The sequence below is a fragment of the Pelodiscus sinensis genome, chromosome 12 (assembly GCF_049634645.1).
Source record: "Pelodiscus sinensis isolate JC-2024 chromosome 12, ASM4963464v1, whole genome shotgun sequence".
Lineage (NCBI taxonomy): Eukaryota > Metazoa > Chordata > Testudines > Trionychidae > Pelodiscus > Pelodiscus sinensis.
The window spans coordinates 16897577-16969665 of NC_134722.1; the positions used below are offsets into that span (position 1 = coordinate 16897577).

Consider the following 72089-nt stretch of genomic DNA (forward strand, 5'->3'; position numbering starts at 1 on the left):
GGCCATGGCATTGCCTACTCCCCATCCTTCACTGCCATCTCAATTTCCTTATGGGAGATGAAGGGTAGCACAATTGATGCTATTGCTGGGGATTGGGATATAGTGATGAGGCAGTCAAGAAGAGGGAGGCACGCTGGACTGTGAACAAAGAGACCTTGTGTTCTGTTCCTTTGGTGGTGGGTGTCAATGCAAAGTTAAGAATCATATAGATTCCAAGGCCAGAAAGGGCTATTGTGATAATCTAGTCTGACATGACAGAGGAAAGGACTTCCCCAAAATACAACACAGCAGATATTTTAGAAAAGCATTCAATCTTGATTTAAAAATGGACATTGATATAGAATCTACCACGAGAGTGGATACATTGTTCCAATTGTTAGTCACACCAACTCTTAATAATGGACATCTTATTTCCATTGTGAATTTTCCTAGCTTCAGCTTCCCTCCGTTGGATCATGTTATCATTTTCTCTGCTAGCCCGAAGAGCCCATTATTAAATACAGTTTGTTTCATGGATAGAGGGATAGAGAGGCAGAGAAATAAGTTGTTTGGGTTAAGTTTGCATAAATGATAGGAAACAACTTTTGAGAATAGCATTGAAAATAAGCATTTTTCATTCTTACACCAAAACAAACAAACAAACAAAGAAACCTTGTGGACATGGGTTGGGGAAGGGAGGAGAGGCAGATAAATTGTTTTAGGTCAAGCAAAATGTTTCATTTCACCCCAATGACATATTTTGTTTCATTTTCTTGAGGCTTTTTAAGTAAAGTACTATCATATATATAGTAGCCCAATGTCTGAGACTCTGTAACGCTGAAATGCTGGCTGTTCACTCTGGGTGGCGCTGTTGCCTGAGTCACGTCCTTCGCCTCCCACCGTGGCACTCGTCTGACTTCTGCGCCACTCAGCTGGGCTGCCACGGGGGAGTAAGTGGTGCAAGCGGCCATTTGGGTGCCATGGTCCCCATGCAGCATGGGGAGCACGGTGCCCAAATGGTTGTTTGGGCTCCGCGCTCCCCCGAGTGAGAGGCAGGAGGGAGAGGAGAAGAGGAAGAGAGAGACAGGGAGAGAGGCAAGTGGTGGAGGAGAGCTGAGAGAGATGGGGGATGCAGGCAGTAAGAGGAGGACAGAGAGAGAGAGAGAGAGAGAGAGACACGGAGCAAGAAACCGGACGCTCAGGAGAGAAGACTGACGTGGTGGAGAGACCTGAAAACCCCATCTTATGACGGGCTAATTGGCTAGTTAGAAATAAAGAGTTACTTGAAATTGAAAAAACAATGAGAAGTCTTGTGGCACCTTATAGTCTAACAGATATATTGGAGCATAAGCTTTCATGGGCAAAAACCCAGTTCTTTCTTAACTTTCTTTCGTGGGTCTTTGCCCATGAAAGCTTATGCTTCAATATACCTGTTAGTCTACAAGGTGCCACAGGACTTCACGTTGTTCTTGCAGATTCAGACTAATATGGCTACTCCTCTGATACTTGAAATTGAAAAAGTGTTTAATTTTAGAAGTGTAAAAAAAACCATTTTTCCTTAATTTTGTTGTCTAAATATTTGATATGAGTCCATGAAATGTTTCCGTCAACTCTTCAGGAAAAAAAAGTTTTAGATAAAAATTTCACCCTGCCCTACTTTTGAGATAAGTAAAATAAACTAGAATGTCATTCTTCAGATGGTCAGCATTATATGAGTCTTTACTCTTTAATGCCTGGCTAGCATAAGACTAAGGGCACATGTAATAGCTAACATTGCCCTTTCCACAGTTCAGCACTGGACATGAACAGACTGACAGAATGAAGCAGAGCCATCATGAATAATAGCCCTAACATATCTGTTAGCAAAGTCTAGACAACATCTTACATAAAACTGTAATGTTCTTCTTTAAGGCCAAGTGGCTACAGCCGTTCCTAAATTAGTCTCTGGAGGCCTGGGAGTCTGTGTGTTCCAAAACTTGGATATTATACGGGATAAAGCCCCGTAGTCAATTTTACAGATGAGAACAGAAATAAAATAGCCTGACAATTCAGAGGACTTTCAACACAGTCATTATTTTTATTAGAAGAATAGTTTGCATATTCAGATCACAAGTGATATTAAAACAAAGTGACAGAAAACAATAAAAGCCAGGACGTTCACACAGAGAAACGAATAGTACCATATGTCCTCAAGTACTGTACCTAGACACAACAGGGTAAAGTCAGAAAGCTATTAAGACTGCACCCTGTTGTGCCTTGTGTTTAGAGGACATCTGGTATATTTCTTCTTTAATTCTGAGTTTCCTTCAATGCATTTTTTGCTTTGTCAAAGTTATTTTAAAACATATTTCATAAGTATTTCTCTATCTCATTCTAAACCATTTCTTTCTCTTTCTTCTCTTTCACACGTATCAATGTGGAAAGGAGATTGACTAATATATAACTGGATTCTATTGAGAGCCTCCGAAAAGCCAGATTCAGCAGAGTCTTTTGTCCTAGATTAGTGAATATGAAACTATAATGCAATATACTTTTTGACAACACTCTGGCGTTTCTTATCAATGTTCAGTATTTAAGTGATAATATATTAGTTGTAATAAAATCACATTTATTATTATTTAAATCCGTCATTCAGATTAAAATCAAAGGGCTCAAGCTAAGGTATTTTCACAGGCAAGGATCCATTTAAATCCAGTTCAGCCAATTCATCCCTAAACAATTTTCAGGCCAATTACCTGTGCAGACACACTTTCTTAGTGCTTACCCAAACGGAACCAACTCAAGTTTATCCAACAGTAATTGAGTATAATCTGGAGAGACAATGGTGAACAAAACCCCTTATAGTTGCCATCTCCAAATCTTTTGGACAACATCTAGAAGAAAACATGCAGATAAATGGCCACTGCTATGACCCTAGTCACATTTTGGTCTAGAAATTGCCTAGGATTTGCCTATCTTTTAACCATGTCAGTGTGAAACACTGATTATCATCTACATTAAGTTTTTAAAGCACTGCTCTTGGAAGAAGGTGGTATCCAAGAATATCAAACTGTAGGGGGAACATCTAGGTCTTGGGATACAATGGGTGCATCTAGATTGGCAAGATTTTGCACAAAAGCGACTACTTTTGCGCAAAAACTTGCCAGCTGTCTACACTGGCCGCTTGAATTTGTGCAAGAGCACTGACTTTGTAATGTACAAATCAGTGCTTCTTGTGCAAATACTTTCATGCTCCTGCTCGGGAAAAAGCTCTCTTGTGCAAGAATACTTGCGCAAGAGGGTCAGTATAAACAGGGAAGTAAATAAGCCCCGATGGCTAATCGGTGCTTTCTTGCACAAAATCGCGTCTAGACTGGCCATGGATGCTTTTGCTCAAAAGCACTTTTTGCACAAAAGCATCCATGCCAATCTAGACGCGCTTTTGCAGAAATACTTTTAATGGAAAAACTTTTCTGTTAAAAATATTTCTGCAAAATCATGCCAATCTAGACGCAGCCAATATGTCTGAGTGCCAACCACACCATTTTAGTGTATGCAGTATATTTTAGTGTATGCAGTGTCATTTTAAGTTTTCATACGTGCGAGCCACCTGTGTTGTTCTGTGATAGAGAGTGGTTGTGTCTGTTCTATTGAGTAGAAGCATCTTTCTGTAGGCACTGGCCTGGAAAAGCCCCCTGGCCTTCTGAGTGAAACTGAGATGTTCACTGAACATGTCTGACCCGTGTAAGGTAAGAGAGACTTTATCACCTGTTCTTGTAAAGTTTTAACACTTCTGATTTCACTCAGCCAAAATTCAAAGATGTGGAGATTTTTGAGAATTAGAAAAAAAAAAGGCAACCTTCTACTAAACTTGGAATTGCTATGCTTATTCCTCCTTTAAAGGAGGTGGGTTTTTTTTTTTTTAGATTCACTTGTTCCCTTCTCCCACTCAATATCTCTTCTATATCTGCATGTTGCAATGTCCCTTGCTTTTTGTACAGTGACAGAAACATGGTCTTATTCTTAAGTCTCTAACAAGACAAATAAGCCTATACCTCAGAAGAGCTTGAAATTCTCTTTAATGGATTCCTTGAAGTTCCAGTTTAATGTTCTAAAAAGGTTTTTGATCAAAGTTTTCAAAGGCGAGTGTGTGAATTACAGAGGGAAGGACACAGGGTGGTTGCTGCTAGGGATTTTTTAGTGCTGATGAGTTTGTCAATATTAGGCGAGTTAGTCCTGATGCTTTATTTTTCCTCGGGAGTTATAAAAAACAGCTGGCTAGAAAGAATAGTGTGCTGTCCATCAAAGTCCAGCAACACAACTGTAGCCCAGAGTGCAAAAGGAATAACTGCAAGAATAATACGTGCCAGGCAATGGCAACAAAATATCACAGTTTAGAAATCCTTAAGAAAAACACACTATATACCAGTTCATTAGGAAAGAAAGAAATAAGTTAATGTCTGGCAAACAGCAAGAGACTCGGTGGTATCCTCTCATCCCCTAGGACTGAGGGTCAGCTGTTATTTTAAGTTAATATAAAAGCAGACATTCAAACATAATAAACAGTCACAAAGAAAAGAAAAAGACAGAGGAATAAATGCTAGTGTCTTCTTTAGGTTGAGAATAGTGAATTTGATTTTGAAAGGAATCTACAACTACAGTAAATAATTGTGTATTATGCAAAAAGCTAGCAGTTTGCCATGAAAGGTATTACCCCATTATAACATATAAAGAAAACATTAAGTCCATAAGCTTCAGAGGGGTAGCCAAGTTAGTCTGTAACTGGAAAAACTTAAAAATCAACTAATAGCACCCTAAAGAGTAACAAAACATGTAGATGGTATTATGAGCTTTCTATAAATCCATAGTAACTGGCTGGGGTTTTCATCATCAAAGATCACAAATCTCTTTTCAAATGACAGGCCCAATGTTTACCCTAAGTTATATAGGTACAAACAGCACAATGGATGGCAGTAGCTTCCTAACCAAATGTTCCTATTCATATGGACCGTTTCAGATGCATCCACCCTCTGGTAAGAGAACAGCATCATACTATGCATGAGAAATACTGACCCAGTGCACCGAGGCAAAATCTTAGTCCTCTGGGGTTTGCAAAGGCTATGCAGAGCAGAGAAGAGATCACTTTTAAGGCTTAGCTGAAAGATGACCAAACCTGGAGCTGAGCAGAACTTAATTTACCTTTCTAAATAGGATGCAAGACAAAATGGAGATTTCCCTGGTATCATCTCGTGGCACCAGCCTCCTCTTCCTCCCCCCGATTCATTTCATGACCATTTATCCAGCCATTCTTTCCAGTTCAGGGAGAAACTTTGGGTATGTTTACACTAGCCTCCTAGTTCAAACTAGGGTGGCTAATGTAGGCATTTGAACTTGCAAATGAAGCCCGGGATTTAAATATCCCAGGCTTCATTTGCATGTTCCCGGGAGGACGCCATTTTTAAATCCCCTTAGTTCGAACTCATTGCAGTAGGAGTAACAGTTAATCCGAACTAAGAACTTAGTTTGGATTAATTTCTGACTGCCGTGTGTAGCCACGGGCAGTCAGTTCGAACTAAGGGGATTTAAAAATGGCGCCCGCCCGGTAACATGCAAATGAAGCCCGGGATATTTAAATCCCGGGCTTCATTTGCAAGTTCGAATGCCTACATTAGCCACCCTAGTTCGAACGAGGGGGCTATTGCAGACATACCCAAAGACACTTATCACCATTGCTATATGAAGGTGTATAGAAGAGCAGACGTTTCATGCTAACAAGTGATCTTGGAATGCCATATTCATACACTACATATAGCACAAGGGCACAAAAGAGTTAGGAATGGATCTCGTTCCCACTGATGCTTACATTTAGATGCTTTGCATTGCTCTAATAGTATTTGTGGCATCCACTCTTTTATTTTCATTATGCCTGTTGAAGTTCATGGGACAATTTCCACATTGACACTAAAATGACACTTTCACTGGTACCTGAACCACTCTGGCACATGCACTGACATTGTAATGACTCCTGTGGGGCCATTACCATGTCGATGGAAGCATGAAAGATGCTTCATTGACATCTTAACAGCTCCAGTGCTTGCATTATCATGGTAATGACTCCTTTGGGACTCATGCCATGTCAGCAGAAGTATATGAGATACTTTCATTGACATTATAATATCACTTACACCAATATTGCAAGTGAAATTGTGCAAAACTTGAACACAAAATTGGCAAGTTGTTAAAAATAAATAAAAGTTGTTCAATGACCAATTGCAATTTTGCAGGGAGTTGTATTTACACTCCCCCTGCTACTGAACAACAACAAACTCTTACCAGAAAATAAATCTTATTTACCAAAATAAACACGCAGCAAGAAAAAATTACTCATTAGAGCAAAAGACAGGCCCTGATGAATAAATGATGGTAACAACTTCCCATCTGTAAAATGAAAATAACAATACTTGTCCGATGCTAATTGTACTTATGATGGGCTTTCAGATCTTTATTAGAAAGGTGCTATTGAGCAGCAATAGTACATTTTACGTGCACATGTGTGTGCACACAGACACATACACATACCACCAAACAAAAAACAAGCTGGGGACAGATTGTCAAGAGAATTCAATTTGTATTAGTCACCTAATTAATACCAGATTTTCAAAAGAGCCAAGCCACTCTCATTATGATCCCTGTGTTGAGTTAGTTTTTGCTAATCTGGCAGTTAGGGTCTGCCCAATGATTTGTGCTTGGCAGTAATGGAGCATAATAATACATTACAACCACATCACATAAATGGTTAAAAAGGTAACAGTCCAAATTAATTTAATGAAATAGCCCAGAATCTGAAAATTAGTTTCTAAGTTGTGTCTAGACCACAGGGTTTGGTCGACAAAACTCTACCTGTGTCTACACTACTGCCGAGTTCTGTCAACATAACTTCAACAGAACTCGGCAGTTTTGTTGACGGCAGTTAACCTTATTCTCATAGACTCATAGGGTATGTCTACACTACCACCCTAGTTCGAACTAGGGTGGTTAATGTAGTCATACGAACTTGCAAATGAAGCCCGGGATTTGAATTTCTCGGGCTTCATTTGCATGTTGCCGGGTGCCGCCATTTTTAAATGTCCACTAGTGCGGACTCCGTGCCCACGGCTACACGCAGCATGAACTAGATAGTTCGGACTAGGCTTCCTATTCCGAACTATCTGTACACCTCGTTCCACATAAATTCGTTGAGTCTCCTTTCATAAGACAGGTTTTCCATTCCTCAAATCATCCTTGTGGCCCTTCTTTGTACCTGTTCCAGTTTGAATTTGTCCTTCTTAAACATGGGAGACCAGAACTGCACACAGTATTCCAAATGAGATCTCACCAATGCCTTGTATAACGGCACTAACACCTCCTTATCCCTACTGGAAATACCTCGCCTAACGCATCCCAAGACTGTATTAGCCTTTTTCACAGCCATATCACAATGGCAGCTCATAGTCATCCTATGATCAATCAGGACTCCGAGGTCCTTCTCCTCTTCAGTTACTTCCAACTGATGTGTCCCCAGCTTATAACTAACATTATTTTTATTAATCCATAAATGCATAATCTTACACTTATCTCTATTACATTTCATCCTATTACTATTACTCCAATTTACAAGATCATCCAGATCTTCCTGTATGATATTCCGATCTTTTTCTGAATTGGCAATACCTCCCAACTTTGTGTCATCTGCCACTTTATTAGCACACTCCCACTTTTAGTGCCGAGATCAGTAATAAAAAGATTAAATAATAATGGTCCCAGAACTGATCCCTTGAGAAACTCTGCTAGTAACCTCCCTCCAACCTGACAGTTCACCTTTCAGTATGACTCACTGTAGTCTCCCCTTTAACCAGTTCCTTATCCACCTCTCAATTTTCATATTAATCCCCATCTTTTCCAATTTAACCAATAATTCCCCATGTAGTACTATATCAAATGCCTTACTGAAATCGAGGTAGATTAGATCCACTGCATTTCCTTTATCTAAAAAATCTGTTACTTTCTTAAAGAAGGAGAGCAGGTTGGTTTGGCACGATCTACCTTTTGTGAAACCATGTTGTAATTTGTACCAATTGCCATTAACCTCAATGTCCCTAACTACTTTCTCCTTCAAAAATTTTTCCAAGACCTTGCATACTACAGATGTCAAACTAACAGGCCTGTAGTTACCCGGGTCACTTTTTTTCCCCTTTCTTAAAAATAGGAACTGTATTAGCAATTCTCCAGTCAAATGTTACAACACCTGAGTTAAGAGATTCATTAAAAAAATTTGCTAATGGACTTGCAATTTCATGTGCCAGTTCCTTTATTATTCTTGGATGAAGATTATCTGGGCCCCCTGATTTACTCCCATTAAGATGTTCGAGTTTGGCTTCTACCTGGAATTTGGTAATATCTACCTCCATATCCTTATTCCCATTTGTTATGTTGCCATTATCCCTAAGCTCTTCATTAGCCTCATTAAATACAGAAGCAAAGTATTTGTTTAGATATTGGGCCATGCCTAGATTATCCTTAACCTCCACTCCATCCTCAGTGATTAGCGGTCCCACTTCCTCTTTTTTTGTTTTCTTCCTATTTATATGTCTATAAAACCTTTTACTATTGGTTTTAATTCCGTTTACAAGGTCCAACTCAACATGACTTTTAGCCTTTCTCACTTTGTCCCTACATGCTCGAACCTCAATAAGGTAGCTTTCTTTGCTGATCCCTCCCATCTTCCACTCCTTATATGCTTTCTGCTTTTTCTTTATCACCTCCCTGAGATTATTGCTCATCCAACTTGGTCTAAAACACCTACCTATACATTTTTTCCTCTTTCTTGGAATACAGGCTACTGATATGTTCTGCAACTTTAACTTAAAATAATCCCAGGCCTCCTTCACTTTTAGATCCATAAATTCTTTAGTCCAATCCACTTCCCTAACTAATTTCCTTAATTTATTAAAATTAGCCCTTTTGAAATCAAAAACCCTAGTCTCAGATTTATTTTTGTTTATCCTTCCATTTAGTTTGAACTGAATTTTCTCATGATCACTAGAGCCAAGGTTGTCCCCTATAACCATTTCTTCTATGAGGTCCTCACTACTCACCAAAACCAAATCTAAAATGGCTTCCCCCCTTGTTGGTTCAACAACTACTTGATGAAGGAATTCATCAGCAATCACATCTAGGAAAAACTGAGCCCTATTATTATTACCAGTATTTGTTCTCCAGTCTATATCTGGAAAGTTGAGGTCTCCCATGATTACACAGTTTCCATTAGTATTTACTTCTTTAAAAACATTAAAGAGGTCTCTATCCTCTATGACTATGAGCCGCCATTGGGACATAGCCATGAAAAAGGCTAATACGATCTTGGGATGTATTAGGCGAGGTATTTCCAGTAGGCATAAGGAGGTGTTAGTGCCATTATACAAGGCACTGGTGAGACCCCATTTGAAATACTTTGTTCAGTTCTGGTCTCCCATGTTTAAGAAGGATGAATTCAAACTGTAACAGGTACAAAGAAGGGCCACTAGGATGATTTGAGGAATGGAAAACTGTCTTATGAAAGGAGACTCAAGGAGCTTGGCTTGTTTACTTTAACCAAAAGAAGGCTGAGGGGGGACATGATTGCACTTTTTAAATATATTAGAGGGATAAATACCAGGGAGGGAGAGGAATTATTTAAGTTTAATACCAATGTGGACACAAGAACAAATGGATATAAGCTGGCTAATAGGAAGTTTAGACTTGAGATTAGACGAAGGTTTCTAATCATTAGAGGCGTGAAGTTCTGGAACGGCCTTCCAAGGGAAGTAGTGGGGGCAAAAGATCTATCTGGCTTCAAGATTAAACTAGATGGGTTTATGAAGGGGATGGTTTGATGAGATAACATGATCTTGGAAACTAATTGACCATTCATTATCAGTGGGAAATAGGTCAATGGAGGGATGATAGGAGTTACTATAGAGAACTTTCTGGGTGTCTGGCTGATGAGTCTTGCCCACATGCTCAGGATTTAGCTGATCGCCATATTTGGGGTCGGGAAGGAATTTTCCTCCAGGGTAGATTGGCAGAGGCTCTGGAGGTTTTTCGCCTTCCTCTGTAGCATGGGGTACAGATCACAGCTAGAGGATTCTCTGCATCTTGGAGTCTTCAAAGTATTTGAAGGCTTCAATATCTGAGATATAGGTGAGAGGATTATTTTAGGAGGGGTGGGTGAGATTTTGTGGCCTGCACTATGCAGGGGGTCAGACTAGATGATCATAATGGTCCCTTCTGATCTTAAAGTCTATGAGTCTATGAGTCTATCCATATCCAAATTAGATCCTGGTGGTCTATAGCACACCCCAAGCACTATCCCAGGGGAGGATCTAATAGTTTTCTTCCCCAATGTGATTTTTGCCCAGACAGACTCTGTCTTCTCCATTCCTTCACTTTTTAATTCTTTTCAATCTACCTCCTCATTGATATACAATGCTACTCCACCACCTTTACCTTTATTTCTGTCTTTCCTAAACAGCACATACCCTTCAATACCTGTACTCCAGTCATGCCTTGTATTCCACCATGTTTCTGTTATTCCTATAATATCTGGTTTTACTTCCTGGACCAGTAGCTCTAGTTCCTCCATTTTGTTACCTAGGCTCCTCGCATTGGTGTACAGACATCTTATTTTTTGCTGTTTCACCTCACTTACATTCTTTACCCCATGGACATTGTACCTCCAATATGACCTATTAGACTAGTATCCACTCTGCCCTTACCTACATTCTCCTACCCCTGGCTATATCCTTTCTTACTTCGTTTTCCTCCCTCTCAATGCTAAAATCCGGCGTAAAGATTACCTGGACATCTATGAGGAATAATGCCTTTTGTCAATAGAGTTCTGTCAACAGAAGGCGTTATTGCAGTCCTTTGCGTCTACACTCTCATGTCGACAAAGCGGCTTGCTTTGTTGACAGCACTGGCTGTAGTCTAGACGCTCTTTGTCGACAGAAGCTTTGTCAACAATATCTGTCATAAGGGAAGTCAGAGGAAGAGTGCTCCCTATTTCGAAATAAGCTATTTCGAAATAAAAAACACAATGGACATAGCTCAATTTGTATAGCTTATTTCATGTTAAGCCCTGCAGTGTAGACACACTCTCAAATGTTTTGGTGAGTACTTCCAAAAAGTGATAGAATCATAGAATCATGGAATACTAGGACTAGAAGGGACCTTGAGAGGTCATTGAGTCCAGTCCCAGACCCTTGCCCTCATGGCAGAACCAAATACTGTCTAGACCATCCCCGATAAACATTTATCTAACCTACCCCGTTAAATATTTCCACAGATGGGGATTCCACAATCTCCCTGGCCAATTTATTTCAGTGTTTGACTAACCTGACAGTTAGGAACTATTTCCTAATGTCCAATCTAAACCTCCCTTGCTGCAGTTTAAACCCATTGCTTCTTGTTCTATCCCCAGAGGCCAAGATGAACAAGTTTTCTCCTTCCTCGTTATGACACCCTTTTAGATATCTGAAAACTGCTATCGTGTCCCCCCTCAATCTTCTCTTTTCTAAACCCCTTCAGCCTTCCCTCATAGGTCATGTTCGCTAGATCTTTAATCATTCTTGTTACTCTTCTCTGGACCCTCGCCAATTTCCCCCACATCTTTCTTGAAATGCGGTGCCCAGAACTGAACACAATACTCCAATTGAGGCCTAACCAGTGCAGTGTAGAGCGGAAGAATGACTTTTCGTGTCTTGCTCACAACACACCTGTTAATGCATCCTAGAATCATGTTTCCTTTCTTTGCAACAGCATCACACTGCTGACTCATATTCAATCTGTGGTCCACTATAACCCCTAGATCCCTTTCTGCTGTACTCCTTCCCAGGCAGTCTCTTCCCATTCTGTATGTATGAAGCTGATTGTTCCTTCCTAAGTGGAGCACTTTGCATTTGTCTTTATTAAACTTCATCCTATTTACCTCAGACCATTTCTTCAATTTGTCCAGGTCATTTTGAATTATGACCCTATCCTCCAGATTAGTCACAACCACTCCCAGCTTGGTATCATCTGCAAACTTAATAATTGTACTTTCTATACTAATATCTAAATCGTTGACGAAGATATTGAACAGAGCCGGTCCCAAAACAGACTCCTGCTGAACCCCATTTGTTATGCCTTTCCAGCAGGATTGTGAACCATTAATAGCTACTCTCTGAGTATGGTTATCCAGCCAGTTATGCACCCACCTTATCTAAGTTGTATTTGCCTAATTTATTGATAAGATTATTATGCGAGACCATATCAAATGCGTTACTAAAGTCTAGGTATACCACATCCACCGCTTTTCCCTTATCCACAAGACTCGTTATCCTATTAAAGAAAGCTATCAGATTCGTTTGACATGATTTGTTCTTTACAAATCCATGCTGGCTGTTCCCTATCACCTTGCCACTTTCCAAGTGTTTACAAATGATTTCCTTAATTACTTGCTCCGTTATCTTCCCTGGCACAGAAGTTAAACTAATTGGTCTGTAGTTTCCTGGGTTGTTTTTATTTCCCTTTTTATAGATGGGCACTATATTTGCCCTTTTCCAGTCCTCTGGAATCTCTCCTGTCTCCCATGATTTTTCAAAGATGATAGCTAAAGGCTCCTCTATCAGCTCCTTGAGTATTCTAGGATGTATTTCATCAGGCCCTGGTGTCTTGCAGGCATCTAACATTTCTAGGTGATTTTTAACTTGTTCATTTTTATTTTACCTTCTAAAACTACCCCCTACCCACTAGCATGCACTATGTTAGGCGTTCCTTCAGATTTCTTGGTGAAGACCAAAATAAAGAAGACATTGAGCATCTCTGCCATTTCCAAGTTTCCTGTTACTGTTTCTCCCTCCCCACTGACCAGTGGGCCTACCCTCTCCTTGGTCTTCCTTTAGACATATTGGCTACGTCTAGACTGGCATGATTTTCCACACATGCTTTTAACGGAAAAGCTTTTCCGTTAAAAGCATGTGTGGAAAAGAGCGTCTAGATTGGCACGGACGCTTTTCCTCAAAAGCACTTTTTGTGGAAAAGCATCCGTGCCAATCTAGAAGTGGTTTTGCGAAAGAAAGCCCCGATAGTCATTTTTGCGATCAGGGCTTTTTTGCACAAAACAATACTGCGTTGTGTACACTGGCCTTCCAGCACAAAAGCATTTGCGCAAGAGGGCTTTTGCCCGAATGGGAGCAGCATAGTATTTCCGCAAGAACACTGACAATCTTACATGAGATAATCAGTGTTCTTTCAGAAATTCAAGCAGCCAGTGTAGACAGCCAGCAAGTTTTTCTGTCTAGACACAGCCCGTCGAGACGCAGCCATTGAGTATTGCTCAATACTCTTGAAATTGCAAACACTTAGGCACATATATAACTTTACCATCCTTTGCTGTCACTACAGGTGGTAATAAAATAAATTAAGGTAGTAAATAAATATTTGGAGAATTGGGGCCATAGATTATGAGATAAGTCCACAAATGAACAATTTGTAACTTAAAGAGGGGGCTAAATTAATACAAACATTTTTGCACTCAGTTACCATCTACAGTTTAGTGATAGAAATGTAGCCGTGTTAGTCTGGTGTAGCTAAAACAAAATACAGGACTATGTAGCACTTTAAAGACTAACAAGATGGTTTATTAGATGATGAGCTTTCGTGGGCCAGACCCACTTCCTCAGATCAAATAGTGGAAGAAAATATTTTCTTCCACTATTTGATCTGAGGAAGTGGGTCTGGCCCACGAAAGCTCATCATCTAATAAACCATCTTGTTAGTCTTTAAAGTGCTACATAGTCCTGTATTTTGTTTCATCTACAGTTTAGATATTACAATCTCTATTTGCAGTTACATCAACTACCATCACAGTAGTTATCTTTAATATATTTTTCAATTTTCCCTTTGTTTCTAAACTATATTTAGAGATTTTCCTTAAGAGAAGCTGGAAAAACTGCCAACTTGGAAGCAACAGTGGAGTGGTTTCAGTGAAGCCAAACATCCAAGGATTGTTAAAAATCCTAGATCCCAGAATGGACAGTCCTCTGGATCCTGGAAGTTTTTAAGAGAACCTTATCTTGTTGTGAATGTGAACAATTTGGCATGATATTTTGTCGCAGGAATTCCAGAGATTTTTTTTCCTTCCCTTTGACTTGCCCTCATTTTCTATATATATTTTCAGGCTTATTGTTTAAAAACAAAATTATCATATTTAGTTCCTTCAAAAATCTCTTTTTAAAGATTCCAATTGATTTAATTATTGTGATTTTAAAATAATATATTTTTCTTCTTGACCCTGACAGTAGAGCCTGCTGCAAACTCTTTGATTCAAGACATGCTTATTCATGCAACTGCAAAATTTAATTTACCACATAGAGTATAATAATCTGCAAGGTAAACAAACAATGCCAATTAGGAATAAACACTATGCACAAACAAAATAACCTTATTAGATGGCTTATAACTATTTTATCACCAAGTAATGAACAATATTTGTCCTTGTATTTATAATTTTCAGAAATGCATTCCTCAAAAATACCCACTTTTGAACTGAGCTATATTTTGCAATCTTATTTCTCCTTGGAATATGTGTCCCATGAGACTTTAAAATAAACTTTTCTTTTCCAGAGCATGAGGGTTTGACCATTTGACTCTCAAGATCTAAACAGAGACAGGGTGGTGAGGTAATATGTCTTATTGGACCAACACCTATTGGGAAAGAAACCTGCTTTTTGCCAGAAAAGAGCTCTTACATAGGTCTGGGAAGGCAGATGCTCCAAGCATCGCAGCTAAATGCAAGGTAGAACCCTAGTTCAGCACAAATAGTTAGCACACAAGCTAAGGGACCATTCAAAGTAGAGTGGCCCATTAACACATCTGCAGTCATAAGACAAAAAGAGGTTAGTGGATTACAGTCTGTTATAATGAGCCATAAATTCAGTGTCTCTGTTCAGTTCATGGTTTTTAATTCCTTGCAGAGCTATATATTTCAGGTTGCAGGTTCCAATTTTGAAAGTGCTGTGTAGGTTTCCTTGTAGGATAAAGACTTAAAGATCATACATGGAATGATTGTTTTGTGTTCATCCACAGGTGGATTTGTGTTGTATAATTTTCCTGTGTGAATTCCACATGTTATGACAGGCATATATAGGATCCATGGATCTTTAAAGGTGTATTATGGGGATGGGGGGGTATATGTATTGCTCTGGCAGGGTTTGAGTCTCTTTTGTGTTGGTCTCTTCTAATCTACAGGGATCCTGCTTCTGATCATGAGCTTGGAGAAGTTGAGGGTTGTTCGAAGCCAGAAGTGGGGGATCCAGGAAAAAAATCAGAATGGGGTTCCCGTAGCAAGTGGGTTGTATTTGTTTGATGATACCCCAAATAATTTCCAATGTGGAGCAGACAGTAACAACTATGGTGTGTGATCTGGAGGAAGGGAAGATTATTTTTTTATTGAAGAAGATTTCCTCAGGGAATTTAGTTGACAAAACCATAAGCCCTCTCTTCCCCCCCCCCCCCAATAAGCCCCAAGCATATCCCCACTTTCTCCCCCGCTTCAGCTGCTGGAGCTGAAAGCTGGCCAAAGACCAGAGCACCTCCACACACCTGCCTGGAAGAGCCTACATCTCCCCATATCCAAGCTGCCCTAGGGAAAAGTATCGGTTTGGAGATGCTTTTGTAATGCCCCATTGTAAGGCAAAATTCTAACAGCCTCCATTTTAGGCACAGTCACCATTTTGGAGTTCTGAAACAACAGCCAGACTCCATCTTGGTCACCCTTCTTCTCCTCCTTTTCCCGCCTTTCCCACGCTGTGGCGAGAAAACCCTGTTGTCACATGGCTATAGTCCGTCCAGAGACAACGTACAGGTAACCATAGTCTGCCTGCCAACAAGTTTACCGTATAAGGGTTGCCTCTAGCTCGGCTCAGGGCTGCCCATCTGAGTAGCAGTGTGTGTAGTTGCTCAGCTGGGTATGTCGGTACCACGCCATAGGATTTCTGGGTTGGGTAGCATACCTTGCAAGCAAGGAATGTGCAGCTATCTTCCATTCCTCTTGTATTCATTCACACTTGCCGCCATGATGATGCAGGGGAGGGAATAATTGGGGAAAGCCTGTCATAGCTGCTATCCAGTTACTGTTCCTGCCACTCCTGAGATGAGACCAGAATTGGGTCGCCAGGGCAAGACAAGCTGCAAGAGATGGTACAGTGCCAGTGATCACTCTCCTGATCACTAGCGTTTTCTACCTTGGCTATCTTGGTCACAGTCTAGCTTTTATTTGTTTTTGTTCTATTCTTGTATAGTGGGGTTCTTTAATCCTGTTAAATAGTTACTTACCTGTTTATCTTTCCTGTTTTACTGGTATAATAAAATCCTGTTAGTTTACCTCACCTGTTTATCTTAATCATTTGAGGAACTGTGACACCCCCCAATGATAGATGTGGGTGTGGAGACAGGCCTGCTAGCTCGTATCCTTCTGACCTGATGCCCAGTCGGAACCAGTTCTGACTGGCCTTAAATGCGATTCAGAGTCCAATTAGTGTGGACACGGTATTTCGAAATAGCAAAAAGCTATTTCAAAATGCATTTTGTGTGTAGACGCATTATTTCTAAATAAGATATTTCGAAATAACTTTTTCAAAATTAGATATTTTGAAATAATGCTGTAGTGTAGACATACCCTTATATTTTTGAAGGGTGACTAAATGTTAACTGGATCTTCTTGGGTAATGTCAACAGATTGCTTTGGGCCCAATCCTAGCTTAAAGTTTAAATTAGATCAGGCCTTTTGTAAGCAGATTGGGAATTGCTCTCATTAGGCAATTATTATTAGGTATTATTTACAAAATATAGACACTGCCATAATGGGACCTGAGACCCATTATTTTTCAGTGTAGATGCAGCTCTGAGGTTGCATCCCTAGCACTGCAGTGTCATGGAACCCTAGGTCTGGGGCTTGGTTAATGCAGTATAGTTGTGGTGTGGGGGGGGGGGGTTGTCTTATGAGGTCCAAATCCATCCCTATTGATAGAGGATGGTGGGGGGAGTTGTTATAGGGGTCACACGACAGCCGTTTACTTCCGGCCATGTGTCCATCTTGACCCTGAAAGTACTACCCCCAGGGCCGGGACTTTCCATGGCATGTGGGTGGAGCCTAATGGGTCAGGAGGCATGGCTAACATGGCTAACATTTTTGGTTCAGAAAATATAGTCACCATACCCATGCAGGCTCCATGGAGCTTGAGGAGGTGGGATTTGCTATGCAGCTTCCAAATTCTTAAGGTGATCTCTCTGGAGTCCAGGGACATTATTGCAGAACTCAGAAAGCCGAATAGCCCATACCACCTCTTCACCCCTCCTGGAACCTTCATGAGGCATAATAAAGGAAAGACTTTGCTCCAAACCTCACAACGTGAGGTTTCCTCGGCCATGGCAGTGCCAGGGGAGGCAGAGCCTCCTCTGGCTTATTATACCCACCACTCATGGTAGCAAGAATGGTGTTCCGAGGGAGCTTATAATGTTGCAGAGTTTGTGGAAGATGTCAGTTGTGCCCGGGAAGAAGCTTATCCTTTTTGTGGTGAGTGTTTGAGGAGATCTCACAGGTAGTTTGTAATAGACCCAACTTCATCTAATTTTTAAAAAGAGCTTTCTCTCCTTATCCAGCAAAGCACATGTTTAATTTTGAGCATGTCCTTAAACTTCCCTGAAGTCCATGGGATTTTAACACCTGCCCAAAGATGAACATATGGTTAATAAGCACTTTGGTAAATAGAAGCAGCTTTCCAAATGGATGCTAGTATGCATTCAGGTCCCAGTGCACAGAAAAGGCCAGATTCAGCCACTTTTATCAATGCTGAGTGATACCATACAGTGAAAGTAGTTCCACTGATTTCAGTGTGACATGGGTGGCTGAATCATGTTCAAAGCATACAGTTAAAATATGGGCCTGTGGAAATATACATGAAACCAAGATCTGGAAATTAGGTCCTTTGGTTTCAGGGTCCTTCAACCATCCTTCTGACTTACAGTAGCAGAGGTGGAAAGTATTTATTTTATCTATTTATTTAAAATATTTGTATCCGTCCTCTTTATTTAACGTATTCAAAGCAGCTTACAATTTTTTTAAAACAGAATACATAAATGTGTATAAAGGAAAATACAAGGCCCCAAAGGGGGGGACATAAAACACCTCAAGAGGGGGACACATGCACACACACTCACACACACACCTAAACACTAATAAAAGCATGGGTAAAAAGGGTGGCCTGGTGCTGAAACAGTGCCAACATTGAAGCCAGGCAAATGGCGCAGGGAAGAGAGTTCCATAGCCATGGGTCAAAGGCTGAGAAGGCCCTGCTCCATGTAGATGTCAATCTTATCTCCACAAGTGAAGTAACATGGAACAGAGCTTCCCCAATCTGAGTACAGCTGAATGGTGCTGGTGGCACTTCTTTACAAGAGTGATCCTGACACCTCTGAACATAATTGCTCAGTATATGCAGTTGCACTAAGGAAAAGAAAAATAAAGCCACTTGTGACTCTGTGCTGATGATGACAGCTTGCATAAGTGATGACTGGGACTCTAGCCCAGTTCCTTATTTTGCAGACCTTTGGGGGGTATTTTATATCTTTGAAGACTTACCCTTCCTTTTCTCTAGTGTTTTATTAAATACTATCTGCTCTTCTATTATGTAGAGTCAAGATGGGAGAGACTTTTCTTTCTCACCAATGAAAATGGGTCCAATAAAAATTATTACCTCACACTCTTTATCTAATATCCTGAGATTGACATGGCTACAAATTAATTACATATTGCTACTATGTAAGGCAAAGATCAGAGGCAAACCCTATTACTCCATTACTATCCTCACTACACACACAATTCCACACAAAAGATTAAAAAAACCCTCAAACCTTTATTTGTTAATTAAGTACCTTGTTGATTTAATTGGTGTATTGGAATAGTATAGGTTTACCTCCCTCATTTGGCACCCTCAAGACCTGACCAGTCTCGAACAAGGGGATTTTCCGGACCAGGGGAGATACGACCTGTACTGAATTTGGCCCTTATAAGGGTACTTATATTCTACTTGAAATACTGGCACTTAAATGGGGATGTACTATATATATGTGGCTAGACTGGAGGTGTGTTTAGTGCCATGCATATGGAACCAGATTATGTTTTTAATAATAATCATTTCAGTAATAAACAAAATCCATCAGCTAGCTACTGAAGTTTCAAAATACACTACCTAATTAAGAGCCAGATTCAATAAAAACTGCATTAAACAAATCCCTGAAAAAAATTAACTAACTAAAAGTAAACCAAAAGGATTTGCTATACTTCAGTTTGTTTTAATATAAATCTTTAAAAAAATCCTCTTAAATCCTCAAATACACACTGAGTTATAATATTGCAGAGATGAACAAGAAACCAATCCACAGGAGATAGGGATTAAATCAAAAGGGTACTGAAGTAACTAATTCTGTTTTTTTTTTTAAATCTCTTGTTTATTCCTTAATTTGAAAATGGCAAAAATATTGCGTATTCTCTCCTATAAAGATGTAAGATGAATAGCCATTTTGGTGATATATTGGGCTAGAGAATAGCATATTTTCAGTCAATTCAGATTTCATTAGTCTGTAGTCTGAAGAGATTTTTCAAGCTTTTTCATAACAAATGCAGCCACAGTTTCTTTTCCACACACCTAAAATGATCATATCATGCAAATTTTAAAGTACTTCATGCCCAGTTTATAGAGTTTCCCTTTTCCCTTCGTCAGTTTCTTGCTGATGCCAGTCCTAGACAGATTGCTCTCAATGAATACCAAGTGAGACGGGTCAATTTCAAAGACTGCATCTAAACACTCACTGGTAAAATGATTGTACTCTTAACTCATATTTTCTTTAGTGCTCTCAGAGTAACACATTAACTATTTCAGTGCAATATAAGATAGTAGTGCTTGTTGGAAACCTTTAAACAGAGAGTTTCTTCATTGAAAACTGCTGTTTTGTCATAGTTTAAATGTGCCGTGAAAATGTATTGATTTTGATTAAACCTTCACTAGGTTGGTTTCTCAGGTCCAGGTGGCTATTCTGGAAAGGCCATTATGGGGCAGAAAGTGGAAGACAGAGACATTGAAACTTTGATTTTTTCAATCCCAAAATGGAGGTTTTGACACAATGTCTTTTTTGCGCAAACATTCTAAAGGTTTTGGTTTTGTTTCAATGGGGAGAAAAATATCAAAACCTGGAGAGTTACCTTGAAACAGAATAGTCTTGCTCTGGACAGCTATCTAAGGAAAAACAAATGTTAACCACTATTACGTGAAATTTCATTGTAAGTTTGGTCACTGTCTTTGTCCATTTATGATGACTGCTTGTAACTTCAAATGTCAGTGATAACTGAGGTTCTTCCTACAGTCGTATTGGTGTAAAAAACCATATAATAATTGAGTCTAGTTACAGCAGAACTTTTGGTTGGACCTCCCTGGTCTGACACCCTCGGGATCTGACCCTCCCCGAATGAAGGAATTTGCCACCACCAAAACATACCCGGACAATAATTCATTATGTAATATTAATAAACTAAAACAATTATGCTTCCCAGGACACTGTCCCTCCCTCTGGCTGGTTCCGCTCCAGCCCTTAGCTATGGCCCGCTCTGCCAGCTGGCTGGGGCTCTCCGGGGATGGTGCTCTCTTGTTGCCATAGCCCCACTTCTGTCCTGCTCAGCTGGAGCTTTCCAGGGATGAGGCTCCACAGCTGCCCTGCTGCTGCTGTGCTGGGTCGGAGCTCCACGGCTGCCCTACTGCTGCTGTGCCCAACTGGGGCTCTCCAGGATGGGGCTCACCCGTCCCAATGGTGGGGCTCCCCACCAGTGGACTCCCAATTGTCTCGCACTCCAGGGTGCTGGGGCTTTCTGGTCCAGCAACTTCCATGATCCTGCTGGACCACAGATGTTTCCAGAACAGAGAGTCCCAGATTTAGGAGATTCAACCTAAGGTCACAAACACCAGAGCTACAAACTAATAGTCAATCACACCCTTCATTTAGAACCAACTGTGTGCAATCAGGCAACATCAGAACCAAACAAATTTTAAAAAGGTTCAATTTCGTGTTAAATGTGAATTACTAAAAATAATGGGAACATTTAAAACACAATTTTACAAGGTATGGAAATAGTTTTCTGTCCTTGTTTCATTTAAATTAAGAGGGTTAAAAGCCGCATTTTTCTCCTGCACAATAAAGTTTCAAAGCTGTATTAAGTCAAGATTCTGGTGCAAATTTTGGAAAGAACAATGATTACGTTTATTCAGAGTTACAAACATTTCACAGTTATGAACTTTCCTCTATTCCCAAGGTGTTTGTATCTCTGAGATTTTACTGTATCATGTGGTGTGTGGCTCCTTTTGCATTTATATAACATATACAAAGTTGGCTGTGGGATCAGAAACAAAGAGGTATTCCTTTCATTTCTCTGTCAAACAGATACATTATCACTAAAAATGTATATAGTAAAGCATAATATTATCTACTTAGCTACCCTTAAAATATGCACACATGACATTTCTAAGTGCCTGCTCAACTAACCAGTATAGGTTACATTATACAGAATGCATAAAAAACTCTCACCCTTTTGATATGAAGCATTTTGAGGCATGAACTTCCTACTATTTTGTGCCTAACTCAACAGGCTGGGCCTTAAGGTTCTGCAGTAGTGCAAATAATAATCACCACCACCAAAACATACTTGATAATAATTCATTATGTAACACTAATCAACTAAAACAATAATGCATTATTATACTATTAGGCTGCATCTAGACTGGTATGATTTTGCAGAAATACTTTTAACGGAAACGTTTTTCCATTAAAAGTATTTCCGCAAAAGAGCATTGTTACGAATTCACCTCGCCCTTCCCCCCCCCGCCCCAAGTCTGTGTGGGATGGGATCCTCGCGTTAACTGCACGGAGGCGCTTATCCCTAGCTTTATTCTGGGCTTGCGCCGTAAAGGGGGCTAGGTATGGTCCACGCCCAGGTAGTGGGGAAAGACCAACCTACCACCCAGCAAGCCCCCCTAGATCCCCGTGGTTGGTGCAGGATCACCTGCTGTCTGGGGTGGGGAGAGCTCGGCACCCGCTGAGGGGTTACTCACGGCCTCCCCAGTCTGTCGGAGTGTTGTCGATGTAGGTGTCCCCGGACGTCACGGCCCCGGGCCTCGTGAGGGCCCCGGGGTCTCCGGTCTTCTGGCGAGCTCCCAGCAGCCCCTGCCGAATCAGCCCCTCAGGCCACCCGGGCGCGGTGCTTCACGCCTGCCCCTGCCAGCTTCGGCGCCTTCCTCCGCTGCCCCGTACCTCCGGCTGTCCCCTCCCCCTCCTCAGGCACCGCCTTCGTCGCCCTGTAGCTCCTGCCGCGCGCCTCCGCCCGGTTGTGGGGACTCTCACGCCGGTCCGCCGCCTCCTGCCGCTTCCTCCCCCTCCCAGCTGGTCTGGCCGCTTTTTAAATGTGGCGCGCAAGCCTGTGCGCATGCGCCGCACCGCCGGGGGAGCGAGTCAGTCTCTCCTCCCTGCCCCTGGATCGCGTGGCTGTCTGCGGGAGTGCACGGGGCCGAGGGTGCCCCGTCACAAGCATCTATATTGGCAAATGCCTTTGCGCAAAAGATTTCCTTTTGCGCAAAAGCATCTGTGCCCAGTATAGACACGGTTTTGCGCAAGAAAGCTCCAGCGGCAATTTTCGCCATTGGGGCTTTCTTACGCAAAAAATTCCTGTCCCTGTCTACACTGGCCCTCTTACACAAGAACACTTGCTCAAGAGGGCTTTTTCTCGAGCAGGAGCATCAGAGTTCTTGGGCAAGAACACTGACAATCTTACATTAGATCATCAGTGTTCTTGCACAAATTCTCGCGGCCAGTTTAGACAGCTGGCAAGATTTTGCGCAAAAGCAGTCGCTTTTGCGCAAAATCTTGCCAGTCTAGACACACCCTTAATGTTTAATGTATCTGGCCATTTGTTTGCTATTTATAAATGTTTTATGTAATTCTATTAGAGCTGGAATTCTTCTCCACTGCTATATTCTTCCACAGACTATGCAATAAACGACATAGTAGAAATTCATTGTCACATTGGAAAAAAATGTCTGTATGAGTACACTTTGGCTGAACTGAAGGCCAGTTTCAAGCAGGAAACAGGGTTGGCCTTACCATGAGGCAAACTGAGGCGGCCACCTCAGGTGCCAGACTGTGGGGGGAGGGTGCCACTAGGACCCAGAGTGTAGAAAATTGTGTCTGCTGCCGGTGTAGAGAGGGGATATAGGGGCATCATTTGAGCTCCCCGCCTCAAGTGCCAAAATGTTGTGGGCCGGCCCTGGCAGGAAACACCAACTTCCAGTTATATTCTTCTCTATGGTGTGATTATATTATTGGTCCCTTTACCAGCTGATGCTACAATAGCAAAACTTAGTTCCAGGACAATGAGTGTGCAACTGATTCAAACTGATCTGATGAAGATGAGATAATTGAAATAAGACATACATTAGTAAATTAAAATGTGAAATTTGTTTACTCCCCCCGCCCCTTAGTATCAGATTTCTCTCTATTATATCCAGGCTTGGGAAATTGTATTTTATATCTCAGAATAGCTTATTTTAGTTTTCAGAACTACAGCACTAGTACTCTGCTAATTCAGCTCACCTCCTTTTCCACTTTTCCTGTAATCCATCCATGACTATATCTATTAATCCTCTTATAAAATTTCAAGCATAAATGAACCTGAGAAATTACAGAAGCAAGCTTGTGCACGTAGTTAATCAGGAAAATGATGCACAGGTATGCACAGTATGTTTATAGCAGGATCCTCTGTTTACCAATGCAGGGATGAAAGCATGTCATCTCTACAGCAGAAAGCTGTATTCTCTGCCAGCTGGCTAGCTGCCCTAATTTGGGGGATAGTAATAAATGAGGCTGAAGCAAATGGCCACCATCTGCGTAAAGCTCAAATGAGCTTGTTTGGACAAGGCACCAGGGTCAAGTAAATGAAATGGACTTCTATGGTAAAATGCAATGAATGCATAACTCCTCTTTATATAAAACCAGACTGCAAGGTGACAATTTTTATGAACTAGAAATAATGTAGTGATATTTAAAGATGCACATCTTGTCTACAAATATCCATGTAAACCTCCATCTTTGAAAGCATAATTGAGAAACTGGAAAGCATCCTTTAAAAAAAAAATTCTGAAGTAAAAGGAAAACAGCATGGGACAGTTATAAAAAAAGATGCCTTTTCACTGGGTTTATTAATACATGCTGATTTCCCCCAGTTCCCTTCTTTTCTTGATACAAAATTAAAATAATGCTTTACTATTGTGCGCTAACTGTAAGTTTATGTTGCTAAGATTTTAAGTTTATTGAAAAAAAGAACAAAAACTTGACAGTTACAAAACAAGTATAAGTACATCACATATCAAGTAACTGACAAGTATCATATTACGATTTCTCAATATATATTAAACATTACTGTTACTTGAAGTTGAATCTCAAGCAACAATAATAACTATCATGAAAATATACTTCCCACTCTTGCAAAACATGATTTCTCCAGAATCTGTGCAGTGACATAAGATGAGAGTTTAATTGTTGTGTTTCTGATGTAAGAAAACACTTGTCATATGATTAGTCCTGAACACATGCCTAAAACAACATGATACATAAGTACTGCCCTGAATGGGAATACTTCCTTGAATCAAGGTCTTTGTTAGCATTTATATTGTCAAGGTTACTGTATTGTTGGTTTCAGTCAGTGATAGATTGCTGAAACCTGCATTTTAATGTACTTCATTGTACATATTAACATCCTTACCCTTCCACAAAGAATCAGTACTGTTTCCGTAGTTCCCAGCTATTGCCTGATAGCAGGTAGACTTTTTCCTGCTTAATTAGTAACACTTTTTTTTCCCCATGAAAGTTTCACAATTGGCTTCAGTATAAATGTCCCTCATTTTCAATTGTCTGAATGTGTAAGTGTGTAATGTAAGAAAATCACCAAAAACCTTTGCCACATAGCATTACTGTTTGTATGTGTATTAACCCACTCACAGTACAGCCTATAAAAACTTAATATTAGACAGCTTTGATGACAGATATTTCCTATTTTTAAAATAGCGGAGATTACCAGAGTTTTCTCCTATCTCTGTTGTAACCTCTGACAATACCTGACATTTTCATGGCAACCACTGTATGTCTTGCATCTGCTAGTTAGCAGGAGCAACTTGTGCTGGTCTCACAACAGCACTGGCATAAATTCAGGATGGATTCCCATTTGCTCTCTGTCCTATACATTACCTTTTACTTTGTGCTCACAACACTTCATACTTGTATTGGAACTAACCTTTCAGGGTATGTCTAGACAGACAAAAAATTGTGTCTGTCAACTAGAGGCCAGACATTATAATCACTCAGTCATGCCCCAGATGGATTTGCCATTTATACGCCCTGCACATTAACAGAACTAAGACATACGCTGGGACTCTTGTGGCTCTGAGGCAGCAACACTTTCAGGTGAGATAAAGGGAGCCTCCTTTTGACTGAGCCAGTGGGAGCTGTGCTTTCTCAGCTGGAAGTCACTCTTTGCATCTTGCAAGAGTGATTTAAAATTATTCCTTTGAGGGTAGCTGGGGTGAAGAATTTGTTTGGGAATCAAGCAGTTGCCCCTTAAAACTGTACACTTCCTTTTAGATTCTAGTTGCCATAACAACTATACAATACTTTTGCTCTCAAACAGCACTTTTATATTATTATTAGCAGGTTTGCACTCCAGGAGGAAAGCTGATTTACTTTCCCTGAGGAAACTCACTGTACGACATTTAAAATGTCAGAGAGAGAAGAATACAAACTGGAACTATAAAACCATATTAGAAATAAAACCTTATGGGAAACTATATGGCAAAATCTGCTGTTGTAACAATGATCACTGTAGTTCACATTGAATTTAAGGGCAGTTTTGTATGTCATGATCACAAGATCAGAACTATTAGCCACTGGCAAAAGATGTTTGGAATAGAATTCTGATTTCAATATTATATTTTGGACTGTCCTGCAGTTTATATCTGCATGTGTATATAAATTATTGTGATCTTAAGAATGCTGCTATAACTTTTTGTCCTTTTATTCCCATATGGACAGCAATATTTTCATAAGTTGCCAGCATAAGTTAATGAAGAATTAAGGCTTCCACTAATAATAATACTATGATGGCTGCTTCTTACTGTGTAATGCAAACTGTCAGTACAGCACAATACTATTGTTGTCACAAATATATTTTAGCAGTCTTTCACATTGTCAAAGTAGCCAAAAGTGTTTGTTTCAAGATCTGAGAAGATTTTATTTTACAGAAGTTCTAGAAAAAGAATCTGTTATTTGGTACTAGGTGAAGGAAAGCTACAGGCAAATGATTTCTTTGTAGTATATTTATCCCCTAACGTGCTCTAGCACAACAAAATTGTGTCCTTGAACTAAGGGTATGAAATGATACTATTAAGGAAGACAAGGCAAATAGACAAAGAAAGTCATTTATTTTCACTGACCCCGCTGGTCAACTGTATTGAAGTTCAGTGCTATAGAATCAAGCATTGCCATCATATCTGTAATTACTGCATCAAGGAGACTCGAGGAATGCTCATAAGAAGAGAAACAGACCTTTACATTATATAAGGAGACTAAAAAGAGTGTTAAAGAGGAAAGTATTGTTTCCACTTTGATACTTGGCAATTGTAGAACTATGGATAGATGCTATTGTTACATAGATTTGGTGCATGCATTGCAGTGTTCACTATTAAAAGGTCAATATTTTACATGTATTAGGTATAGGAGTAAATTGTAGAATCTCAGATAGTACTTTGCAGTAACTACTGGCAACCACTGACTTTTTTATATCAACTCATGTATGGTGCTTTAGTGCCCAACATCTTCATGTTCACCTTCTCTGTGTGAATTGGCTGAAATCTCTGGCATCACTAATCACTTCTGAACAAATGTGTTTACTTTGCAAGAAAGAAAGAGCTATGAGGCATGCTATCTTGGAAATTATTAAATATTGTGTATCTCTTCAGTGACCAAAGTTTGTTCTAGAACTCACTGTTTTTCACTGAAATGAGTGTTTAAATTGACAATGGAGAAACTTTTGCCACAAAACAAATGTAAGCAGTTGAAAAGGAATCAGACAGGTGAGTTACTTGTATGTATTCAAAAACATGGGCAACATGGGAAATCAACACTGCCCCTGATACATGCAGAAGCTAACCATTGTCAGTAAAAATTAATGGCATAACCAATCCAAAAAACCATTAAGTGCATCAATAACAGTGTCACAACATTCTAAAATATGGAGTGAAAGTCACATATATAATATACATATACATAATTTCTCTTTTAAAGGAAAACTTTAACTGAAATGTGCTTATTTTAAATAGACTCAGTAAGATCGAGGACACAAAATACATATTCTTTAATTGTTAGAGGACACTTAAACAAGACTGAAAGAAATAAACCTAATTACTATGTAATTAACTCCAAACTACATAAACAACAAGAGACATGTATTAGATAATTATCTCTTCAGTAAATCCCATTGCCAGTAATAGAATCCAGAATGAACAAAAACAATGAGAGTTAAAAAGGAGACATCCCATTTGGGAAATTTGTGTGGGCTTATATTTGACAATTAAAAATGTACAGAGTGCTAATGGACATGATGCCTTCATAGCAGGCAAGCCAATGCCTGTCTTTCTCAACAGCAATCTTGTAATATTAGCAATGTTACTATATACTTGCAAAGGTCTTTTCTCATGCTATGCAGCACTTTACTAGGAGTCCTGTTAAAATTAAATAAGACTTCTCATTGCTGTGGAGTGAGACGATCCTCAAACATAAAGTTTCATGGAATGATTCCCTCCCTTACTCTCCCACCCAGATCCACACACATTGTTTTCAGGTTCTGAGAACTTGGTTTTTAATGGAAAGACTGACATTACTTTGTAAATTTCAGCGTCTGCTACCTGCATATTTTTTTAGTTGTTGCTTATAGTTTATCAAAATTAATTTATCCATTTATCAATATATAGTTTGCTGTAATATGTGTAATACACACCTCTTTTGAAATGAAAATTAAAGGTGTATGCACACCCCATATGGCCTGGGGTGGAAAAGTGGTATCCTGTCTCAGTTTCTCCTTCTGCTCAGATTTCCTTAGGAAGTCCATAGCACAGTCCTGTAGTAATTATAACCGTCTTCTTCTGGAGTCTATTTATTTAGCCCTTACACTCATAGGGCCTCCAGGCCACAACTTCATTTCTGTGTCCCTCTCTGTGAGGCATGAGTTCCCCAAGCTGGATCCAGTCTTGTTCCTTCATCTCTTCCTGAATCAAGAGCACTCTTCCCCAGATTCTGTTTTTCCCAGAGCTGCAGTCAGTTCAAACTGTCCCATTATTGCCTACAGTACTCACCTACAGCTGCTTCTGTATGAGCTCCTTTGAAGTTCCACATCCGGCACAGATATATATAAGGGCAGGGCTAACTGGACAGATCTGCTTGTTCCAAGGCGTCCTGAAACTTAAAGAGAGGGATGTCCTGTTACTACATAATGCCATTACTACATAAAGACATTTTACAAAAAACTTTCAATTCAGAGATTCTAGCTCATATAAAGAACGTTTTATATAACTTATGCTAATATTATAATGCATTTTATTGCTTTTTGCAGTTAAGTATATATTATAATCAGCCCAGGGAATTCACACAGCCCTACTTTTCAGAATTGCTGTTCACTCACAACTCCCATTCAACGGAGTTAAAGGTTCTCCACACCTCAGAAAATTAGGACTTTGATATAATCAGTGAAAGCATGATTCTAACTGAGAAGAGTGACTCTGTAAGAGTGGCATTGTGAAATTCCAGGATCATGTGTTCCACTGATTTGAATATCAATTTTTTCTCAGTGAAGGAAAACTATTCCCTCCCCTGCCCTGCCCTCCACCTGCAAGAGCTCAACTTGTCTGTCAGAGACCAAGCAAAACTGTGGAGTTTTCTATCATGGGCACGATCTTCAGATATTAGGAAGCCACAATAAAAATTATTCTTCAACTACATCTATGCAAACCCAGAGCTTTCAGATAATGAAACCTTGCCAAATCCACTTAAACCTGATGTCACTGCTAATCTAAGCATTATACAATTTACTTCTGAACTATATTCAGCCTGCAAAACTTTGTTCATTGGTGTTGATATGCAAGCAGAGGCTACCCGTGCTCGTGGTGGAGAGAGGCATGAAAGGAGGTGAGCAGAGTGAGAGCTCTTGCTTGATAATTAAAATTCAGGGGGGCATTTGACTCATCTAAGGAAAAATGTGACCCCCCCATATGCCCTCCCCCATGTGTCACCTCTGTATGCAAGATGGAAGGAACTCATTTGTTAATGTTTAACCATTACAAACCTTTCCTCTTTGAATATTACAGCCCAGAATGAGTTTGAGTTTGAAAAAAACCCACCAAAACATATTTTTAAGAGCAAACTGAACAAATCTGATATGTAAAACAAAACCAGACTTCCCCTCCTCCCAAATCAATAGAGCTCCCACATTGTCATGTTATACACAGTCACTTTTCAGGGATGAAGTTACTTGAAACTTAGCAGTGTCGGTACTGTGAAACCAGAGACATTTACAACAGTTTGCCTAATGCAAGACTAAGATAGAATGCTTGAAAGATACCCTTTGAACTGGATTTCTCTTTTGAGGATCTCTGTAGTGCTTCAAGAAAAACTGAATGACTGAAGAACTGTTCACTTTGCTTTGTGATATACTGTACTTTATTGCTAAGCTCATATCAAATAACCAATCTTATTCCACACAGATATGAGTCAGCATTCCAACATTTTCCCTCATTAAGTATCTTAAGAATGATTATCTGTTCGCTGATCAGTACTTCCCACATAATACAGCATAACATAATTTTTAACAGCAACGTTAATGATTGCACCTGGGACTTTGAACTTGTATAGAATTGTTCCATTTTCATTTATTATCAACAGTGCAATGTCAGATCCTCCACCAGTTAGTAAGTTACCCACCATTTACACTAGTCTTGCCTAATGGATAGCAATAATTAATATGCTTCTAATAACTTACTGAACTGTGACCTAAACAAGTTAAATACTACAACTCAGAGAGAAGATGCATGCATATGTCCATGGCTACCAATCTGCTGCATGGAATGTGAATTACAATGCTTAATGAATTATTCATAATGGTAAGAAATTAGCTTGGAATGGCAATCAAGTCATAGGAAGGACACAATTTTTCAAAACTGAGAGAGTAGGTTTTTGTTGTTTGGAGGCAGGAGGGAAGAGGCTTACAAGGGGAGACCACCCATCTGGCTGGCAGGCAAAGCCTGTTTTTTCTAATTTTGAATTCTCTGAAATATTCTAAAAGCACTCATCTGTGCCATTTTCACAAACCCTGGCCATGAACTTCACTGACCTCCTAAGTGTGTGCACAATGGAAATAGCAAACTGAAGACAGTGGGTAATAGTTCCTGACATGCAGCAGAGGACATAAGGACAGAAAGGGGAGCCTTATATATCTCACCTATGGTTGACTCATCTAGGCTGACCCATCTTCAGACTTCAATCTTTCTATGACACATACCTCTCTTCTACACTCAGAAATTACAGTAGGGAGGGACCCGGTATTAAAGCCCCTAGTTCGAACTACCTGTTGAACCTCCTTGCAGGAGGAATAACAGGTAGTTCGAACTAGGGCTTTAATCCCAGGCTTGATTTGCAACTTTGAATGCCTACATTAGCCTCCCTAGTTCAAACTAGGGGGCTAGTGTAGACATACCCTTGCTGATCCTTGGTACAGAAATGGGCACCTTTGCACCAGTCTGGCTAGGCAAAACAGTTGTAATGCCAACCTCTCAAATGCATGGAGGATTTTCCCATTAAAAGGGATCTCCCAGCAAGAGGACTATGATTCTCAGAGGTTGTTCTCAAGAGGAAGAGGATATAATCCTTGCTGTTCACTGCTACTGGAATAGGATGGAAAATGTTTCTCATCCCATGAAACTTAAAACAGCAATATTTCTTCTCTTTCTGAGTTGAAACAGATGTTAACTTTGGGGGATTTTTGCAAAAGATGAACAAACTATCCTGCCAATAGCCCAGCAGTTTGGACACTCATGTGGATTGGGGAAACCAGTCTTGGCAGAGTTCACTTTGTCAGAAAAAAATTCCAATGTCTACTTGGAGAATAGAGATTAGGGCAGACCTCAAGCCTCCATTTCTAATGATCTCTGATTTCAGGTTAATTCAATTAAGCATCTTTGCCCCTCAACTCGTTTGTCATCTTCTTGGTATTTTTGCCAATTCATATATTTCTGGTTTAAATTGTCAGTGTAGTACAAAGGCAATAAGTATCTCACATTACTATATACAGGCAGTCCCCGGGTTACATACAATATAGGGACTATAGGTTTGTTCTTAAGTTGAATTTGTACGTAACTCGGAACTGGCTCCAGATTCAGCCGCTGCTGCTGAAACTGACCAGGGGATGACTACAGGAAGCCTGAGGCAGAGTTGTTCTGCCCCCAGCTTCTTGGAATCAGCCACTGCTCAGTTTCAACAGCAGCTGAATCTGGAGCCTGGGACAGAACAGCTGGGGCGCTGCCGGGTAGGTCCCCCCAGGACCAACCCGGCAGCACCTCAGCTGCTCTACCCCAGGCACTCACAACAAAAGCCTGGTCTGCTGGGGGGGGGGGGCGCACTAGCTGAGCCCCCCCTCCCAGCAGACCAGAGAGACCCGGAGCAAAGCCGCGGAGGCGGCGGGGTCCCGCGCCTCTGCAGCTTTGCTCCGGGTGTCCCTGGTCTGCTGGGGACCCCCCAGTGGACCAGGGACACCCGGAGCAGCTTTTCTCACCCCGGAGGATGCGGTGGTGGGACCACTGCGCGTCTGGGTTGTCCCGCCGCCCGCGAGTTCCGGGGCGAGAAAAGCCCCGTTTATAAGTGCAGATCCGACATAAGTCGGATCCTCGTAACTCGGGGACTGCCTGTACACTATTCAGTCCACCACAGAAAGTGCAAATACCTCTCAGTTCCTCTTATATAATGGTTTATCATTGGTTATGTCTGTTTTTCAGTAAGGCTATCATACTTTTCTCCCCAGACAGACTCACGCTACTAATTGTAACTCATTACGTTCTCATGTTACTTACATTTTAGAGGCCTAACCCTGCTTCTTGAATGAAATCACTAGAAACAGGACAGACCTACTGATGTCAGTGAAGCAGAATTAAGCCTTAAAGAGAGGCATTATCAAAAATGATAACATATGGGACCAGATAAATCACTGTGCCAGTGCAGAATCTGAAAAGAGGCTATTTGCATTTCTGCTTTTAAAGGGCTGCAGGCACAAGTAAGGGCAGCCATTTTACTGCTCTAAGTAGCTCTCTTAGCTGACACAGTCTAGACTACATGGCTCCGTCGACAGAGCCATGTAGATGAGTTCACTAGACATAGGGAAATGAAGAGGCTATTTAAATAATTGCCGCTTCATTTACATCAAAATGGCCACCACGCTGTGCCAATCAGCTGTTTGGTGACACAGTGCTGTAGTCTGGGCATGCCACGGTCGACAAGGGAAGCCTTTGTTGACTGCCCCGGTATGCCTCGTGAAATGAGGTTTACCGGGGTGGTCGAGAAAGGCTTCCCTTGTCGACTATGGTGCATCCAGACTACCATGCTGTGCACCCAAACAGCTGATCAGCACAGCTCAGCGGCCATTTTGATGTAAATGAAGCGGCGATTATTTAAATTGCTGCTTCATTTCCCTATGTCTAGTAAACTCATCTACATGGCTATGTCGATGGAGCCATGTAGTCTAGACATACCCTAAGAAGCTAACAAGGACAGTGAATATACAATCCTGCTTCAGCTGCAATCCTTCCAACTGACAACATACCCTGCTCTCCATCATCTGGTTCACATTCATTCTACCCCTGGCATGTCCTAGAATATTTCCAGTATCAAGCGTTTCTACAGTTCAGGAACAAAGTCCCTGGAGTTGGCTATTTATTGAATAGAGAAGTAATTTTCACCTTGAGAGAAAGGGAGTGAAATGCTATTAGCATAAAGTAATGTACATTACAGCGCAGTGATGCATTTTCCCCATAATTATCAAGTTCTATCCATGTGCTCCATTAAGGTACAGGGCCAAATCTACTGTTGTCATGGACATTGAAGTCCATCAACCTGTAATCACATACAACCACAAATATAGCTTATAGTTTATATTGTGCCATAAGATCCTGGTATGTACCAAGACCAAATCTTGCTTCCATCATCTTAAACTATGGACAAGTTTGGCTTGAGAAAATGTAATATTGGTGTAGTGCTACTGCAGAACAGGAGTACACTGCAAGGGTATGTCTACACTAGCCACCCTAGTTCGAACTAGGGTGGCTAATGTAGTAATTCAAACTTGCAAATGAAGCCCGGGATTAAAATATCCTGGGTTTTATTTGCATGTTCCCGGGTGCCACCATTTTTAAATGCCCAGTAGTTCGAACTCCCTGCCCGCGACTACACGCCGCATGGGCGAGGTAGTTTGAACTAAAGCCTCTAATTTGGACTACCGTTACTCCTCATTGCAGGAGTATCGTCTCTCCTCATGAAGCTATAATTTGTTGGTGATCCTACTATGGAAGCATATTGGTCTTTGAGACAAACAGTGATGTAATGGCATTGCGACCTTTGCAGTGCCTCCTGCTGGTCACACTGGGAATTGCTCAATCCTTAGCAGGCTGGTATCATGTCTCTTATTGTTCTGTCCTTTCTCCATGCTTGGACTCTGGACCCATGTCACTCCCAAGATCATGGTGTCCTCTTCAGGGCACTACCCTCCCACAGTGCCCATCACACTAGTCTCTGACCCCCCTTCAAGTTGTCTAAGCAGTCCTCAGTCTATATACCTGCCACTGTGGCCAACTGCTCCCCAAAGTTTGGTCCCTCATTTCAGGGGCAAGCCACAATCTACACTGACCACTCTATTAGGATATGTCTACACTACAGTGTTATTTCAAAATATCTTATTTCAAAATAATTATTTCAAAATAGCTTATTGCTATTTTGAAATAGCGCGTCCACACTGAGTGGATGCTGAGTTGCATTTAAGGCTGGCCAGAACCAGGTCTGGCAGGGCATCAAGTCAGGAGTTAGTTTGTGTGACTGCTGCCTGAGGCTCTTCCCCCGAACAGCCGGTTCTCAGGTTTCCCTGCTTGCTTGCCTACCTTGATGAGGGACAGCAAAGCATTTTGTCTCTGCGTGCTCTGGTTGCCCTCACTCAGAACACCACAGCACTCTGCAACATGGAGCCAGAGCTGCCCCTGGGCACTCTGGTGCTTCTCATTGACGCATTGCTGTGAGCCTGGCTGCACTTTCTGCAGGCTGCCATCCGGGAGGTCCATTGGGGGCTGTCAGTATCCAGGAGGCCCTGTGGGAGAGCTTCCACCCTGAGGAGCACTAAGAGCCTCCCTAGTGTGCCCCATGGGGGGGCTTTCATTTCTCCCTCATGTCCTTCCACTTACCCCTCCCTAATCCCCCTTCCTGATATCAAATAAAATACATATATTTTCACGAACACAAACTCTCTTTATTTAACAAAACTGGAGGGAGGGAGGGAATGAAACTCTGGTGAGACTGGGGAAAGGAGGTGGGAGAGGAGAAGAGAGAGGGTGGCTTGCTGGCTCATGTTTTGGGGCCACTGGGTCAGAGGCAGTGACTGTTGGCTCTGGGCTGGAAGACTTGGAGCTGGCACAGGCACTGTGGCCAGAGTCAACCCCTTTAAGGGCTCTGGGGAGGGGTGAGGGAGAGGAGTGTTCTTGGTTGAGGTTGGAGTGGCTACCAGGGCACCTTCAGAAGGCTGGAGGCCCTCTATTTCGAAATAAGTGTCTACACGGCACTTATTTTGAAATAGCTATTTTGAATTTGGTGTTATTCCTCATGGAATGAGATTTACCAAATTTGAAATAAGTGCTCCACTATTTTGAATTAATTTTGAAATAGCAGTTTGGCTGTGAAGATGCTAGTAAAGTTATTTCGAAATAACTTTGCTGTATAGACATACCCTTAGGTATCAAAGTATGGTGTAAGGAAAAAGGGGAACCTGTCCTGAGTCCTCCCTGGTCAGGACTTACCTGCTTTCTCTCTCTCTGCTGAGCAGCCCCTTATATACAGGACTGCCCCAGCAAGCTGCCCTCTGATTGGGTTCTTAAAAGTCATTGTCCAGGACTCTGAATAGGATTTCTCTAGCCTGCTTTATCCCCTTCTAACCAGAATAGGGGCAGCCATCCCATGACAAGTGACTATGTGCCTCATGCGGGGGAGGGAGGGGGGTCTGTTAGTCTATCAATCTGCCAGCCAAACGTCTCCCCAGCATCTAAGCTTGGATCACAGCACCTTCTGTCAGAATTTCCCTTGTCTTTCCCTGGCTTGTGAGGATCATACTCTTATTAGCCCTCATGAAAACAAACAAACAAACAAATCTCTTGGCAAAACTAATTAGGCCTTGCAGAAGCAGGAAAAGGTGGAAGAATTTGAAAGAAAAAAAGTTTTCCTCTGTGGCATGTAGAAGCTACATATAACAAATCTAGGAAAAATTATAATCAGAGTAGGCTTCCCAAAGACTTATGGAGGTTTTCAGTGTTTCACAGTGGGTTTTATGAACAGCGAGGGACTTTAATCCTGTGCACTATTTTAATTTGTGAGCAAACATCTGTAAATGAGAACCTGATTTGTCAAAGAGTGTTGAGAAAAGTAAGGTATTTCTAGTGTCTCACAGCTTTTTAAGGAAGGCTACTCAGCAGTGTTTTCATGTGACATGCTGGGATGTTTAAAGGAGTTGAAACTGGTTGCTGTCCTTTTCAGCCTTTACAATGAGGTTCTTTTCCTTAGCTTTATAAATTGGGAACGATCTGACATTTTATATTTACTCACCGACACAAAATCAGCATAGATTCCAAGATAATCACTCTGTAAAGGTCACTATTCTTCCAAAATGGCTAGTTAAAAACATTTTTGGGGGGAAATATTTCTAATCAATATTTGTCATGCTGTTAAAAAGGACTTTGAAAAGTGCAGAATGTTGGTTGATATTTCTTTTTTAACTTGAGAAAATTATTAATAATTAAAGAGTAATTCTAGCTCCTGTATATATGAGTAGCCTGACTCTCAAACAATAAATTAGTGTAACATTACAAAACAGAGATATATTTGTCAGGGATTATTTCACCTTTAGATTTTCTGAAAGGTTTGAGTAAATTATCTGTTAGCATATTGACTGAACAATAGATCCCACTGCATTATTTTATTTATTCCCTGGAGCATAGTTTGTGGCTTGCAAAAGTATCACATTAAGGAGAATGTATGAGAAATAAGTCAAGATAGAGTGATATATCCTTGGAAAACAAGAGAGAAATATGAAGATATTTACTCACTTCAAATAGGCTATTAACTGACTCCCCTATTTCATACTACAGTACATCGAATATACGAAAAACAGTATAAACTACACCTCCTCCTGGTCTCTATAAGCAGATCTTTCCAAAGCATATACTTGTGTTATCCTAGTTCTTCAGATATTGGATTTAGCCCTTTTATGTATTGAGTACCGTGTTGAAACTGGTGATCTCTTTCAAAACACTATGAACTTTTCAAACATGTCCCTGTACATACTTTGGGTTGAAGTTTCCCACATCTGAAATGCTCTCTCTTGAAAGATTGAGGAAGATCCAGGAAGGTGAAAAAATGAATTCTCCCTCCATAGTTTTTCACAAAAAATAACTCAAATATGAAGTTTCAAAGATCAGCTGTTTTTGACAGGAATTTATTCACCAAAAAGAACAGCATATACTGTGCTGTATATAGTATATAGCTTGGTTTTCAGTTGTTTTCAAACTTTTTTTCAAAATTCAGTACTTTCCAAAATGGGATGGACATGTGCAGTAGGAAAAATAGTGCCTCACTGCATACTTATCATGAAGCAACTTCTTGTGTTAGTTGTCAAAAGGTAAGCTACACAAGGAGTTACTTCACTCTGTCCTTGAATGCTTTCCTTTATACATTCCTCTTTAGTATATACCCTATTTTTGTAAGAAATATGTGTTTTCTAACAGAGAAGGATGACCAGCAGACCCCAGGAGGGTGTCTGTTTAGTTTACTTAGTGAAATTGTACAGTTTATATTCCATGAATCTATACATATAGACACACAAACAATACTGTCCTTTCCAGCAGCAGAGCCAAGAGTTTCCTGAATGCTGGTATGCTTTCAGGTTTGTTGTAAGAAAAGAAGATGAGAAGGCAAAAGTTGAACACTGCTCTGGAAGAGGATGAATAGAAGTGAACCTTGTTTTTTTGATGGGTTCCCATCTCTTGTGGGACAGAGAGATGGAGAAATAGAGTGGTCAGGTATACAGAGTTAAGAATAGAAGTGTAATAGTGCAGACTCCCTATTAGCAATGCACCCTCTTGCCTGAAGGCATCTTGTGCCCCCTTTTGACATCACCCTCAGCCCTTTCGTGGCCTCTCTCTCTGTGGGTCTTCTATGACTGGGCTCACTGGATAAGTCATAAAAAAGTTCAAATAACTTCCAGGTTAGCAAATGTCCAACTGAAAAGTGAGAGTACAAAACAAATACCCAAATTAATAATTCTTTTGTCTCTTGGGCTTTTCCATTTCTTAGCTCCACTCCTGTACCCTAAGAGGACTCCCCAATGTATCCCTATCCCCAGGTACTATGGTAGCTTCCCTGAGAGAGTCTCCTGATCCATGTAGACTCTACCTCAGTGCTCCCCCACAGGAGTATAACCTCTTCCCTGCAGGTCCCTTTGCAAACCGTCAAACAGGAGCAAGCGAATGATCGATCAATCGATCGTGTGAGCAAGCGAGCGAGCAAGCCAGCCAGCTCTGTTGTCCCTCCCCCACAAGCTGTGATCCTAGCTCTTTTAAAGCAGTCCTTCCTGATTCCCTGCATCTGTGGTCATTCAATATAATTAAGTCACTCAGCCACAGTCAGCTGTGTTTACTAATTTTCACTGGCTTGCTAGGCCAAAGTCAAGTCTGAACCCAGCATGTCTTATTATAGGATCAACCAGTTTGTGACATTCAGGAATAATAACAACTAATTTCCTTCATGCAAAGGCCCTAAATATGTGTGTGTGTGTGTGTGTGTGTATATATATAACTATCCTTCCAAAATCATAATCATAAGGCAATAACTTACCCTATTTTAAAATGGCATAAATATGAAACAATGGGAATTAACCATGAGAGCAGTAGAACATTTATTTACATTGAAGATTTCACAAAACTTTAGGGCTACGTCTACATTGGCAAGATTTTGTGCAAATACTTTTAACGCAAGAGTTTTTGCGTTAAAGTATTTGTGGAAGAGAGCGTCTACACTGGCATGTTCTTTTGCGCAAAAGATGTGCTTTTGCGCAAAAGCATCTGTGCCAGTGTAGACGTTCTCTTGCACAAGAAAGCTCCGATGGCCATTTTAGCCATCGGGCTTTCTTTGTGCAAGAAATGTATGTTGCCTGAGTACACTGGCCTCCTGTGCAAGAACAGTTGCACAAGAGGGCTTTTTCCTGAGTGGGAGCATCATAGTTCTTGCGCAAGAAGCACTGATTTCACGTCAGTGTTCTTGTGCAAGAACTCCCCGCCAGTGCAGACAGGTAGCATGTTATCGCTTTTGCACAAAATCATGCCAATGTAGACACAGCCTAGTAGTATGATTAAAAAGGTCCCTAAATGAACAAAAAAAAAATCAGTGCACTTAAAAGATTTATTTAGCTATTCCTTCCTACACATATTACTTTCCACAATAGTTATAAAGTTAGGGGATAAAAATAAGAATCCTCTCTTTCTCCATCGTTTGTAACAAATTATTATGCACATATACCACAATAGTAAAATTACCATAAAATACACAGGGATTTTAATACAAAAATGTGTGAACCCAACATGAGCACTGTCTCATAGGGTGTGTCTAGACTACAGGGTTTTGTCGACAAAAGTGGACTTTTGTCAATAAAACTATACCTGTGTCTACACTACCGTCGCATTATGTCGACAGTAAGTCGACAGAATGAGGCAGTTTTGTCAACTGAGGTAAACCTCCTTTTATGAGGAATAATGCTTTTGTCAACAAAGTTCTGTCTACAAAAGGTAAGTGTGGATGCAGGGAGCCAGTTCTGTTGACAAAAAAGGCCTCCAGGAAGAAGCTCTGGTGGACAGTCTAGCCTTTACAGGTACAGCACATCTGTGGTTCCTGACCGCAGCCTCATAAAGGCACAGGCACCCAGACAAGCCTTGCTGTCCAGCAGCTAGCCAGAGCAGCAGTGCCAGCCATGGCCCAGCCTCAAGGCCCCCCTGGTCCTTCTTGGAACAGAGACGAGGACTCACCCAGGGGCAACAAAAGGCAGGCACCATCCTGGTCTGGCCCCGAAATAAAAAACCTGCTGGAGCTCTGGTCTCAGGAAGAAGCCCTGCAGGCCCTGCAAACACACGGCAGGAATGCGGACATTTACGAGTGCCTGGCCCAGGGACTGACCACCAAAGGGCATCACCCTCGCACCATGATACAAGTTAGGGCCAAGGTTAAGGAGCTGCGTCAGGGATATGCCAGGGCCCGGGACCAGAGCTCCCACTCTGGGGAAGCCCCTGAGACCTGCCATTACTATGAGGAGTTGGAGCAGAACCTGGGCAGTGGGGAAGCTCAGACTCCACTGCATGTGGTGGAGTCCGAGTTACCCCACCACATCATGGACCGACCCCTACTGGGGAGGAAGACCAGGCAGGAGAGGCGGGAGAGCTGCACCAGAAAGAGTAGTAGGAGAAAGAGGCAGCTGAGACCCAGACCCCAGAGGCCTCCCAGGCATCCATGGTCATCGGGGAGGGAACATCAGGTGAGTGCTTTGAGGGGTCACCACACACGGGTGGGTTGACAGTGTGGGAGGCCAGCTAGCCCCACTGGCACTGTGGGGCCCCTGTGAGGCTTTCCGGCCACTGCCCAACTCACACGCGGTGTCACATGGAACACCCCTGAATCTCCTGTCCAAAGGAGAGCCTCTGCCAGCCCCGGCATGCCCTTAGGGACAGCGGGGGTGCATCACAGACAGTGATTGTCTCCTCCTCTTTTCCTCCACAGCCAGACCCTCTGCCCAGCAGGAGAGCACCACACCCGCCCCACCACCATCCCAGACCTGTGGCACCCACAGGCACTGGCGGGTCTACACGGACCTGCTAAGGGAGTACATTGAGGCCCTGCAGGACCTCAACAGGACCCTCCAGCAAAGGACACAGGCAGAAGCTGAGTGGCTCACCAGGCTGCTGGAAGAGCTGGTCCAGCAGTGCACGGAGATCTGTGCCACAATGAGGGAGCTCTTCACCTTGCCTGCCCCTGTCATGGGCACCACTCCTCCTGCATGCCAGGCCCCTGCTCCCCCTGCTCTTCCAGCTCCCCCCATTCCCCCCAGTCCCCTCTTCCCCCGCTGCTTCTCCAGCCCCCTCTTCCCCCCTGCTTCTCCAGCCCCCTCTTCCCCCCCAGCCCCTCCTGCTACCGAGCCCTCACAGGCACAACTGCTGCCCTCCCCTCCTGCCCAGGCAAGGACTAGGTCTTGCTCCACCCGATCCCAAGGCCGTGGAGATGCCAGGACAGAGAACGGTGGCAGAACCCTGTGCTCAGAGAAGCAGCGGCCCTCTTGATTCCCCCTTTCACCTCCAGGTTTTCAGTCCCCCTCCCCTCTCCAGGTTTTCAGTCCCCTACCACCCCAGTTAAAGGACATTTCATTATGTTACAAAATCTTTATTTTTGACAGACGCATTTACTCTGTGGATAAACAGGTGAACAGTTAAAAGAGAGTTTGGGGGGAGACCCATCCCCCCTCCCACCCCACCTCTCCCCTTGTCAGGATGCTCCCTTCCCCCTCATCAGTGTAGGGGTGGCCAAGGAGCAGCCTCCAAGTGCCACTCCATCCCCCTCTCCCTCTTGCCCTTGCCTGGCGGTCCTCCTTTCTCAACTCCACCACTCAGCAGAGCCTGTTCCCTGAGAGTGACTTACCTCCATCAAGAGAGCCCCGACGGTAGACCTCACTACGCCAAACTGATGCCCCATAGAGTGGTAGCTGTCAGGGGTGGCCACCTTCCACAGGACGATTGTGACCTGCTTCTGCAGGGGGATGGCAGGCCGCAGGTGGGTCTCCTGGTGTTCCAGAGCAGGGGCGAGCCAAGCACACAGATCCAGGAACATGGCCTTCCGCATCTGGAAGGCAGTGTTCATCATCCCAGAGCTGCATGACAAACTGGTCCCACCAGTCAGAACTCATCTCATGCCTCCAAATCTGCCTGTCCCCAAAAAAGTTTGGGGGCAAGGGTAGAGCTTCTGCATCCCAGAGGAGGGTCTCCTCAGTGTGGTCCAGGTCCATATGGGACAGGAGATTCATGACAGTCCCAGACTGGAGACCTTCCCAAACAGGTCACAAACCAGTCACACTGAATGCTTCAGCTGCCAGTCTGGCCAGCCAGAAGCCTCACGAGCAAAACCCTTCTCACACCCCAGCTCTTCCTGTGCCCCATTCATCCCCGGGCCTAACCTCACCTACCCAGGGCCGGCCCAAGGTATTTTGCCAGTCCCACCCCTGGGGTGCACGGTGCATGCGCAGCCCGGCTACAGCTGCTGGCGTGCAGCCCGGGGCTCGCCCTGGGGTGCATGGCACATGCACGGCCCAGCTATGGCCTCTGGCGCGCAGCCCGGGGTCCTCCCCTAGGGCGCATGGCAGAAGCACGGCCCAGTCCGTGTAGGGCCCTGCGGCCGTGGGGGGAAGGGCGTTGCTAACCGGCACCACGGAGATGCAGGCAGGCTGGCACTGCGGAAGCTGGGTGCGTGGCCATACGCCCCTTACAGCTGCCATCAGGCACCCTCCATCAGTTGGCGCCCTGGGCAGCTGCCTGGCTCGCCCATGCCTCTGTCCGGCCCTGCACCTACTCTGAACAGGTTCTCCCAGTTCCAAGAAACCAGCCACAGGTCCCAGTCAATTTACTCTGGATCTTACCCACAAGATCATGCTGAGCCAATCCTTTAGAATCTAAGATCTAAAGGTTTATTACTAAAAGAAAGAAGAGCACGAGAGTAAGGTTGTTAGGGAGAATACATTACATGCATCAAATCACCAAGTTCTCAATGCAGGCTCTTAGCAGAGATATTACAACCGCTATCTTAAAAGGCTCTGGTGTCAGGATGTGTTCCCGGCTCATTTTTCCCTGCAAGGCTGCATCTGGGATCAGGAGCTGAACTCAAGACAAGATAGAGAGTGCCACATGGAACTTATATACCTCTCCTGGCATCTTTCAAGTTGTGGCAAGTCACATGGTCAGTATCTGTCCAAAGCCAGCAATCATTCTGGGTGGTCTGCAGGCATCCAGATTCATTCCTCAGGTGTGTCTTTGGCATTCAGAGATCTATTGTCCCTGGAGCCTCGCTCATCAGCATAGCCATCGAACAAACATTCCTGGCACATTGCTCTGCCCCAGACAGAGAATTTTCCAGCACAGAATACGTATTTATAACTCCACATACAGATATTATACAAGTACATGAATAGCATATACAGAATCAGTAGAATACAAGCTTTCATGTGACACCTCACATGGCCTCCTTTTACCAAATTTTGGTGCAAATACCCCGCTCCCCCCAAGGTTTCAACAGTGATCTTTAGAATCTAATAACATGACAGATGCCAATTAGGATGTTTTTCAATTGACTTCCCATTTTACCCCTTTGATGCTTGTTTCACCCTTAAGATGCTCAATTTGCATAAAGTTCACTTGAAATAACTTCCTTGTTGGGATATACTGGTATGAAGCTGGAAGGAGTAGCTTCTGCTAGGCTTTGAGTCAGCACAGTAGCTTGTTGCTAGGTGACTTTGTTGCTTGTTCTTATTGGCTGAACCTAGGGTTGGGAGCCAATCAGAAAGCTTGAACAGTAATTGGCTAAAGCTTAGCATGTGCACGGTTCTCCCTGGCCTGATGAATTCTGGAAAGTCCAAGCACATGAAAATTGATATATTTATTTGAATATGGTTTTCAAAATACAGTGTATAGAAATACATTGTTGCAACATTAGTCATCTGTAAGGGTATGTCTACACTACCCCGCTAGTTCGAACTAGTGGGGTAATGTAGGCATACCGCAATTGCAAATGAAGCCCGGGATTTGAATTTCCCGGGCTTCATTTGCATAAGCGGGGCGCCGCCATTTTTAAATCCCCGCTCGTTCGAACCCCGTGCCGCGCGGGAGTTCCACGAGGAGTAACGGTAGTTCAAACTAGGAAGCCTAGTTTGAACTACCTAGTTCGTGCCGCGTGTAGCCACGCGGCATGGGGTTCGAACGAGCGGGGATTTAAAAATGGCGGCGCCCCGCTTATGCAAATGAAGCCCGGGAAATTCAAATCCCGGGCTTCATTTGCAATTGCGGTATGCCTACATTACCCCGCTAGTTCGAACTAGCGGAGTAGTGTAGACATACCCTAATTCTTTTAGTACAAAATCTAGGTTACTGTGGTGAAAATAGTGTATCAAGCCTTGATCAAGGACCTAATCCCCTCTTTATACCATTGATTCTTATGGGAAAAGTGGTTTGACTTACAACATTACAACTTACAATGCAATTCAAAGAAACCAACTGTGTCACAAGTCTGAAGACTCCCTCTCTTCCTAAGATGTTTTAAATCTTTTTTAGATACTGTACATCAGTGGTCCCCAACACGGTGCCTGCAGGCGCCATGGTGCCCGCTCGGCCATTTATGTGCGCCCACTGAACAAATCTGGGCTGGCCCCGCCCCCGGGCACGTGGTGCGTGAGAGGCCCCACCCCCGGGCGCCCAGCAGCCCCAAAAGGTTGGAGACCACTGTTGTATGTGAATGGAGAGCTACAGTTATGAAGTGCAAAATACTTCCAAGAAATGCTGTCTTCTGTAGGTTTGCTAAACATTATGGGCTGGATCCTGAGTGGTGAATGAGGAATAGTCTGTGATCCTTATCAACAGTCTGGTTGAGCCCTGCCATCCCAGGCTTAGTATTAGGCCTGCCTCTGCCTCAGATTAGAGCAATGTGAAGATTGTTGTGAACTGTGCTGGCTGTTACTAACCCTCCTCCAGCAGCCAGGGATTGCAAAAGGGACATAAATATTGTAGGCTTTGCCCTTTTTTACTCCCACACATGCTCTTTACCAGAGACCAAATGTGAGAGATATAATAGATGCTATGAGATCTCTATGACAACCCAGTGCATGGGCAATTAATATCCAGATTTTCAAGACACAGTGCAACTCCCTTTGTTCTCAGTGGATGCTGCTGTGTTCTGAGCACTTTTGAAAATCTGGCCATAATTAGCTAGCTGAGGTATACTGTGCCACCACAGGAATACAAAGTTGCCACAGTATGACCAAGAATCTGATCCTTTTGTAGGTTTCTGTGTCTCATAATTACTTAGTAAGTAATTCAAAATGAAACACACACACTCTTGGGAAACAGTGTAGATGCAATGGAATTGTCTATAGTTTCATAGAGAAACGGAAGGACCATTTTTTGGTAGTGAAGCAGAGGAACCACATGATTCAAAGTAATCCATGTGAATTTGGTGTGGGAATTAAGACTCCAGTTCAGCATGTCTAGGGGTATGTTTACACTAGCCCCCTAGATCGAACTATCCCGGGCTTTATTTGCACGTTCCCGTCCGGTCGCCATTTTTAAATTCTACTAGTCCACCTCATTCCATGAGGAGTAACAGTTAATTCAAACTAAGGACTTAGTTCGAATTGCTGTTTTACTGCCACATGTAGCCACAGGCAGTTACTTCAGACTAGTGGAATTTAAAAATGGCAACCAGACGGGAACATGCAAATAAAGCCCGGGATATTTAAATCCCGGGCTTCATTTGCAACTTTGAATGTCTACATTAGCCTCCCTACTTCGAACTAGGGCAGTGGTCTCCAACCTTTTTATATCCAAGATCACTTTTTAAATCTCAGAACAGGTGAAGATCTACCACCCCACCCCTTCCTTTAAGCCCCGCCCCTTCCTTGAAGCCCCACCCTCTCTATTTTCCTCCTGTCCATCACTTGCTATCCCCAGCCCTTACTTACACACTCTGATAAACAGTTTATTTTTAAATTATGCGATATATAAAATTATGCCCTAACAAATCTTTTAGTTTCTAAGGCCATGTCTACACTTGGAAATTATTTCAAAATTAGTAATTTTGACTTAATAACTCCCAATTAAGAAAAGTTGAACTAGAGTGTCCTCATTACAGGGAAGCCTCAAAAGTAGTTTGAATTAGTCCAAAATAGAGTGTCCACACTGAACGGCGTTTGTCTCAGACTTAGAACACCCAGAAGTACTCTGGGGAGGACACCAGGAGGACGGATACTTCCTGTGGTTGCTTGGTCTAGCAAGCTATGACACATGCTTGCAGACGCTCCTCTCTATGGCTGTATCTCACAAGTCACTCCTCCAATGACTCCACACTCATGGGACATTCACCTTTTTGTGCTCTGGTTGCCTGCGCAGATGACACAACACTGACACCATGGAGCCAGAGCTGCTACAAAGCAGTGCCAGGCTCATGGGCCTTGTGATGTGCTTCTTGGCACAATACTCCCAAACAACCTGCATGTTGCTCCAGCAGGATGAGAATGAGGACGAGGAGGACAAACCCCAGCATGGCCTGCAGGCCCAGCTCATCCAGGTCCTGGCACTCCTTTTGCTATGCATCCCCCTCAATCCCCTGGACACCATGGAACACTGTTTCTGGCAGTAGGAGACCAGTTCGGTCTGGTGGGACCACATTGTCCTGCAAGGATGGGACGATCAGCCATGGCTGCAGAACTTCCACATGCAGAAAGTCACCTCCCTGGAGCTCTGTATGTGGCTCACCAGTTCACTACGGGGAAATCCACAGTTGGGACTGTGATTATGCAGGTAGCCAAGGCCATCAACCATCTCCTGCTCTGGAAGGTTGTCACTATAGGCAATGTGGACAGCATTGTTGACAGCTTTGCCGCTATGGGCTTTCCCAACTGCAGGTCCATAGATGCACACACATCCCCATTCTACCCCCAATCACTATGCCTCTGGGTACGTCTACACTACTACGTTAATCCGAACTAAGTTCGAATTAGTTAATTCGAACTAAGCTAATTCGAACTAACGGATACAGACTAAAAAACTAGTTCGAATTAGCATTTTGCTAATTTGAACTAGCATGTCCACATTAAGTGGACCCTGAACCAGGCTTAAGGATGGCCGGAAGCAGTGCCGGCAGGGCATCAGAGGAGGACTTAGAGGGTGGAGATGCTGTCTCAGCCGAGGGCTGTGCTTAAAGGGTCCCGAACCCCACCCCGGACAGACAGTTCTCAGAAGGTGCCCCGCTTGCAAAGCAGTCCTGGCTTGGATTGCCCGGACTACCCACACTGGACACATCACAGCACTCAGCCATCAGACCGGCTGTACTTGCCGCAGGCTGCCATCTGGGGAGAGGGGGTAATTGGGGGGCTGTAGGAGAGCTTCCACCCCCAGAAGCCCACAGAGCCAGCCCAGTCCTCCCCATCGGGGGCGCGTACCCCATTCCTCCCCCACCTCCTTCCACTTATCCTTCCCTAGCCCCTCTTCTTGATTTACAAAATAAAGATAACGTGTCTTCCAAAATGAAATCTGTCTTTATTGAACAAAACTGGGGGAGACTGGGAAAAGGAGGTGGGAGAGGGGAAGAGAGAGGCTGGGAGAGCGGAGGGCAACTAAAATGATCAGGGGTTGGGAACAGGTCCCATATGAAGAGAGGCTAAAGAGACTGCGACTTTTCAGCTTAGAAAAGAGGAGACGGAGGAGGGACAGGATAGAGGTCTCTAATAGCAGGAGTTGGGTGGAGAGGGTGCATACAGAAAAGTTCTTCATTAGTTCCCATAAAGAAGGACTAGAGGACACCAAAGGAAAGGAATGGGTAGCAGGCTTCAAACTAGTAACAGAAAGTTGTTCTTCACAAAGCAAAGAGTCAACCTGTGGAACTCCTTGCTACAGGAGGCTGTGAAGGCTAGAACTAGAACAGAGTTTAAAGGGAAGTGAGATCAAGTCATGGAGGTTGGGTCCATGGAGTGGTATTAGCCAGGGGGTAGGAGTGGTGTCCCTGCCCAAGGTTTGTGGAAGGCTGGAGAGGGATGGCACGAGACAAATGGCTTGGTAACTGTCTTCGGTCCATCCCCTCCAGGGTCCCTAGGGTTGGCCACTGTCAGCAGACAGGCTACTGGGCTAGATGGACCTTTGGTCTGACCCAGTACGGCCATTGTAAGCTCAGGGCTCAGGGTCGGGGGTCTCAGTGGACCACCTTGATTTTCATGCACACCTACTCCTGGGTGTCCAGGCTGGCAGCTCTCCTGCCCTAGCTGGCCACTTTCCTGTGACTAGTGCGGAGGTCGTAGACGAGGTCCACGATATCCGCACTAGCCCAGGCAGGTGCCCGCCTCTTGCGGTCCCGGGCAAGCTCCCGGGAGCTGCCAGCCTGGTCCCGGGAAGAGGGGGAGGGCTGGGGGGCATCGGGTGGGTTGCTCGATCCGTGCCAGGTGCAGGGTCTGCTGGCTGGGTGCTGGCAGGCTTGCACCTGGCACAGGCACCGTAGTCAGCCCGTGCCCCTGTAAGGGGTCCGGGGCTGGGAGGGGGGCATAGAGTTTCCCTGGTGTTGGCCAGAGTGGCCACCAGGGAAACCTGGGGAGGGCTAGCCTCCCACTAGTTCGAATTAAGGGGCTACACACCCCTTAATTCAAACTAGCTAGTTCGAACTAGGCTTAATCCTCATAAAATGAGGTTTTCCTAGTTCGAACTAAGCGCTCTGCTAGTTCGAATTAAATTCGAACTAGCGGAGCGCTAGTGTAGCGCCTATTAAAGTTAGTTTGAACTAACATCCATTAGTTCGAATTAACGTTGTAGTGTAGACATACCTTTAGTGTTTTTCAGCCAAAAGGGGTACTTATCCATGGTGCTACAAGGGGAAGACTTTCCTGTGAGGGTGGGTGGGAGGGAGCTAGGATGAACATCTGGTCTCTGGCCTTGTGGTAGGCCTGTTGCAGCTCTTATTTTCATGCGGCACTGGTCGCAGATCCTGGTGTGCCCTTTCTTGGCCAGGCTGGTGGTGATTCTGCTGTAGATATTTGCATTCTTTTCTTGGTGCAGAGATCCTGGAGGTTGGACTCTTCCCCTACACTTCGATGAAGTCCAAGATCTCCACACCAGTCCAGGCTGGAGCTCTTCTGCATCCCTGGGAAGTGGAGGCCATGGGAACAGCAGAAGTGCTGGCAGCCATCAGGATGTCTAAGGGAACACTGGGGTATCTCATGCCTCCCTGTGGTACTTCCTTGTGCAGGGCTTGTGAAGATGGCCATGTGGGACAATCCCTTCTCCCACTCCTGGGACTTTTACAGCTCTGCAGAAGAAGGAGAGCAGTGGAGATGCCTGGTGTGGCAGATCAGTCAGAGCAGCAGCTGCGAGAGGCCTCCAGAGGCCAATTATTTCAAAATAGCAACACCAGCAAATCTAGGCTACCATTATTTCGAAACAACTATTTCAAAATTAGCATTACTCCTGATGAAAAGCAGGAGTACAGATTCTGAAATCCTCAGCCCATTATTTCAAAATAACGAGCTTGGTTTATAAATTCAACTTTCAGAGGGGTTAATTATTTAAATATAAAGTCCTTGTGTAGACCAGGGCCTTCATATAATGAAGATTTGGCACTCGTGGGTTAATGATCAAGAATTCAAAGCTGGTATAAGCATTGATTGGAACACAGTTCTTCTGGGAGTGACCTTTGAAGTGTCAATCAACTGAGTTCTAGGTCTTTAAGGGAAAGATTGCTTTCAGAGATGTTCCTTGCAGGGAGTACAAGTCCAAGATGACAGCACAGACAGAGTTTGAGCTCTCAAGAAAATAAATATCCATTCTACTTGGTGGGCTCTTAAACATCCGCATTTACAGATTTTCCATGCCTTCCTCTGAATTGCTTTCATCTGCAATTTCCTCCCTTTTTATTCTCTGCTTTTGGAAGTTATCAGCTTCAGTCTCTCACATTGCTAGATCTTAGTGTGATTCCTCAAACACAGAATGGAAACACATACATGACTTAGCTATAAAATCTGCAACCACAGCAATTTGTATTAATATTTTAATACAGATTGAACCTCCCTAAACTGTGTGTGTCTGCCAGAGAGCCTCAGTGGCTGGGAGTCCGATGGCAGAAGGGCCAGCGACCAGGAGCCCTGCCGGGCTGGTGGCAATGGGGCTAGCATCTGGTGAGCAGCAGCATATCTGGCAGTCCTGCCAGGACTGGGAGCCTAGCTGGGCTGGCAATAGAAGAAGTAGCAGCTAGGAACCCTGCCTGGACCGGGAGACTGGCTGGGCCAGGGCAGCGGTGGTGGTGATTAGGAGTCCTGCAGGGTCAGTGGTGGTAGGGTTGGTAGGGATGCCTCAGGTCTGGCAGAAGGGGACCAGCAGATGACAGCCCTGTTGGGCTGGCAGTCAGGGGAAGAGCCTGAAGGCTGGAAGCATAGGGGCTAGTGTTGACCTCCCTGGGCTAGCAAAATCCCTGGTTTGGGACTGGTCAGGTCCTGAGACTGCTGGACCCAGGAGGTCCAACCTGTATGGAGATAAAATAGTTATACTGAACCATTGACATAATGCATCTCTGATATGTCTTTCAAATTGCCACACTGCTTACTCAAGCCTTTTATATTTGTTGTGCTCTCTGGCCAGAAAAGAAGTGGTGCTTCAAATATACTGAATGTGCAAGATTTTATCATAGATCTTAAATCACAGTTCATGTATTTTAAGACAGATGCCAAGACATATTAGAGCTATAGTATGTGAAATGATCCCAAGTCCATAGGAAACACCTCAGGTTATATGATAGAGTATTGATACTTCAAGCTGTCAACATATCATTTCCATTTTATATCCATGATGATACCATAAGGTCAATTGCTCTTTTCTGAACTCTTGCTTCCTACAGGCATAACTTCAAGAAGGGAAAAGTCTATGTGACAGGTGAGATGAAAGGTGGTTGGAATGACAAAGACTTGATTAAGCATCTATATGGGTATGTCTACACTACCCCGCTAGTTCGAACTAGCGGGGTAATGTAGGCATACCGCACTTGCAAATGAAGCCCGGGATTTGAATTTCCCGGGCTTCATTTGCATAAGCGGGGAGCCGCCATTTTGTAAAACCCCGCTGGTTCGAACCCCGTGCAGCGCGGCTACACGGGGCACGAACTAGGTAGTTCGAACTAGGCTTCCTAGGCTTCCTAGTTCGAACTACCTAGTTCGTGCCCCGTGTAGCCGTGCTGCACGGGGTTTGAACCAGCGGGGTTTTAAAAATGGCGGCGCCCCGCTTATGCAAATGAAATTCAAATCCCGGACTTCGTTTGCAAGTGTGGTATGCCTACATTACCCTCCTAGTTCGAACTAGGAGGGTAGCGTAGACATACCCTATGATAGTAAGCTACGATAATGAATTCTCCTGGAAATCTGTATTTAAAAACTAAAGTTTAAGTAAAATTCATAATGTTGATGTCTTTTTTCCCCTCCAGAATTCTCTGCTCCTAGAGATAATGGATACAGGCAGTCCCCGGGTTACGTACAAGATAGGGACTATAGGTTTGTATGTAAGTCGGAACTGGCTCCAGATTCAGCCGCTGCTGAAATTGATCAGTGGCTGACTACAGGAAGCCCTAGGCAGAGTTGCTCTGCCCCCGGCTTCCTGGAATCAGCCACTGATCAGTTTCAACAGCGGCTGAATCTGGACTCTTGGGACAGAACAGCTGGGGCGCTGCCGGGTAGGTCCCCGCAGGACGAACCCGGCAGCACCCCAGCTGCTCTACCCCAGGCGCCCCGCAACAAAACCCTGGTCTGCTGGGGGGAGGGGCGCACTAGCTGTGCCCCCTCCTCCCCCAGCAGACCAGGGAGACCTGCGCAAAGCGGCGGAGCCACAGAGGTTCCGCTGCCTCTGCGGCTTTGCTCCTGTCTCCCTGCTGTGCTGGGGGGGAGTCCCCCCCAGCACACCAGGGAGACCCGAGCAAAGCCGCACAGGCGGCGGGACCCCGCTGCCCGCGCGGCTTTGCTCCTTTGCCCCGGAGCAAAGCCACACAGGCGGGGGACCCCCCCGCCACTGCGGCTTTGCTCCTCTCTCCCTGCTGTGCACACCAGGGAGACCCGGAGCAGCTTTTCTCGCCCTGGGGGACACGGTGGCGGGACCGCTGCGCTCTGGGCGGTCCCGCCGCCCGCGAGCTCCGGGGCGAGAAAAGCCCCGTTCATAAGTGCGGATCCGACATAAGTCGGATCCGCGTAAGTCGGGGACTGCCTGTAACTGACTTTTTTGGAAAATAAATGATAATTTCTCTGGATGCCAGTGGTATCCTGGGTACAGCTGATGAAAAAAAAAAGAAATCCACAAAACATTTTTTATTTGAAAATGTTGCTTTGTTGAATCCTAAATGTTTCATGGAAACAGAAAAAGTGGGTGAAGGTTCAGGGGGTAGCTAAGTTAGTCTGTACAGGTAAACTGAAAAAACAACCAATAGTCTGGTAGCACTTTATAGACTAACAAAACATGTATATGTTTTGTGGGCACAGCCCACTTCTTCAGATGACCATGAAGTACAAGTTGACTCTCTCTAGTCTGGCACCCTTGGGACCTCACTGATGTTGAACCAAAGAATTTGCTGAAATTGACTATATGGTCTAGCTGCATTACAAACACTTCCGCTGGTTACTGGGTTCTTAGAAGACATTTAAAGGTAAATTAGAGCTACACTGAGAGCCAGGACTGATGGCTGTAAACAAAGTTTATGGGACTGTGTAAATTTTGACCACACCAACCATAAGTGGACATCTGAATAACTAAAATTATGCCAGACCAGGGATGTTGTTTGACCAGAGAGGTCTGGACTAGAGAGGCTCAACCTACTACATCTACACTGCAGCGCTATTTTAGTATCCCAAAAGTATATGTGAGTTTGTCTGTCTGTCTGTTCAAGAGCTCCTAGGATAAGAGAGGGTGAGAAAGGGCTGAGGTAGTACTGTCTGCCTCGGGCTGTCTGCCTACTGAACTCCTCATCCCCCCAGCCACAGCCCAAAGCAAACATTTAAATGACACATGCACATTTTCAGATTATTTTCCAAAACACTAACATTTAACTGAATTGAGGAAACGAAAACCACTAGGTAAATCTTCCAGTAGCATATAAAAGGGAAGGCCATGCAACCTGCTCCAAATGAGGTAGGTGTAGGTAGGGCAAGGGTGGAATTCGTTGCCCCTTACCAAAACAACAACAAGCGCTGCTCCTCAGACTGCCTCAATAGTTATAGCTTGAAATCCTCTCCCACTGCCATGAATGGAGTTACCATTACCTTTACTAGGATTTCAACTGTTAATTCCTTACAAAGGTATAATGATTCCAGCCACTGAGGTTGCTTTATTGGTGCATCTTCTGCCTTACACAGCTGGGCCCTAAATGCATTTCATGACAGGAAAAAAACCAAAACATACCCTTCAGTAAGGTGATGGCCTAAAAAAAAAGTAATATGCTTGCTGAAATGTTGCTGTTATGCTTCCATAATCAGTTCTATTTTATTTATGCCAAAACACTGAGTAAGATGTATTTATATTTAGTAGGATGCTGACAGTAATAAAGCCAATGAGATTTTAAATATCTATAATGAAATTATGAATCCTTGATATTTTAATGACAGATCATTTATACCTCAGTCACACACATAGTAGCTTTATAGCTCTATAGAGCCATGAAGCTAGCCATGCTAAGACAAAAGGAACATATGAATATTTTGGAGTGGAGGGTAGAACTATTGAATAGTAGATATTTTGTGGTACTCCCTTCCTCTTTTCCTGTAAAAGAAATATATATTTTTGGTAGGCAGCAAAACAAAAAATAAACAGACCTATTTCTGGGTACAAATGCAAAAACTGAATAATTTAAAAAAAAGAGAATCTTATTCTCTGCTTCTATCAGACGTATAATAGACCATATTTAAAGGCTGTCAGGAAGCAGGATTAGATTGCTCCCAAAACACTATGAATTTTTCTCCAACGTGACACTTTCAAAAATGTAACATGATAGAGCATTAAGGTATGTCAGCTATATGACATGATGAGATATATTTCCATTCGGTTGACTGATTAAGATATATCTCAGAGCAGTAAACAACTAGTTTTATTTTTAGATAACTTACTGTTTAAAATCATAACACATGGAAATCTAAACTAAACTAGGACACAATTGTGTCCCTGTGTTTTGAAGTATACTAATAAGATAAGGCCTCAGCAGCTGTATTAATGATTGAGGAAATTTAAATGCTTAACATTTAAATTTAAATGGTTAACATTTATTTTACTCTCAAGGTCATGGAATAGGATGAAATTCTGGCATCTGCAAATTGAATATTCTTTTCCAGCAATGCAATTCATTATTGTTTTATAAGATAAAATTAGATAGATGTGCATGCACAATTATAGCAAAAAATGCATACTTGGTTTCCTATTACTTCTTTGCCATGATCTAGAGATTCCAAATAATGCTGTTTAGCTTACCTGCTAAAGGATATAATTTCTTGGGAAAAATATTTTACCTTATATACCTTTTCAAAATTTGATCTTATCTTCAAAAAAGGAATACCATGACTCAGGAAATCTCTCTGTGCTTACCGGTGGGCTAAAAAGGAACTAAATTCTGGAAATGACTGGTATACACACATACCTAACTCATAAATTTGTTTAATGTTAGTTATACCGGTATATGCCAGCAAGAAAATAGATCTTGCAGTTTGCAATACTGAAGGATTTTTCTTCGTCAACAGCTTTTTATATTTAAATTACCTGATTTTGAAATCCTAACAGAGCCATTTGAAAGTTCTTTGTAGTCTCCAGAAATATTACATTGAATATCAAATTGTGTCTTGAGAGATAAAGCTATCTCTATTAAAAATCAAGACATGTAGTATAAAAAAAAAAGTGTCTGATTGCTTTCTCGGCAATTGCATTGTTTTCTTTCTGGTTTCAGAAAATTGTCTTGAGATTGGATTTCCCCCAATATCTCTTTTAAACAGTAGCATGCCATATAAAGTTTTTTTTTTGCTTTGTTTTGTTTCAAATACGTCTTCCTTTCTATGCTTTGAAGCCTCATTAAATAAAGCTTTTCACCTTTGGAGCATGAAGACTGTGTCTACCCTTTGGGCTTAAACAAACAGAACTTTCAGTAGTGAATTGCCCACATCACAAAACAATAATAAGTAGTTTTTGACTCATCTGATGAAATCATTATGATCATTTCTGATCTCAACATCAAAGAAAGAGACAAGAAAATTAATGTTCATTGTCTGATGACCCACTGTATATTTATCAGGACTGATTTCGCTGAAGCTTACTGATAAAAAAAACCCACAATGGGAGCTTTTACGTTGTTCCTACATACATGGAATTGGCCCACATAATTTAAAAGAACATCAGCAATTAAATCTGAGAGGCTGTACGTCAGGTCTGGTATTAGAATATTTAAAATTAAGCCTGCCAGAAATAAATAAGAGCCTTTCAATATTTAAATAATTTCTGTATTGTCTGAAATGGTACTCTTGGTCCCTATGGACTGCTTCCCAGTCATTTCACGAAACGGCATGACTTGGATGGACTCGTGGACTATTTTCACTGTGAGAAGTCTACTTACCTAACAGATACAGAGTCAAATACTCATAGGAGGGCTCTCACTTTGCAGGCAGTCAGAGGTGAGCTATTTGACTCCTTGAAAGAGATTGCACTTGAATTGCTCCTCAGAATCCACAGACGGAAGCCAATTCACAGATAAGCATCAGTTGCAGCACCACTAAGAAATGGACTTTCTGCTCTTCTGTCTTGAAGAAAGTTGTTATGGTAGCAGCCACCACAAGGGAATGGAGTATAGAGAAACAAAAATAAAGATAAAAATGAGTGGCACCATGGAGACTAACAAAAATATATAGGATCGTGAGTTTTCATGGGTAAAACCCACTTCATCAGATGAGTTGAATAAAGATAAAAATAAAGATAGTCTGGGCTACTGCTCATGGTTAGATGTTTTTCAGCGGCTTCCTAGCTAGCATTTAACACACAGCAAAGCCCTTCATGTACCAAAAGAGAAAAGTTCTGAACATAGGGGTTTGTTTTGTTTTGGTTTTTTAAGATTTCAGCTCATCCTTCACTTGAAAAGTTAAGGAAATAAATTACACACATACATCAATAAAAATAATATCCTAAGTTTACTGACAAAACACTTTACAACAATCTTAGAACACTTTGCAAAGGGGGTATATATAATCCTAGAGATGAGGAAATACAAAGTCAAGATGTCAATTAATGGACCCCACAATAGAACTCATGTTTTCTGAAACTCAATCTACTAGCCACTGGGCTATGTTGCCGCTAGGAGATCAGTTAAGGATTTGGTCTCTACACAAAATATTATTACCATAGAGAGTAAATGCATCCAAACTATTTGTTTTATGAATGACCAAAACTAAGATACCGTGAATAAGCAGCACCTCTTCTCTCTTCCCCAAAGGTACAATAATGCTCAAGAGGTAAAGACAGAATTGAAAAAATTTCATTCTTTGTATATATCTTATCAAGTACTAGCCCTAAGGACCCAGTTTTGTAGGTAGAGGTGTTTGAGATAGCAGGCCGCTAGTTTAAATGAAAGGTGAAAGTGCATTCTGAATGAATGATCTTCAACTACAAAATTAGTGCCTCATTCATGTTCCCAGATGAATGGAAACACATATTTGTTCTGAAGTGAAGGGAATGGGATAAAATTGTTATGAGTGTAAAAAACTTTTTTGTGGCCCTTTCATATGTATGCATGTATGTTTTTCCTAGTACTATACAGTGACATGAGCTCTCAAAGGGCACGTCTACACAGAAGCGTTATTCCAGAATAACAGACATTATTCTTTAATAACATTGCAAGCATCTACACAACAAGCCTGTTATTTCAAAACTAGCCAATTAGCCTGTCATAAAATGGGATTTTCAGGTCTTCTCTCCTGAGCTCTCTTGCTGTTTCTCTCTTCCTACTGCCTCCCCCCCTCTCTCTCAGCTCTCCTCCGTCTCCTGCCTCTCTCTCCGTCTCTTTCTTTCTCTTCTCCCCCTCCTGCCTCTCACTCTCCCTTTCTCTTCTTCTCCTCCTCCTGCCTTTCTCTTCCCTCTGTCTCTCCCCACTCCCCTTCCCGCCACTGTGGCGCGTGGATGAGTGCTGCCTGCTCAGCCGGGCTGCCGTGAGGGAGGGGGGCAGGTCGGTGATGTACACGGCTGGGGCTGGGGACGTGTACATCACCACCCTCCCTTCCCCTTCCACTCCGGGAGAGCCCAAACAGCCCCTTGTACTGCTGGCTCCCCCCGCAGCCCGGCTGAGGGGCGCAGCACTCAGCACCATGGCGGGAGGAGGAAGGGGGGGCGGTGATGTACACAGCCCCACCCCCTGGCCATGTACATCACCGCCCCACCCCCCTTCCTGTCCCACCAGGCCCACCTGAGCGGTGCTCAGCCAGGGCCCACCAGGGGAGCAAGCGGTGGCAAGCGGCCCATGGCTGCACCCCCCCCTCGCCAGATCTGTTTCCCGCCCCCTCCTCCTGTCCAGCCCCACAGCCCCCGATCCCCCCCAGCTCTGCTTCCCACACCCTCTTCCTGTTGGCCAGCCCCACTGCCCACCCCAGGATGCCCCCCCGCCAGCGTTGCTTCTCTTCCACTTTCCTCTGGACCCCCCCATTCTCCCCTACAGCCCCCGATCCTCCCCCAGCTCTGCTTCCCACCCCCCTTCTGGCCAGCCCTGCCCCCTTCCCCTCCCTGCGTGGCACCTAGCCCCGCCCCCTTTCCTCTCCCTTCCCTTCTGTGGCGCTCTGCGCTCCTCCCAGCTGAGCCGTGCTCCCGCTGGGACCCAGCTGAGCATCGCAGCGCCGGCGCTGCACAGCGGCCGGGGCAGCAAGCGGCCCTTTAGGATCCGTGCTCCCCACATGGTGAGACCCCCGACCCTGAGCCATGATCTTAGAACATAAGAACGTCTGTACTGGGTCAGACCAAAGGTCCATCTAGCCTAGTAGCCTATCTGCTGACAGCGGCCAACACCAGCTACCCCCGAGGGGATGGACCGAAGACAATGACCAAGCCATTTGTCTCGTGCCATCCATCTCCAGCCTTCCACAAACAGAGGCCAGGGACACCGTTCCTACCCCCTGGCTAATAGCACTCCATAGACCCAACCTCCATGACTTTATCTAACTTCTCTTTAAACTCTGTTATAGTTCTAGCCTTCATAGCCTCCTGTGGCAAGGAGTTCGACAGATTGACTATTTGCTTTGTGAAGAATAACTTTCTGTTATTAGTTTGAAGCCGGCTACCCATTCATTTCATTTGGTGTCCTCTAGTCCTTATATTATGGGAACTAATGAAGAACTTTTCTTTATGCACCCTCTCCACACCACTCATGATTTTATAGATCTCTATCATATCCCCCCTCAGTCTCCTCTTTACTAAGCTGAAAAGTCCCAGTCTTTTTAGCCTCTCTTCATATGGGACCTGTTCCAAACCCCTAACCATTTTAGTTGCCCTTTTCTGAACCCTTTCCAAGGCCAAAACATCTCTTTTGAGGTGAGGAGACCATGTCTGTACACAGTACTGAAGATATGGCATATCATAGTTTTATACTTCCCCTCCTCCTTCTTCCCCTGGCTTCTCCCTTCCATCTCCCTCCTCCCAGGTTTCCCCCTCCTCTCTCCCACCCTCTCTATTCCCCTCTCCCACCTCCTTTTCCCAGTCTCCCCAGTGGTTAATCCCCCCCCCCCCACACCACCACTTTTGTTAAATAAAGAGAGTTTCTATTTTTGAACACACGTGTCCTTTATTTTTTACATCCGGAAGGGGGGCTAGGGAGGAGTAAGTGATGTGCCGAGTGTGGGCACTCAGGGCACTCCAAGACAGGACTGCTTTGTTGTCCCTCATTGAGGTAGACAAGCAAGCGGGGAACCCTGAGAACTGTCTGTCCGGGGTGGGGGCCGGGTCCCTTTAAGCACAGTCCTCGGCTAGCCTGAGACAGCAGCTCCACACTCTAAGTCTTAACCCCTGCTGGCACTGGTTCCGGCCAACCTTAACTTCGGTTCAGGGTCCACTCAATGTGGACATGCTAATTCGAATTAGTTTTTAGTTCTAGATGCACTAGTTCGAATTAACTTAGTTCGAATTAACTAATTCAAATTAAGTTAGTTCGAATTAGTGCTGTAGTGTAGACATACCCTATATTATAACATCAAAATAATAGGCCTCTCATTCTGGATTGTGTAACCTTCATTCTGAAATAGCTATTTCGGAATAGGGTATGTGTAGACAGGGCAGCTGACATTATTTTGAAATAAAAGGCCTGCAGGAAATCCCACAGGTACCCTACTACCCACCCTCGCCACACTCATCAGAATTCTATAGCTTCCCTTTCCCTGCAGCCCTTAAAGCTGTAGCCTCAGGGGAAATAGTGTGTGACACACAGCAAACTCTGACAGCCCTAAGTGACACAGCAGCAGCCAGACCAGTACTTTCTGCCACCATTAGTGACCTTGTTGCTCCCCCTGAACCCTGCATGGCTGCAAGGGAGCTGGCAGCCAGCTCCCAGGACCCTGCCTGGGGAAGGAAGAGGTATTCACCTTCCTGGTCTGGTGCAGAGATCCTGGACCTCATTGGGGTCTGGGGAGAAGAGATGAGGACTAGGCTTCATGAACAGTGTCTCCCAGGATGATTTCCCTTCTCTTTGTTCTCCAGAGCTGGACCAGCTGCAAGAGAGGAGCAGTCGCCACTTTCTGTGCCATCCTCCCGACCCCGTGTGATCTGCTGGCACTGGAGAGCCCACAAGGCCTTCCAGAGAGAGTATATCCCTGCCCAGTGAACCCTGCAGCAACTATTTCCCTGACCGTGATGGTGTGAGCGAGGAAACAGATCCCAGGATGCAGCTTCCGGAACAGGCTAGAGTTTCAAGGGACACAGGCGTCATGCACTTTCCCCGACTACGGCAGTTAGCAAGGACCTGGAGGACCACTGAGACATACCATCATGAACTCCTGAGGTTGATGCCCTCTTCCCTAAGCCAGAGGAGAACCCATCCCACCTCCCTAACTTTAGCTGGTGCCAACGACATCTCCAAATCTGGGGTTAATGTATTTGGATGCCCGGTGTTCAGGGGCCCAGATGGGGATATGGGCTCCATCGATAGACCCCCATAGTTGCAGAACCATACCTGCATGACCACAGACCCAACAGTCAATCTCCCCATGCTGAACTGGTTTCCGAAAGATTGGTAGTTGTCCAGCGTATCAAGATGGCAATGGTGACCCACTTCTGGAGGGGGACAGTGGGTCTAATATGCGTGTTCTGTCACTGAAGGAAAGGGCAAGTCACTCATACACCTCCAGAAAGGTGTCCTTCCACATACAGAAATTCTGGAGACAATACCGGTCATCCCACCACTCCAGGATGATCCAGTCTCACCAGTTGGAACTGGTGTCCATTCGCCATAAGCGGCGGTGCATAATTTGCAGGGGAGGGTGGGAGGGGTTGATCTGCATGAGCAGCACACAGAGAGAGGTGAGTAATTGCCCCACAATGAACTTGGCCTCTTGTTCCTGCAGGGCCTGGAAGGCAGCCCACAGAAACTGCAGCAGGAGGTGCACTAGGACATATAAGAGCTGTCCACTGCTGGGAGGCAGGTCTGGCTCCAAGGCTAGAGTGCTGAGATGTCTGCAAGAGCAACCACATCAGGCAAAGGAAAGGCTTTGCTGTCCTTCAAGGAAGTAGGCAAAGGAGGAGAGCCTGAGACATGGCTGTACAGGGGGATCTCTTTAAGCTGGATACCCTCAGATACCCTTAAGCAGCACCTCCAGGAAGAGAGTGCACCTGAAGTGCTTCCTGGTGGCCTTAAATGCGATTCAGCGTTCAATGAGTGTGGACGCTCTATTTCAAAATAACCAGCCCATTATTTCAAAATAACAGGCGTGGCAGTGTAGATGCTCCACATATTATTTTGAAATAAGGGCAGTTATTTAAAAAAAAAACTCCCTAGTATTGGCCAGGGCAAAATATAGGCTACAGAACCATAGTCCCTAACTAAATTTAAAATGGCCAACCTGTGCATGCTTCTACTACTATAGCCAAGTGACCAAATTCAAGGGCAACAGTTAAGGTTTCAAAATTGACAGGCTACGTCTAGACTGGCATGATTTTCCGCAAATGCTTTTAACGGAAAAGTTTTCAGTTAAAGCATTTGCGGAAAAGAGTGTCTAGATTGGTACGGACGCTTTTCCGCAAAAGCACTTTTTGCGGAAAAGTGTCCGTGCCAATCTAGACGCGCGTTTCCGCAAAAAAAGCCCTGATCGCCATTTTTGCAATCAGGGATTTTTTGCGCAAAACACATCTGAGTTGTCTATACTGGCCCTTTTGCGCAAAAGCTTTTGCACAAAAGGACTTTTGCCCGAATGGGAGAAGCATAGTATTTCCACAAGAAGTATTGATTTCAGACAGTAGGAAGTCAGTGTTCTTGCGGAAATTCAAGCGGCCAATGTAGACAGTTGGCAAGTTTTTCCGGAAAAGCAACTGCTTTTGCGGAAAAACTTGCCAGTCTAGACACAGCCACAGCGAATATAGGTTGTGTGGATTAACAGGAAATTGTTTAATAAGCATTAAGTGTGATTTTAGCTATACAAACTATAGAAGATGCAATCCTTTCTCTCTATGTCCCTAACTGTGGGGAGGAAAAAGTCTTAATGTTCAATTTTGCTCAATATAAATATTTCAATTGAGTTCAAGGAGATTTCATATGGGCTATGCTATTCATATGCATAAGTCTTTGCATAGTGAAGGTCTGAATCAAGACAAACTAGAAGACAAATATGGTATTATACCTGCCTCAGAAAGTCAATATAAAATATCTCTCTATCCTGTTCTGTTTCCTTGAAACCATTTACCAAATGTAATACAGCAATACAGTACTTCTGATATGACCCCCCGCTCTATTTAATGATAAGGCGTGGGATTTATAGGAAATCACTGAAAGAAGTGTGAATTTGAAAGAAGATACCTGTTCTTTCAGGAAGGGGGTCAAAAACATATCACCTTTGGATACCATAACTACAAATAAGAAAGCTAACTGATGCAATACCAAAAGAGATATAACATATGAATATATTAACTGAAAAATAGCCAAGAGAGAATTTTCATGAATATAAAAACATTTGCCTACACAATACATCTTAGTAAGTAAACAAAAGGCACAGAGCATAGCCAAGCTAATGCACATTTTTAAGTGCTGAAACTACTTTTTCTTCTCTGTATTCTATAAGTCATCCCACAAATAGATGAGATTTTTGTATTTTTCATGGTCTTTGAAATTATAGAGTGATAATGAAACTCACATTATTTTAGGAACATATTTGCATAAGTAATTAAACATCACCAAAAGGGCCCGGAAGCCAATGAGACAACTGAATTATTTATATTTGTTTAGTTGCTTAGATAAAAATGCAGCCAAAAACCACATCAAGAGATTTTATAATAAAATCAAGAGGAAATAAAGACATATGTAGGTGTTTTCTTAATAACCCCAAAAAATGCAGATAAAATGTTCATTTTGAAATAACATAGAGTTGATTGGTTTTTTTTATATTTTGGGGGTTTTTTGTTTGTTTTTTGGTGGGGCAAATGGGCTGCGGATAGCATCATATATATAGTAGCCCAATGTCTGAGTCTGAAACACCGAAATGCTGGCTGTTCCCTCTGGGCAGCGCTGTTGCCTGAAATGCTGGTTGTTCCCTCTCGGCGGCCCGTGCTGCATGGCGAGTGCCCAAACGGCCGCTTCCGCCGCTTGCTCCCCCGTGGCAGCCCGGCTGAATGGTGCAGAAGTCAGCCGAGTGCCACGGCAGGAAGGGAAGGGGATGGAGCAGTGATGTATATGGCCAGGGGGTGGGGCCTGGAGCCGCTGTCACGCTGCACGTCACCACCCCGCCCCCCTTCAACTCTCACCATGGCGCTTGGCTGACTTCTGCACTGCTCAGCCAGGTCACCGCAGGGGAGCCCAAATGGCTGCTTGCTCCACTTGCTCCCCCGCAGCAGCCTGGCGGAGTGTCACAGAAGTCAGCCAAGCACCATGGCGGGAGGCAAAGGAGTGGTGGGGCTGACATGCAGCATGACAGCAGCACAGGAAGCGTGGAGCCCAAATGGCCATTTGGGCTCTACGGTCCCCCGAGTGAGAGGCAGGAGGGGGAGAAGAGCTGGGAGAGATGGGGGGAGGCAGGAGGAGGAGGAAGAGAGAGAGAGAGATGGAGCAAGAGACCAGAGGTTCAGGAGAGAAGACCGACGTGGAGGAGAGACCTGAAAATCCCGTGTTATGACGGGCTTATTGGCTAGTATATCAAGAAAAGATGTTCATTCCTGTGCAGAGGAATTCTACAAAGCACAAGTAGAACTTTTAAGTGTCACTTCAGTGGAATAGAATGGAGTCTCTCCATCCTGGGGTGACATTAATCTACATGTAACACAGCAGAAGGAAAGAATTGTTATCAAGAATGTAGTCTGAACTTTGGCAAAGAAACTGAGATTCCCATTTTTAAAAGGAAGAACAAAAATTCAGGTTCTCCTAGGATACTGGTATCTTAGAATATGTGGGAAGACTAGAAGACTAGCACAAGAGAAAGGTGCGATTTTCATAAAGACACTAAAGAAGTTTTAGATAAAGTCTTTAAATGTTAAGAGCATTACTTCTGACATGAATATTAAGGCTTTTTGTAAAGTGAAGATCTGTCTGAATGAAGTGAAAGTACTGAACTGAAATAGCCCATAGCTTTTTATTTTAACTGATAATGTGTCACTTTTTCCAGTGTTAATTATTAAGTGTTTGTAGTTTAACTGCTTCAGAACTTGAAATAAAACAAAACAAAACAAAAACACCAACTCAAGGGAAACACTAATATGTAACGTTTTGAGGGTAGGCCCAATACACTACTGTAGTTGATTACTACAGTATGTTACAGTACAATATATTTTAAGACATTGGCAGTTCAAAATAAATTGATGCTCAAGGAATTAATTCAGAGACTTGTTTGATATTGCTACTATTCTTTAGGTGTCATATAGCTTTTTGAAGTTTATTAGGAACAAATTTTCAAACCTACCTACACTCAAGTATTTGTTGCAAGTTTTACTCAAGCTTATTTTTAAAATGATCACTTCCAGTCCTGGTTTCCATTAGTTAAGTGATTATTAATTAGAACTCACCAGAGAATTCATTTCAATCAGTGTCTGTTTTTTAAGTATTGGCTCCAAGAATTCAAAAGGGATAATAATTTCCTTCCCTTTCTCGGTGCATTTGACAATACTCATCCCAACTGTTTAGACAGGGCACTGAAATAGGGGATGTAGTAAAGGACAAAAAGGCATGTCTCCACATTTAACTAAACAGTTCCATGCAGGACCTACAACTAGGATCTAAAGAGGAAAAGTAGATCTATACCAACTTTGTCATCCTCACCCAAAGGGGATAAAAATCAGCCAAAGGACTGTTCTAAGTGACATTGGCTAGCTTGTTTCTTCAAGGACAGGTCCACCAGGTAGTGATCACTGAACCGCCTCATGCTTCAGCTATATTTCTGTCCTGCTGAGGATCATCCACTATACTTAGGCTACGTCTAGACTGGCATGATTTTCCGCAAATGCTTTTAACAGAAAAGTTTTTCCATTAAAAGCATTTGCGGAAAAGAACGTCTAGATTGCCATGGACGCTTTTCCACAAAAGCACTTTTTGCGGAAAAGCGTCCGTGCCAATCTAGATGCGGTTTTGTGCAAGAAAGCCCCAATCGCCATTTTCGCCATCGGGGCTTTTTTGTGCAAAGCAGTTTTTAGCTGTCTACACTGGCCCTCTTGTGCAAAAACATTTCCGGAAAAGGGCTTTTGCCCAAAAGGGAACGTCAAAGTATTTGCGCAAGAAGCACTGATTTCAGACAGTAGAATGTCAGTGCGTTTGCACAAAATCAAGCGGCCAGTGTAGACAGCTAACAAGTTTTTGTGCAAAAGCGGCCGTTTTTGCGAAAAAACTTGCCAGTCTAGACACAGCCTTAGGGTAATGAGTGTGCATGTTGTCTATCTCCCAACACCTGTGTTAAGACTCCTGGAGACTCCTCATACTTCAGGGGAATACCTCTGGACACTTTTCATCTGTTTTGTAAGTCAGTCCTCCTAGCACTTAGCTAGTGAGTCCATGTCCTCCTGTCCAAAATGTACACAAAATCCCATCGTTTCTATATTCATACTAACTAAACACAGGTTTATTACAATTAGATGAGGCATTGCTTTTTAATATCCCCCACCACCCTCGAAACACTGGGGCACTGATGATCATTCAATCATCTCTCTGTTTAGTTCTATAAAATACTCATTCCATTTATAATGTCTAATCCTAGGTGTTTTCCCACAATTTGAGCAATGCTGTATCCTGTTTCAGATAGCATCCATGTCCACAGACAAACAAATACATGAATTATAATGTTATCTATTCTTTCAGTCTTTACAGCAATGACAAAACACCTTCTTGTTTGGTCTAATAGCAAGGCCATAACTGTGGATTAGTTAGCATTCAATTCATGAGCGGAAAACTCCAGAAAGCAACAGCGTTTCAAATCCTGTCTTCCGTAGCTCTGCTAGCTTTTCCCCCACAGAAGCCTCCCTGGTTGGTATCTCATCTCAGCAGTCTGCTTGAAAGTAAAACAATAGAACCCCATCTACGAATTTTGATTGGTGGTTTTTAAAGTATCTGGACAGCTGAAAACAATGTAACTGACAACAACGAATGCTTGCATTATTTATGAAGATTAAATGTCACTGATTTTTCCCTGTCACACAATTTTCAGAATATAGAAACAGAGCATATGGCATGTTGCCTGATATGTCAAATATTGAATTGGCCTATGCCAGCCTAACACATTTCTCCCACAAATTAGAAATGCACATATATGAAGGGTTTAAGTGTGAGCATTTGAGTAGTGAAGAGTTTTGTGCAATTAACATCAATGAAATGTCATATGGCGTTAGAATTTGTGTGTGCAATATTTTCAGACTTCCCAGTTTTATGTTCAGTCAGTATCTCTCTTCTCTTTTACCTTGTCACTGAGAAGCAGACACTGATGGTAAAGGTCTTCCATATCTTATAAAAAAGGTAGTTCTGACAAAGTTATGATTGTTTCTTTAAACAGCTCTGTGGCACTCACCTATTTTCCCTGAATGCAATTTATGAAACTCTGGGGCCTATAGTATAATGTACATTGCTACTTTTGTATATACAAGATCAGCTCATTACTGAGGAGGACACATACACAAGAAGGGGTTTGTCTAGACTTCATCCCTCTGTAGGCAGAGGGATGCAGATTAGACAGGTCAACATTGCAAATGAAGCAGGGATTTAAATATCCCACACCTAATTTGTATAAAAATGGACACCGCGTTTTGCTGACTCAGCACTTCATCTAGAGGGGGATCTGTCGAGAAAGAAAGCCTTTTTCGACAGATCCCTTATGCTTCCTGCAAGGAGGTTTAAAGGATCTGTCGAAAAAGGCTTTCTTTCTTGACAGATCCCCTTCTAGACTGCTGTTTTTTGCCAACAAAATGCTGAGTCCGCAAAAATGGCAGCCCATTTTATGCAACTTTAGCGGGGGATATTTAAATCCCCACTTCATTTGCAATGTCGACCTGCCTAATCTACATCCCTCTGCTGACAGAGGGATGCAGTCTAGACATACCCCAAAAGACAGACACCACCATATGGTGAAATGCAGAGTCTGCAATTATATTTAGAACTTTTACTTATCTGGAGTAACCACATCAAACTACCTGACAGTGTTGGTGCAGTGTGCTTCTCAACAGGCACAGTGGAGTGGACCATAAACCTAAAGGTGGGTATGAAAGACGTACTCTTGCTATACTCTCAGGCCTGCCAAAGGCCAGCCTACTTCCTTCATAGAGAAGGGAAGCAAGAGAGAAAAACTGAAGGGAGCCACATACTGCACAAGCCCCAGAGGATCATCCTGCCACCAGAGGCCTGTACCCTCTCTATTCAGAGCCATGCCTGGGACCAATAGACAAGCATACCTCTGGGTTACAGAGACATCAGCTGAATGTTTTCAGACTCAACAAGCATAGTGGAGTTTGCCAAGGGTGCAATATGTTTCATTTAACCGATCCATCTCCACCAAATCACCCCTACATATTGGTGAATGGAAAGTTTAAAAAAAAACCCACCCTAATAGGCAGTTAGCCAATTTTTTATGTGGGAAAAATCTCTTCTAGATTCCAAAAGTAGCTATCAGCTTAGGCCACTGGTCACCAACTCAACTATCATCATCAACTGGCAGACCCTGGGAGCCTCAGATAGGCAGTTTCCACTTGTCTGACCCCACGTTGCTCTGGGAAACAGAGTCAATTATTTGATTTTTTGTTTTGAAATTGTGGGGGTGGCCCACAAGAAATCTCAGAGATTCAAGGTCCCCCACTTAAAAGGGGTCTCCCATAATATTAGGACACTTACTTGCCCAGGGATCTGAAAGTGTGTGGGGAGAGAGATTGTAATCCCCAAAGGGGATGGTAACTATTATTGGGCCTTAAAGGACAATCATTGACTAACCTTGGGACCCCCTGAACCCAGTACTAAAGAAGGTTCAGTGCTACCTCTGATTGCCTCAGAAGCTGAAACAGAGTGTAAAGCAACCTCAGACCCCTTACTCCCTCCAGAACAGGGCTTTCAGCTGGTTGTCTAACCCCTATGTGTGGGTTTCTCATCCCTGCAGCTGCTGCTGCCTTCCATAATGCATCTGCCAAGGGCCCGTCTACACAGCAGGGCTAACCTCAAAATAAGCTACGCAAATTGAGCTATGTCAATTGCATAGCTTATTTCAAAATAGCTTATTTTGAGTTAGAGCACTCTGACTCCTGTAGCCCTCATTTTATGAGGAGTAAGGGAAGTCAGAGGAAGAGTAAGAAGTGCTCCACCTTGCTATTATTTTGACATTATGTCAAAATAGCTGCCGGCTGTGTAGATGTGGATTAACCATTTTGAAATAACACTAGTTATTTCAAAATAATGTTGCTGTGTAGACATAGTCTGAGTTACCAGATGCGTGGTAACTCCTGATTCTTTTCCCCTGTGTGTGGCAGCCTCACTTGCCCTTTCCACACTGCTGCTCTGCAAGCAAATAGGCTGCTGTTGACACAGAGTACCCATAACCAGCTATTTGGTCTAGGCATCAAGCTATCTGAACCCACTCTCATGCTCCAGTACCTCCAAAGGAAGCCAGCCATCTGGCTTCAGTACCATCCCTTATGACTCAGCGTACACAGGTAGCGAGCAGATCATCTGTTTACAATAGGTTCAATAAATAACCGATGTGCAAACTTAATTCACCCCCCACTGGGTTTTTATTATGATAATTAATTTACAGGTGAGCAATGCCCACAGGTAAGTGTTGAATGTGCGGGACTGGGAGATGGGTTGGAAATGGGGGGGACTACGGCCTATAATGGCAAGGAGAAAGGAGGGTCAGGGCACAACAGGGAGGCAAGATCAAATCAGTATCTTAGATGCCTATATACAAATCCGAGAAGTGTGGGTAATAAGCAGGAAGAACTGGAATTATTAACAAATAAATACAACTATGATATCATTGGTATTACAGAAACCTGGTGGGATGGGACGCATGACTGGAATGTTGGTATGGAAGGGTACGGCTTGCTCAGGAAGGACAGGGAAAAAAGAGAGGAGGGGTTGCCTTGTATATTAAAAATGTACACACTTGGACTGAAGTGGAGATGAACGTAGGAGATAGCTGTGTAGAGAGTCTCTGGGTAAGCTAAAAGGAGTAAAAAATGAGGGTGATGTCATGCTAGGAGTCTACTACAGGCCACCTAGCCAGGTGGAAGAGGTGGATGAGGCCTTTTTTAAACAATTAACAAAACTGTCCAAAGCCCAAGATTTGGTGGTGATGGGGGACTTCAACTATCCAGACATATGTTGGGAAACTAACACAGCGGGGCACAGGTTATCCAATAAGTTTCTGGACCGCATTGGAGACAACTTTCTATTTCAGAAGGTTGAAAAAGTTATCAGAGGAGAAGCTGTTCTGGATTTGATTTTAACAAATAGGGAGGAACTAGTTGAGAACTTGAAAGTGGAAGACAGTATGGGGGACAGTGATCATGAAATAATAGAGTTCATGATCTTAAGGAAAGGTAGAAGGGAGACCAGCACAATTGAGATAATGGATTTCAGGAAGGCAGATTTTGATAAGCTCAGAGAACTTGTAGGTAAGGTCCCATGGGAAGCAAGACTGAAGGGGAAAACAACTGACGAGAGTTGGAAGTATTTCAAAGGGACGTTGTTAAGGGCCCAAAAGCAAACAATTCCTCTGTGTAGGAAAGATAGAAAATATGGCAAAAGACCAGCTTGGCTTAACAAGGAGATCTTGCATGATCTCAAAATAAAAAAGGAGTCATATAAAAAATGGAAACTAGGACAAATAACAAAGGATGAATATAGGCAAGCAACACGGGAATGCAGGGGCAAGATTAGAAAGGCAAAGGCACAAAATGAGATCAAACTAGCTACAGGCATAAAGGGAAAAAAGAAGACCTTTTATAAATACATTAAAAGCAAGAGGAAAACCAAGGACAGAGTAGGCCTACTGCTCAGTGAGGAGGGAGAAGCAGTAACAGGAAACTTGGAAATGGCGGAGATGCTCAATGACTTCTTTGTTTCGGTCTTCACCGAGAAGTATGGAGGTGTGCCTAACATAGTGAATACAAGCAGAGAGAGGGTAAGTTTAGAAGATAGGATACACAAAGAACAAGTTAAAAATCATTTAGGAAAGTTAGATGTCAGCAAGTCACCAGGTCCTGATGAAATGCATCCCAGGATACTCAAGGAGCTGATAGAGGAGGTATCTGAGCCTTTAGCTATGATCTTTGAAAAATCATGGAAGACAGGGGAGATACCAGAAGACTGGAAAAGGGCAAATATTGTGCTCATCTATAAAAAGGGGAATAAGAACAACCCAGGAAACTACAGACCGGTCAGTTTAACGTCTGTCCCAGGGAAGATAATGGAGCAGGTAATTAAGGAAATCATGTGCAAACACTTGGAAGGTAATAAAGTGATAGGGAATAGCCAGCATGGGTTTGTGAAGAACAAGTCATGCCAAACTAATCCGATAGCTTTCTTTGATAGGATAACGAGCCTTGTGGATAAGGGAGAAGCGGTGGATGTCATATACTAGACTTTAGTAAGGCATTTGATACGGTCTCGCATGATATTCTTATTGATAAACTAGGCAAATATAACTTAGATACGGCCACAATAAGGTGGGTGCATAACTGGCTGGATAACCGTAGTCAGAGAGTTGTTGTTAACAGTGCTAAATCCTGCTGGAAAGGCGTAACAAGTGGAGTTCCGCAAGGGTCTGTTTTGGGACCCGTACTGTTCAATATCTTCATCAATGATGTAGATATTGGGATAGAGAGTACGCTTATTAAGTTTGCAGATGATACCAAACTGGGTGAGGTTACAACTTCTTTGGAGGATAGGGACATAATTCAAAATGACCTTAGCAAGTTAGAGAAATGGTCAGAGGTAAACAGGATGAAGTTTAATAAAGAGAAATGCAAAGTGCTCCACTTAGGAAGGAACAATCAGTTCCATACATACAAGATGGGAAGCGACTGTCTAGGAAGGAGCATGGCGGAAAGGGATCTAGGGGTCATAGTGGACCACAAGTTGAATATGAGTCAACAGTGTGACGCTGTTGCAAAAAAAGCAAATATGATTCTAGGTTGTATCAACAGGTGTGTTGTAAGCAAAACTCGTGAAGTCATTCTGCCGCTCTACTCTCACTAGTTAGGCCTCAGCTGGAGTACTGTGTCCAGTTCTGGGCACCACATTTCAAGAAAGATGTGGAGAAATTGGAAAGGGTACAGAGAAGAGCAACAAGAATGATTAAAGGTCTAGAGAACATGACCTATGAAGCCAGGCTTCATGAACTGGGCTTGTTTAGTTTGGAAAAAAGAAGATTAAGAGGGAACATGATAGCAGTTTTCAAATATCTAAAAGGGTTTCACAAGGAGGAAGGAGAAAATGTGTTCCTCTTGGTTTCTGAGGACAGGACAAGGAGTAATGGGCTTAAAGTGCAGCAGGGGAGGTTTAGATTGGACATTAGGAAGAAATTCCTAACTGTCAGGGTGGTCAAATATTGGAATAAATTGCCAAGGGAGGGGTTGGAATCTCCCTCTCTGGAGATATTTAAGAACAGGTTAGATAGACATCTGTCAGGGATGGTGTAGACGGGGCTTGGTCCTTCCTTGAGGGCGGGGGGCTGGACCCGATGACTTCTCGAGGTCCCTTCCAGTCCTATGATTCTATGATAATCACTAAAGCTTAGATTTTGTCACAGTTATTTTTAGTGAAAGTCACAGACAGGTCACAGGCAATAAACAAAAATTCACAAAGCCCATGACCTGTTCCTAACTTTTATGAAAAATAACCCTCCAAGGGTCAGGGCACGGGTGCATGGCTCAAGTGCAGCCACATAGCAGGGGCACATGGCCTTTACTGTATTCTGTGGAAGAATTCCACGAGGCGTACAGATAGTTCGGAATGGCTTGCTAGTCCGAACTATCTAGCCCGTGCCGCGTGTAGCCGCGCGGCACGGGGTTCGAACAAGCCGGCCTTTAAAAATGGCGCCGGCCGGCTTATGCAAATAAAGCCCGGGAAATTCAAATCCCGGGCTTCATTTGCACGTTCGGTATGCATACATTACCCCGCTAGTTTGCACTAGCGGAGTAGTGTAGACATACCCTGGGAGACTTCAGCAGCAGTCATGCTTACATTGGGATAGTACCAAATTAAAAAACATTTTTATTATGATTGGTATTAAGATTGCAAAATATACAAAACACAGATAAAAGGTTGCACAAATGAATTCAAGCACCCTGGAGGGTAGCATAAATTGAAACCTGAGTATACAATTGTATACACCCTCCTGGAGAACATGGGAATGGAAGGACCAGCCCCCTTTGCCGGTGGAACTTGGATCTCAGTAAAAGGAGAAGTATGATTACAGGGTAAAATAGCAGAGAAACTTAGAAAGAATAAGTAAGGAAAGGGCTTGAAAGTTCTTTGTGAGGAAGTAAAATCCTCCCAGACAACTACTGCCATGGGTTTTTATGGGTCTCTTTTATAGCATCTTTTTGCCAACCTCGTAGGGCCAAAAATAGATTTCTGCACCCTGAGATTTTGAGGGTACCCATATATGATTGGATGATTAAATTGGGGCATTCTTTGAATATGCATGTGTCTGGGTCAGTGAGAGACCACGCTGACTAACGACCCTGGCCCAGCTAAATAGTAATTTTGGCATCCTAGCCCTAGCCCAAGGAGGCCCAAACAGTTTAGAGGCTCAGGCTGAGCTGCAGTCCATGAAGTTAACCCTTGTCCAGGGCCAAATCACCAAGTAATCTAAAAACAGTTTAACAGGGAGGGCTCAGGCCTGACCGCAGGCTGAGCAGCAGTTCTTCAAAGTACTATACAAGCAATACAAGGGTAATACATATACCTTCCCGTTACATACAACAACGGCTAGAAATTATCTTTCTGCCCACATAATTCCCTTGAGATGCTACCTTATCTCAAGGTTCCTGTTGGAGTCAGCATTGCATCTTTATCTTTTAGAACGAAACGAAGACAGCATCTCTTGCAATTCTCGCTCTCACATTGTTAGGCCTTAGAGTTAGCCTGAGTCTTGCTAACAAACCAGAGATGACTGTACACAA

The 72089-nt window shown here is 43.2% G+C and overlaps 2 long non-coding RNA genes across 2 annotated transcripts; one reads left to right on the plus strand and one right to left on the minus strand.

Moving 5' to 3' along the window:
• The first annotated feature begins 24290 nt into the window (after nucleotides 1-24290).
• On the plus strand, nucleotides 24291-60474 carry LOC142831061 (uncharacterized). Its single transcript, XR_012906676.1, has 3 exons — nucleotides 24291-25572; nucleotides 59004-59304; nucleotides 59867-60474. It is a non-coding gene; the product is annotated as an uncharacterized LOC142831061 (long non-coding RNA).
• On the minus strand, nucleotides 26569-29304 carry LOC142831059 (uncharacterized). Its single transcript, XR_012906675.1, has 2 exons — nucleotides 28817-29304; nucleotides 26569-28620 (listed from the first exon to the last, which is right to left on the minus strand). It is a non-coding gene; the product is annotated as an uncharacterized LOC142831059 (long non-coding RNA).
• Nucleotides 60475-72089: the final 11615 nt, after the last annotated feature.